General features: G+C 47.0%; 2 protein-coding genes across 2 annotated transcripts; both read left to right on the forward strand.

Annotated features, from left to right (window-relative positions):
- The first annotated feature begins 21,981 nt into the window (after positions 1-21,981).
- On the forward strand, positions 21,982-27,808 carry LOC149341309 (uncharacterized). The gene is made up of 6 exons (XM_089542843.1): positions 21,982-22,077; positions 23,519-23,857; positions 24,622-24,807; positions 25,409-25,524; positions 25,765-25,914; positions 27,661-27,808. Exons 1-6 carry the CDS (start codon positions 21,982-21,984, stop codon positions 27,806-27,808), a joined length of 1,035 nt encoding a protein of 344 aa, XP_089398969.1.
- Positions 25,871-39,132, forward strand: LOC149341310 (uncharacterized). Its single transcript, XM_089541952.1, has 6 exons — positions 25,871-25,915; positions 31,404-31,532; positions 32,209-32,547; positions 33,332-33,517; positions 36,451-36,699; positions 38,976-39,132. Exons 2-6 carry the CDS (start codon positions 31,440-31,442, stop codon positions 39,117-39,119), a joined length of 1,011 nt encoding a protein of 336 aa, XP_089398078.1. The 5' UTR covers positions 25,871-25,915; positions 31,404-31,439; the 3' UTR covers positions 39,120-39,132.
- The last annotated feature ends 32,505 nt before the right edge of the window (positions 39,133-71,637 follow it).

The raw sequence follows: 71,637 nt of genomic DNA on the forward strand, positions 1-71,637 counted from the left end.
TCCGTACTCTGGTATGCAACTTCAGAAACAGCAACGCATCGGTTTCAGTACCGAATAATTTTTATTCTCGCCGAGTGCTGTGTGTTACCTTGGAAGAAGACTAAGCGGAAGCTTGGGCAGGTTAGTTGGACGTTGTCGACGCAGCGCGAAACAAGAGGACAAGACGAGCACATGGACACAGCGCCCATCGGGCAAAGCGCTGTGTCCTTGTATACCTTGTGTTCTTCTTAGTACCTACTGTCTCCTAGCGTTCTTTTTACCTAGTGCTGTGGCTGTGCTACTAACACTGTAGGCACAAAATACAGACGGAAGTTTATGTTATAAGGGAAGCAATCAATTTTTTTTTCCTGGTGGTGTTCGCTCGACTTCCGACACCTGAGAATAGACCGCCCGGCGCCTATCAATTATTTTTAGCCGATTGTTTTTCCGGTTCGCCTGCCTTAAATAGCCTATGGACTGGGCATCTTTTCTAATGTAAATCTGAAAATTTCTCCCGTTCGCACACTTTATTAGGCACGGTTCCTCCCGTTTCTCTTAAGCTTTGACGAAATCTCGGATCAAAGCTGTGACATGTTCGCGAAACTCCAGGTATGTCGGGTGAACATGGTGCCAGTGCCCAGTGTGCCGCAGTGGCTTGCCAAAGAGAGTGAGATAAAGCTTACGGCTTTCTCGAAGACTCGCTTATTCGCTGTGCTCGCAGCTGCTGCGACAGTATGTTGTTTCTATGTGTCACAACGTTCGCAACGTAATTCAGCAGCCCCTTTTCGAAGTGATCAGCTTGTACAAGATGCCTCAGTAAAAGGCTATTAATGGAATACTTAAGTGGTGTACACTCTAAACAGAAAAGGAGTAAGAATTGAATAAGCTGTCCTCTAACACACTTTATTTTATAAAACGGTGTGCGCTAGAGGAGAGCTTGCTCCATTTTTACTCCCTAGTACGCGTATTCGTGTTTATGATGTACCAAAAAAGTTTGGTTCGGTTTATGGGGGTTTAACGACCCATCGCGACTCAGGCTATGAGGGACGCCATAGTGAAGGGCTTCGGAAATTTCGACCGTCTGGATTTTTTAACGTGCAGTGATGTAGCACAGTACACGAGCCTCTAGAATTTCGCCTCCATCGACATTCGACCGCCGCGGCCGGGATCAAACCCTCGTTTTTCAGGTCAGCAGCCGAGCGCCATAACCTCTGTGTCACCACGACGGCCTAGCCAGAAATCCTCTCTTTGGGAATCAGTCGTATGCTTCGTTTGTTGTTCCTCTTTACAAATCCTTTAAGGGCAGCATTTAGCGAGAATGCTTTAAAAGACGAAAAATGTATACGTGGGTAACTACCGGCCTGAACACATCTTTGTTTAAACTTGATCAGGATGTTGTACCGAGCAAGAATGTTTGTAGAAAAGGTTGTTTGCCCCCGCGGAAAATACATTTTGAAAAATGCAGAAGATCAGGAAGCACAGAACATGCGTTTTAAATTGTAGCCCAACGGTGTAATGCTGGGATATTTTCGCTACAAAAAGGACATTCGTTTAGATACCGGTGGCATGCTTTCTGTGCCGATAACCCCAGAAAGTCTCCCCTGCGATACCTTAAAGCTGTTGGCACTCCGAAGAATGTACAAATACTAGATGAATGTTATAGTTGCTGTTCAGTGAGTGCCTTCAGCTTGCTCCTCAATCATTGCAAGTCTTGAAGTTCCCATTTTGTGGCACCGCATCAGGCCACGAAGAAGGCGTACTGCGCGAATAGGACATTTTCACACCAGTAAAAGCGCAGAGATTAACATAGCTATGGTATTCACCCTAGATGGAGGACGTTATGTGTATACCAGCGCCTGATCGCTGCGCTGTTCTCAGGTCTTAAGGACAATAGTTCGATTTTAATCAAATGATAGCAACCGGAAGCTGCTAACGTATAGCAGTAATGCGCTCTGTCATTATAACAGGAAATAAAAAAAACTGGAGACATTTTGTGGAAGCAATGTTCTCACGGGGTCTAAAAAAATTGGCAGTGGCTTAGCTCTGCTATGCCAGGATATATGTAGCCTGAGGTGTGGGCGGGGTTTCCACATCTCAGTGGACACCTGAACCAGAGGGAAGGCGCATAACTGTCCTCTTGGAGCAGTGGACACCTCAACCTCGCTTTAAGCTAAGTGACGGTAGTGAGAGGTGTGCACTGCATGCGTTGGCATTGACAACGTTGTGCCAGAAACTCGACGCTGAAGCCATAGGCAGTTGGCGTTCGTTGTGTTCATTAACGTTGGCGTTGATAACTGGCTCCCTGGGTCAGTGGACGCCTGAATCGTGCTTATAGGTACGTGGGGTGATGAGAGCGAGATGTGGGCTGCAGGCATTGACAAGGTTGGGCCTGAAGCGCGGCGCTGAAGCCATAGGCCATCGGCGTTCATTGTGTTCATTGGCGTTGTCAACGTTTTACACTCCGATCATTTTAAGGAAAGGAAGTCGAGCGCGCACGGCGAGGCACGCCAGCTGTGCGTAGTGACGTCACTTGCTCCTCGCACATGCGCAGTATGGTAGTGCAAGAGAGCACGCGAAACGGTGAGACGTGGGAAATGTAACTCAAGCTACAATATGGTTCACTAAATAATTGTGCAGCTCTAGCGTCGCAGCAATGCATCTGCGTTGCATAGATGCAGCCTGCCGTGGTGCTGTTCGATCTTTGTGCATCGTATGCATGTAGGTATTAACACATAGTGAAGATGTTTCATGACTTCAAGTTACTATAGTTTCCTCAATGCACGTTTTGAACATCCTCTACTGGGGAGGAACTCTCATACTTCTACCACCAAGACATGTTTAAGCCGGAAGCCCGAAGCCACTTTACGGGAGTATGGTACCTATGCCACAGTTCTATCCGGTGTGTTTTAATATAGTTTATGTAACGGCACACGTCCACCAAGATTTGCGGTGGTTTGTTAGCGGAAATATTTAACGGAAGCACAGGATCCAAATTGCTCTAAAGGACGCCTTGACGAAACTTGACTCTGCCTTAAGAATAAGAATAGGTGAAGAAGAAAAATTTAATTTAGTGGAGTATATAAAGTGCTGCTATATGGAGTGTTTCACCTAAGATGTTCTGCAATATTTAAAAACGGCATTTGGGTCAGAAGAGCACCAAGAGTAACTGAGTTACAGAATTTTAAAAAAGTTATATGGATATAACTAACAGAAGACTAACAGAAAACTAACAGTTCAATATTAGTTAACCAGCCTTCTACTTAGCATGTATTACATGTAGTCGGACGCGCTACATCATTGGCAATGTATTGCCCAAAAAAGCGCTCGAATAATTCAAAAATTCTGTTTTCAAAAACTGCAGAACATCTTAGGTGAAACACCACCTAGCAGATGCTCTCGCAGCTTTTACATGACCCCACAATTTGCGAGCTTGGAGAACTATAAAGCTTAAATCTGAATCCAGAATAGCAAACAACATCACGAGGCCGTGCTGGTCTTAGGTTGTCTGCTCATTTTTTATCCATTTATTTATTTTAGGCCGATTATTTTAAAAATAGCTACCCTCGCCTCACCACTCAGCACGCAGCTTCCACAAGTACGAAAAAGGAATAGGTGCGCAATGCGACGCGAGAATTGAAAGAGCTGCTCTCAAGAAAGGCCTCTGTGCGGCCATTGGCCGACACTCAAGGCCGCCTTCTAAAGAAAGCCCCGAGGTACGACACTTTGCGAAGAAGATCATCGGGAGAAGAAGACGATCGAAAGATGGCCAGAAATACAGCCTACAAATAAACGCCACACAGGAAAAAAGGACGTACACGAGACTGAACGTCAGGCGTCACGCAAGATGCAGCGCTCAACGTGGCGAAGCTTCAAAACCAGTATAAGGAGTTGCGAACAAGAAAAACAAACAAATTTCGGCTCCCCGACAGCCACCGGGAGACGACAAAGAGGTTTCAAGCTGAGAGAGAGGAAAATAAGGGAGAGGAAAATAAAAATACAGGTGTGTGACAAAAACCTGCAATAAAGAATAAATGAGACCGTGTTTTGGTATCACGTAGTCAAAAGAAGCACCTACTGTTTTTAAGTTTGTTTGTGCTTTCAAGGTTTCTTTTTTTTTGTCCGCACCTACCATCTAAGCATTGACTTCAAGTGCACTCAAACAGTGCTCAGTCTCATCGTAGCATCTAACGACACTGCTTCCACGTTTGGTTTTCTCGTGGTTCTATAAGCTTTTACGTTTCGTGTGGTCTTTAACTTCCATAGTTATTGTTTTTTTTATTTATATTTGTCAGCGGCCCAACAAAAACGTCGCGACTTCGACACTTTTAACGATCGATGAGAGAAAGAAGCAGGGAACAGAAAGAAACGTGAAGTCGACGGATGAGTTTCCCCGGAGTGGATGGGGGCAGTGCCGGGCATTGAAATGGACAGCCAAAGAAAAAACAAAGCTTACGCATCAGCGGCGCCTGAGATGTCCCCGCGAAGGAATCCCCGTGGCAGCTCGAAATAGACTTCGAATAAAGAACGATGGTAGTGCCTTCACAGGTCCCCAGCACACTTTGCGTATATGCTCTTTCAGACGTCCCTTCGGAGTCCCCTCTTGAATCTATGAACTATGCGCTCAGGGCGTCTACCCCGGCTCGCTTCTCCAAATAACTCAGAAAAAAAAAAGCTTTTTGCAAATGCGGAATTCCTCCTGCCGTCCCCGACTGCTGTGTATTCATTTAGAAGATACAAAAAAAGTAAACCAGTAGATTCAGGACGGCTCCGAGTCTTCCATTCAATAATAGTCGAATAAACACGTACAAGCGAAGAAGCTGAAGATCTTGTTTCCCTAATGCAGCGAAAAATCAAATCTTTGTATACAGGGTGTTTCACCTAAGTCTCCACACAATTTTATAAATGGGCTTTTTGAGTTAGAAGAGCGGTTTTTCGGGATAGTTTTTTCGGCGTTGTACATCAGAATATATCTAAGAAGTGCTAACTAGCAGGCTGGTTAACGAATACTCAATAGTTAACTTTCTAACTATTACTATTAGGCTCCTTAATTACTGAGAGGTGTGTAGCCAACCGTTTTTATAGTTTATAAAACGCTGCTACAATCGGGGCTGTGACTTAACAAATTTTGGCTATTTCGACGAGGTACGTGCACCGGAGAGGTTGCTTTGCCTGCAAGCTTATCTAAAGTATTTTTACACGATGTTGCCAAAATTTGTTTGGTCCCAGTGCCGAGGGTAACCAATTTTTCAAAATTCTCTGAACTTATATATATATTAGTTAGCGTGGACACACGCCTGTCAATAATTAAAGAGCCTAAAAGTAACAGTTAAAAGTTAAATATTCAATATTAGTTAAACAGACTGCTAGTTTGCAAGTGTTTGTTGTATTCTGATGTACTGCACCACTGGCAATGCGATGCAGAAAAAAAGCCTAATTTTAAAAATTGTGTAACATCTTAGGTGACACACCGTGTATATGTGAAACGCGAGACCAGTAGCTCCCCATCGCGGATAAGCATGCGGCTTCCACTTCAACTTTCAGTAAAGGACCCAAAATAATAGTCTGCTCCTGAATCGAAAAGCACGCGCGAATGAACAAAAACCGAGAAAGATGAATTTCAGCCGCAACGATATATACAAATACTTTGCAGGATAATCAGTATAAGCGTACAATTAACAGAACGAAACAACGTACCAACCACAATAAGCGTAAAATAACATTAGGCTACGCAAAACTGCCAAAGCCATGTTTTTAAAGCTTTTTCTATCCTTCCTTTCCCCACAAGCTGGCTCAAATTTACTAGAGTGGCGGTTTCGTGGCATAGTTTATCCTAGGTCGTGTTCCTCGTGCTGCTCGATAAGGCGATACCGGAAGCCGGATCCACGGATGAGGAAATGCAATTTCTTATTCCATTCTGCCAGCAATCATGTGATCTAATTATAATATATCACATGATTGCGGCGACTGTCAGTCGGCTTTCGCCTTTTGAAATACGCTGCCCCGTGCCGGAGTGGTTCCAGCACATTTGTAATTCTAATACTGAAAGGCTTCAGCTGAGAACGACATAACTAGAGTAAAAAAGAGAGTATACCCTAAGGTATATATAAAAGAAGCGAATTGTACGTTGAGGGGCGAAAGCAATCACGCCTCTGGCGACACACAGATAATAGCTCTTCCAAGAATAGCGTGAAAAATTGCGGAAGGAGCCATGCGATCCTACTATCTATATGACGCCGTCATCACAAAAGCAGTTCACTTTAACACCGTTCCTGTGAACGTTCCTATGAACGACGTGCGCGTAACAACCCGCCCATAGCAACAGCGCAGGCACCGCCAGCCCTGCCTTGTCTTTTGCCTGTGGGCATTTTTATATGAAAACGAATATATTTTATTCAGTTTTTTGCTTTCTTAGCTATCGGCAGCGCACTTTCTAAGAACCAAGAAATTTCAGAGTTAAAGCAATGCTTGGTTCATGGAAAGAAAGCGCCAAGCTTTCACCAACATATCCGTACTGCAGCCTGTCGTATAAACATGAGAAAAACTGAGGAACTTAGAAAAACAAAGCTGTTACGTGTGGCTATTGTGATCACACCTAATCGAACTGCAAAAACAATACCACTCAATCATAATTGTCACGTGGCAGTGAAAGCTGATAACGCACCTCTGTCCATGCCGTTATCTTTATTTTTGTACAAAGACTATCATCATTTCAGTTTTTATTCCATATTTTTTGTTTATTCCCCCTTCGCAAGCCGCTTCCTTCCAGATTATCGACTCGTTTGCGTCGCACGGCTCACTGTATTCAGCTCAAGCCGCAGCGACTTCATTTGACGCACAGCGAGAGCAACCCTTTTGACCACGAACCCTTCAGCACGCACCAAGTCATTCGGGCGGAGTCGTGATTTCAGACCCTTCCCCCAATTTTCCGTTGAAATTACCGCAGAGACTGCCTGTCCTCAGGTGTGCACTTCGGCATTTGTTTCTTCCCGATTGCGTATTCTGTCGAAAGGGACAGCAATAACCAAGTACTCGGGAGGAAAACCGAGGAAGCGTTACCGGATTTTTTCGAGCCTACCACCCTCCTTCACGCCTTCTTTCCGCTCTTTTTCGCATCCGGGCACTAGCTCTTCTTCATTTCAGCTTCCTAACGTGCAAATGTTTTCAAACGTCAGAAGTTCGTTACATGTGCGGATTCTTCTTTTTCATTGTTCTCGCCATCCTTCCCTCAAGTCCTTACCCGTCACCAACTTCACTTACAATTTCACTCCTAAGCTGAGGAGTTTACTTTCAGTTTCCGCTTCCCGCACTGACCTCTCTACTGAAAAATTCTTCTTGTGATACCTGCCACCCTATCTCTTTTTTTTTTTTTTTTTGCGAACGCAGCTTGCAGAAAACCGTGAAGCTGTACAGCACGCTGCATGGTCTGAGCAGTGAACGAAGAGGTAGGTGACTCTGCCGTCGTTCTTCATTGTAAACCCGCCTCCAAGCATGCAGCGGAACATGGACGTTATTAACGTGCCTTTATTGATCCCTGAGGCAGACAAAAAGCTTAGACGTGGAAGGAGAAGAAAACGTGGGGTTGTAGTTGGAGTATGATCTGTTATGAATCTCAACCTGTGCAAAAACCTCGCTTCGCGTAGAAACGACTGATGCGCTTCTCCATTGCGTAGGTGCGATGTCCTCCGCCCACTCATCGATCCGTTTATAAAAGAAAACCTGTCCACAGGGTGATAAGCAGATATCAGCCCCTTTCTGTGGCCACGGAAAGATGGGCTTATTAAGGCGAGGCGCGCCTGTGTTGTTTCTGGAGTAAAGTCTTTGTGCCTTTCTTTTTTTTTTGCGTTAATTTAAATTCCGTTTATCTTCCTTTCGTTTTTATTTTTGGATCTAAATTGAAGACCCGCCAAGAAGGACCTTACTGACAGAAAGCTAGCGTGACTCTGAGCAGATTGGACGAAAGTGGGTCATATAAAATAAGCAAAGATAAGCACGGAGAACGAAATTTTTCCTCTTCTATGCACGAAAAGACAGACATCAATAAGTTTTTTCGCCTTGAATAATGTCAACACTTCTGCTAACGTTACTTTAATAAATTATGCACGTTTTGGTCACATACTTTGAAACGACACATGAATGGAGTCCTTATATGTGCATCACACAGCCTATAACATCACGCCAACTGTAGTGCATGTAATGAACTTTGGTATAGGTAGAATAATAACATTAACTTGGCTTTGCCTAGGCTCCGTTGCTGATATTTATTTCACACCTGTTTTTTTTTTTATTAATGATCGTTTTGAGAATTCCAAGATCTTAACCATGTCCGGTAGTGTATCAAGAGTTTAAAAGACACAGGCTCTGGTTGCAGCAAGGTGCTACGCCGACCCACGAAATGCGCCCCCGGCGGTTAATTTCGGGCCTTTTATCAAGGCCACGGAACGAAAGGAGGGAAAGGGACTGGGAGGAGGAAAGGGGCAAGTTGCTTTGATAAACTGCTGATAAACTGCAATCTGATACAGGTAGTTTATACCTCGACAAACACTTTGCTGCTCTCGAATGTCGCTAACTCTCGTCGGAGGCCCACTTTACGATTTCACAACTTTTTCAGGCTTTGCGTGCGCGCTAACTCTTCGCTCTTGACTACAAAGTTTCTCGGCGCTGAGTGGCAGTTGGCATCTTTAGTTCCCGCGAGATTAACTGCTAATGTCACAATCATTTCTCGAACTGCATTCTTGCGTCAAAGCAAGTTAGTGCCGCCGGGAAAGGACGCGTACGGAGATTTTAGATTTGTATGCTTTCCACGGAGCACGGAGTACTAGATTGAGGACAAAGTAATGACAAGCACATGCCCTCCGCCCTACGCTTGTTTGTCGAGGACGTCCGAACGCTTTTTTTGCGGCCTTTCTAGAAGCTTGAGGCCGAGATGGTCTGCTAAACGGGGCAACAGAGCCTAGTTGGGTTCAGTTCAGAACAAGAAGAATTCAGTGAAGTACGGCAGTCCTGGCTGAATATTTCAAATGGAAATATGGCGCTGGAAGGTCAAGCCGTAATGGCCGAATCGGCAGTTTTTGCGCTACAATCCCTTATTTCATTCCTGAAGCAATGCTTGCGGGCTAGTATGAACACGCGAGCTTTCAGGGATCCTATATCCCGTTGAATATGCTATTCCGGCAAACTTGCTTTAAGGTGAGGTATTAGTTTTTGACTCTTTCTTACACACACTAAGATTGCAACGTTTCGAAATAGGAAGTGAACAGACTGGATCACAGAATAAACATGATTAAATGATATCCTGGATCAAATTAATAAGAAATCGACACGGCCAGTACAAGTAACGCGAGCGGAAAATAATCAATGGCACCTTAGGCAGAGTCTGATAGATGGATGCAATTTAGAAGTTTGAAGGGCTAAGGTTGACTCAACTGCCACAGGACAGGGTTAATTGGAGGAACGTGGGACACCTACGTTCTGCACTGGGAGTTGTGTAACTGATGATTATGATTAAGGGTCCAAAATAGAGTGCACCAGAGGGATTTCAAGCAGTGTACTCGAAATCAAATAACAGCCGTTCAGGTTGCAAATAGTTCTTATAGTTGTTACACAAAAGTTTGTGAAGCAACGTCAAAATAAACTCCAAGTTCACCCTCGAACCAAATGCATATCTGTTAACTGCCTTGAGCTTGCGCATTGCTCGTTTGTTGTAAACGCCCAACACATAGCTCGAACTGTGCATTGAGTTTCACACTAAGAGTAAAATAAATCACAATTTCATGCTGCAATCGTTCATCCAGCGTATAGAATGATGGAGGCTACATGACCGCGATAGAGGAAGCCTCAGAGGTTTTGCGCTTTCCTATCTGTTCCTGGGCCCCTTTTTATTTCGTCCAGCCCAGCACCGCAGTAATCCAGCCTATACTTCATTTCCTACCTCGGACTTGTGAATTTCTTCTTATTTTTCGTTTTATCTTTCTCGAACTGTATACGTTTGGTATGCGCCGAACTGTACTTCGGCATTTTAAGCAAGGCCATCGAAACACCCAGTAGGCAATCGTTAGGCACGTCTGGTATATTTAAAAAGTAGGCGCTCATACTGAAAACCTTTTGTCTTCTTCTGTTTTTTAGAGCTTGAACAAAACAGCAGCATGCGTCTAATTTTTTGTACTGCAGCGGCTGGCCATAAGCGCGACAGAGGCACTATTGTTTCGACGATCCCTATGGCGTCGCCTTTCTATGTTGCTTCTTATTCGTAAGACCCTTCTACAATTGACTATGTTTCAGGGCGCAAGATAAGTAATAAAAACAAAGTAGCTTCTTTTTTGTCCAAGAACTCGCAAGAGATAGAAGAAATGAGTGCCCACGAGAAATGATGCAAGAAAAGCAAACAGCGCCGTTTCTCTAAACGTGAACAGCGCTCAGAGCAGTTACCTGCTGTCTCGGTATTCACCTGTAAGAATTGCATCATGATGCTCATTTTTGAACCAATGACGGCATCGTAGAGATACTTCGGATTAACGTACTCGTTCTTTCTGTAAAGGGCACTCGAGTGAATTCAATGCGTGCACGCATTAACCTTGCTCGGAGTCTTTGAAAGCGTTGTTGAGTGAGCGTTTCTACAAATGGCACTATCGATTTGGCAATGAACTGTGCTAAATTTGGCTGTATAGAACACTGAGCAGGCACTGATAGCCCAGGCGTGGGCGTCGCAAACGCACGTGTTGTAATATCCAGCAATTCTAGACAAAAGCATTTTTCCACGGGAATTACTAAATCAATGCAATTTTTTCGTACATTGGAAGATTTCACTGCAAAAATCAATATGCCCGCAGATCTCTCCTCGGCAGGCTAGCATTTCTTTGTCTTTAACGTTTTTGCTATCGACAAAAACTTCCCTATTGGTTTTCTATGGAAGTCTTAACTACTCGATACGACCAATGGCAAAACTTTAAGACAAAAATTTTGCTACACATCGGAAAAATGAACCACTACCTTCAATATTTCTATAACAGTGCCTTACAGTGCACATGTATATGCTTCGATTTCCAGCTATCGTTCCTTAGAACTGTTGTTGTGAATGCCATCTTTGCTTGTTCACTTGTGTGGCAGACCACTCAGTTCAAATGATGTCGCGTTAAAAGCCCCGTTAAGCCGAAAATCCGGCGTCGGCTCTGTCGGTGTCGGCGCAACGAGCGAAAAATCACAGACATGGCCCTGGCAGGTGGTCCCCAGAGAGCAGCCTAGGAGGCAGGTGGGCAACCTAGGTCACGTGACCTTGTGGCTTCATCACAACCTGTCCACCAGATAGCCAGCGAACTGCCTACTGTGGCAGGTGGCAGGTAAATTAATGATTGATCGCTTGAGAATAGCAACCTGTGCCGCACAAAGCTCACCGCTTGGAGCACCTGCCATCGCAGGGTAGTGGTACATCGCTTATCCGCTGCACTACTGCGCCAGGAGAGGTATGAGGACTTCCAGGGATCTGTTAATGTAGAGAATGACCTTCTGCATATATGAGAATTGGCCCATTATGCTATCTTGTCATACCCATAAGGCGGAGCTTAAGTTACCCCTCCAACTTTTGTTACTACATTTAGTACTCGTTGCATTCCTGAATTTCGCCTTGGCTGCATTCCTGCCTAGCGGATACGTTCTTTGCATTTTCTTTTCCCTGCGTTGAAAAGCACGTTCTCTGGAGGCCCATGTAAACTCCGCGATTGCTTCAGCAGTACTGTAATTATATATTAGTAAGATCACCGTAATTTTTATTTTGCTATGTACAAATTGCAAGAAAGCAGCGCCCTCAAAACGCTGATGCTGGCAGGAACTTGGAGAGGCGAGTGCCCTTTTACCCCTGAGGTAGAATTTTACTAGTATACTTACAAGTGGAAGGCATTTTTAGTGGGCTCTAGCTTACCAGTTATGCGCTAAACTGTGTCGTTCTTCTGAAATCTCAATTACAATAAGCATGTTTCATAGCACACTGTGCTAATTCGTACGAGAATAGTATGCTAGTAATAAAAACGACGACCCCTTTTCCACATGGTGGGGAGCATAACACATCGGCATGTTTATTTGGCGGCTAAGGATCCTGAAACGTTTATAACGCACCTTCTGCGCAAATAAGCAAATTGCTAGTAGCAATTTCTTCCAGACATTGCGGTATTAGCCTCAGGTCACTCCACCAACGAGAACGCAGCTAAATTCAAGCTGAGCAGCTAAAGACACCGCTTCTCTCGTTCGAGAGGACGCACTTATTTAGTACTCATTAACGTTATGCAAAATGAAAACAGTGCAACAGGCTACTAAAATATCACCACCACATAAAACTGCCTAGACTGTTAGGAATCTCTGTTGTTGCGGCGTGCCCAGTCGTGTGCGTGGAATTGGCACAACTGCGTCACTAGGTGCGAAGAGGCAACGAAGAAGGGTCCTCAACCTCTCTCGGTTCAGTGAGCTACGAAAAGAGGCTTAGGCGATGGGGGCTGATTTGCCTCAAGAAGCCAGTCAAAGCCTCCTAGGACGTGTTTAAGCCGGTATGGTAATCCGTTTTCACCGGCAAGATTAGATCGCAGCCGCAGAAGACAGGCCAACGGCGCCTGAAGCTATGTTCACGTGGCTGCACATTTCATTTAAGGAAGGGCAGTCTTCTCCATCAGACCGGTCTGGTGGTTATGAACATGTTATCTCTTCTCAATATTGGCGCCATTCAAGTATGCTTCACACTGTAGATCAGAGAAGCCCTGACGTCAACTATTTATTCAGACAGAAACAGAAACGTAACAGACAGAAACGAGTCAGGGGCTTCGTATAAGCTTCGTATAGGCCCGTGTGCTGTGCGATGTCAGTGCACGTTAAAAAACCCCAGGTGGTCGAAAGAATGGTTGCGGAACAGCGGTTTATTACTATGAAGCAGGTGCTGGAACTACCACAGTGTTCTTATATAGCACACGACCAACATATCAGCTCAGCATTCATCATCTAGTCATTCATACCCCTCGAACAAAGCATCGTTGTAAAACAAGTGGCCCACTGCGCGCATTTCCGGTGGGCATCCCTAAGAGCTCCTATCTTTCTATACCTCAAGGCATGCCAAAAAGCGTTACCTCCAACGTTTTTAGAGTTATTCGCGACCAAAGCCTAAAACACGCAAAAAGAAAGTCGCACTTGCTGTATACATCTATGTGTTTGTTTTTCGTGTTAACAGCATTAAGGCACGCACTACTTCCCAAAACAGTGGACGACAGATTATATTTTTTGACGCTTAGCAGTTTCTAAACTTTTCATTGCAACAGATAGAAGTTATTGGCAATTACATCGAGGTGGTTCTCAGGACAGAACCAATCTGAAGAAAATTGACTTTTCTTGATACCCAATATTCAAAAGAGGAACCGAAAATTAGACGACGTGAAACGAACAAAGCACATCGCCATGAAACATTGGGCAATGCTGAAACAATAAAATATAATGAAACAAGTCCGTGGGATTATAAGTTTTCTGCCATTACGAAGAATCTGTTTAATAAGGGAAAAGCGTTTGGGACGATTAGTCTTCCTGGTGGAACCATTTAGTCGTGCAATTTGTTCCGCCTGCAGCTCCAAGGCTTCCTTACTTTGTTCTTCCAACCAGTGCCATCCTCAACTCGCGCTTATTCCTAACGAAAGGAAGCTCGCCATCTATGTCTAATTACAAAATCGAGAAGACCGTTAATTACAATTCAGCTGGCCGCTTTACTACGGCGTAGAAACTGTTCGAAAGGTAGAGATAGGAGCACGCGACTACTTATCCATATAACTTTTTTCTCTCGTATGTTTTCACTTCGGATCAGTGCTGCAAATTTTATTCAACTTCGTGTGCGCGGTTTTCGCGTTAAAAAGCAAAAAAAAAAAAAAAAGAACATACTCGAAAGAGAGAAACCAGCTCTTTCGTAGAGCACAGTGTATATGTCAAGTGCGTGCTTTGATTGTGGGGGAATTCATTCCTATTAAAGGCATCAATAACAACAGCATATTCTGCTGAAGCCAAAATGCTATTTCGGTTATACTGCACGCCTAATTTTTATGTTACGATGTCTCAGGCATGAATCCTAAATGCTTCTTCACTACGTACAAGTCAAAAGACAAAATTAATTTGACAAAATGTTCTCTTAGTCAGTTGCATTGACCTAAACCATACGAGACACGCGTTCAAAGAAGAAAAAAGGCCTGTGTTTGCTCAAGGCCGCTACATAACGGGATGATGGTCCACGCTACGAACAGTTCCACTCTGTTCGCGAGATATTCATTAGTGGCAGCCTATGCAAACAAATGAAACGTTGTCCTGGATGTACGGCCATCACAAATGCGGCGATAGCGATTTAGTTGGACCGGTACTGGATTGCATAGTGCCAAAGTCCTGAGCCGGCAGGCATGCAAAACATCGAGAATTTATGCATTGAGCACTCGGAAACTATAGAGTGTTTTCACACATTTCGCCATATTTATAACGTCAGTCAGGTAAATACCTAGCACGCAAAAAACTAGGCAGGTTCGCTTTTGCAACATTGCTGTTGCCTGAAGTAATAATGGTTGACTATGCTGAAAAGAAAGACACCAGAACTCTCTCTCTCCAGGCGGACAGCTCAGCCGCGCCGTGAGAGATTGGATGAAGGAGGAAGTGAATGAAGGAAGGGAGAAAGAGGCGCTGAAGTGAAGGGCTCCGGAATAATTACGACCACCAGGTGTTTTTAAAAGTGCACTTACAGCAAGGCTTTGATACCGCGCCATTCAAACCAAGAAGCCGAAAAGGCTAACCACTCAGCCCACTCACCCTGCAGCATACTACACGCAACCTGAGCTCATTTCACGAAGCAGTACGAGGCTTTTCGCAGCTGAAAGTTCCGCATTTTAGCTGTCGATTCAAGTACAACTACCTGAAGGGTATGCGCACGTTTCTTTCCAGGTATCGTAGCTATTCCGCCAGCCATAAAACTCAAACTGCATTACGGTTGACTGATTTACTGGTGACTGCATGCGTTACTGCAAGCAGGACACAGAGCGTACGTAGCGTTTTTCAGTGTAGCAAAGACCGAGGTGATCGCCGGCGGACACCGCGCCCATTTCGACGCGACGAAGGCTAAGTAATTCAGTCCATTGAATCACGACCGCCTCCCGTCAACGATAAAAAGTCACGCGATACTGAGCACGATACCACAGCGTCAACCATGAAATAGTCGATTATTCAACGGGGTAGTCGAACACACGATTGAGTCCTCTTTGTAATCATTTTTTTTTTTTGCGAGAAACTGCAAAGAGTAAATGCGACTGTTCAGGTGTCAGAAAGAAAGAAATAAGACAGGAGGAGGCAAGAAGAAGGAATGGAACGTTGAGGTCCAGCCGCCTTGATGTGTGTAGTGCCCCGACCTTAACGAGCCCCTTGCGTGCAGCCGTGGCGCCAGCGGCGAGAACGGTGTAGACACGGCGACTTTCCTTTTCCTGCTCTTTGTCACCTCCCCCGCTCAACAGTTGTAGCTGTCTTCCTGATTCTCATATTTTTAGACCCCCCTCAGTAGTTAGCGCGCTAGGGGCTGAGTTGGAGAACCGGAGTTCAATCCCAGCCGCGGACGGCCACCACGTTTCGATACAAACGAAACGCAAAAGTGCCCACGTGTTACGCAATGCGGGTGCAGGTTAATAAAGCTCAGGTGATCTACATTAATCCGGAGCCTTCCACTACGGCGTCCCTCGTAGCCCCAGGTGTCGCTTCGTAATGTTAGGCCTCGCAACCTGCTATTTACTTTCTCATAATAAACAATTCAATCCCACCTCCTTCGTTCGACCTCACAACCTTTTTTTTTTTTTTACTTTATCACAATAAACAATTCCCTCCTACCTCGTTCATTCGACCTCACAACCTGCTATTTACTTTCTAGCAATAATCGATTCCCTCCGACCTCCTTCGTCCGACTTCACAAATGCACGGCCTTGTCACGTGACCGGAAATTCGGCGCCTGCGCTTGAGCTGAGCGCGCGGTCCGCAAGAGCAGTGCTTCCGCGTGTGGGCGCTAGGGCAGCGCCTATAAGGAAAAGCTGTGATCCAGTATTCTGCTGCCATGGTGACAACTACCTTCGGCACTGTCTCACATCTAACGCGTAACAGCCTCCCCGGTTGTTAAGCGGACGTGATGCCGCGGTTTCGATGTCAAATAGCAGGACAGCCGAATTTCGAGGAAGGCGAAAGGCGTCAATGCATGTGCACAGTTAGTTGTGTAGTCGTTGCAAGTATCCAGAATTTAAACGTCTATTGCAGGGCAAACGCGTATCCCATATAGCGCGAGTTAACTTTGTCCTGCGCCACCAGCGGCCACTTTAAGCCCGCAAACTTCCTTATCTCATCTGCTCGCCGGGAGATTCGCCGGGCTTTTCAGCAAGACAGGGGATCTCGGCTAAGGAGGGATCTCCACGATGATGGCCACAAAATGGAAGTTCCGAGTGTGTAGAGCGGGCGACAGCGTCGAAAACGAAGAATGGGGTGAAGACTTTGGTTTCGTGTGGTCACTGTCGCGCACTATTAAACGCCATCGCGATGAACAGAAGGATGATGTCCAAGTTCTTGTGGTTGAAGTCAACGTACATTGATAGTATATTGGTGAGAGGTCGATTCGTTTACTGGCTAAGAGAGAACGCTCATTTGAGGATTATAAGGTGCGGAATGTCGAAAGTGGGAAGCGAAGCAACGGAGAAGCTTCTCTACGCTATCGGCGGTGAACTGACAGCCTCCGTCTCTAGAAGCCTCTGGGGGAAATCCACGGTAGAAAACGATGAATCAGAGCATAAAAATGGGCACGTCATATGCGGTAACCGTGGGCTTTGTGGCTGTCTCCCAATGCGAAGTGAGACAGGTATACACAAACGACGACCCACGGATTCCGACTATACGATTTGGGAAATGGGCCAAGGACGTTAGCACTGACTTTCTCTAATGGCACTCGGAGTGGCGTCACAGAGTGAACCAGACCTGATGCAAAGACTGGTAGGTCGCATATAACGCTGGCACTGTGTGCATCTAGCGACACAATAAATAATAGAATCCAAGCAGCCATATCCGCAAAAGCCCTATAAAGTATTTGCATCGTGCCGTTATAAGATTCCTTTTTAGTCGCACAGTGTCGGTTGCTATTACACTGGTTGTAGTAAAGGAGAGCGTGACTATCGTGGCGCCTAGCTCACTTCAATTTCATCGCTTCTTTTTTCAACCTTATTCTCAGAGCTATTTTCACTGTTTCAGCCGAATGTGTCTGTCCTGTTGTCTCCTTCAATTTCTCCTCTATGTATCAGTGAAAGCCATTGAAAAGAAAAAAAAATACCTCTTTTGTTTTGCTTACTTCCTTTTCCTGGCATAATTAGTACTAGTCAATTCCTGCGCCAAGCGCTGGAAGAGGTCTGAAAAAAGAATAGGCAAGGAAAGGAAAATTTCATTACTCTAACCTTCTTTTCGAATTATAGAGTCATGCCGCTCGCGGACATGAACTATTCCAAGTAGAGGAAATATTCACTTTGTATCCTCTTTTCTGCGAAGCCTTTGCATTTGAGAAAGGATAGTGACTGCGCATACCTCTCTTTTTTCCCATCCTCTCTCTCAGAACAGCCTTTTTCCGTCTTTTTTTCCCGGATGGCCAAACACGGCTTTACGCTTCGCTAATTTTCTAAGCAGTTTTCGCTTCATCCGTACTGAAAACCTTATGCCAACTATTTTCTTTTTTCATTCACTCAGTTCATCATTCCGGCCTCGTGTCGCCGTTCTTTGTCATCGTAGTGTGTCTTTTTCGGCCACCCTTCAGCAAAGATTTCTAATTTCGACAGCTTTCCACTGAAGGGCCGTGATAGTTCTGCACCCTAAAGAGGAAAGTTTGAAAAGACCATGCGCAAAATTTCAGGGGCAACCACAGTGTGTCAATCTACTACGTGATAAAGTCGACAACTAAGAAATTTCCCAGATAAGAGAACGTTGTTTAGCCCGCGGCTGTCCAAGTCAAGAGCAGCACGTCACCCATTCTGGAACGCTGGAACAGTCGCGAACAAAGTGATGAAAAAGATGCAAAACAAATCTAACGGTGACGTGAGCACAAAACTTGCTTTTGTCGCTCTCACCGAAGACAAGCCACCGCCGAATTTCCGACCTGGGGCGTGTGGACATAAGTATTTTCGTCGACATGCACACGGGCACAGGCTGAGTATACCTTATAGGCTTTTTCGTCCAGCTGGCCCACACATATCAAGGCTGGTGTGAGTAATCATCACTACCACTGATCTCAGCTGGTTGGCGATTTTGGGCAGAAGACAGGTTATACCTCCCTGCACGTAACCAGAGTTCGCCCGTCCTCTCTCCGGCAGTCTCGATCCGCTTTTAGTCTTTAGCTGCGCTCCCCCGCAGCGTGAGATTTGTGGCATATTTCGGCCGAGCTCGAGTGACTTAGCTTGCTAGCGAAATTTTTTTTTCTACAGAAACGTCAATATCAAAACCGCATTACCTAGGTTTTTATGTATACATGAACGCCGCTCGTTCTTTCTATCACGCGGATATGGACAATTTTCTTTTCAAAATTTTATCATGCCTGATGTTCCATCTTTGCGAACATTATTTATGTTTTACGGTTTATGGGGGTTTGACGTTTCAAAGCGACCGAGGCTATGAGGGACGCTGTACGTAGTGAAGGACTCCGGAAATTTCGACCCCCTGGGGTTATTTACCATGCACTGACATCGCACAGTACAGGGGCCTCTATAATTTCGCCCCCATCGAAATTATAGTATAGTGAGAAGCGTACGGACGAAGCACCACCGGTCAGCTGGGAAGCCGTCCGGGCCACGATGCAGGCCTCTATGGAACCGAGACTTGTGGATGACTGCATATTCATTGACTTTTCCAGAGCGTTTGACCGTGTTGCCCATTGTCGCCTTATAGCTAAAATATCGTCGCTCAATTTAGACTCGCTAACTGTCTCCTGGATCGGAACTTCATATCTTTTCGAAAGCAGTTCACGGTAACAAAACAACTTTTCATCACCCCTTAGTGACGTCACTTCTGGCGTCCCTCGAGGAAGTGTACTCGGTCCCTTATTATTTTCAATTTTCATAAATGACCTGCCATCACGTCTTACATCATCAGTCCGACTGTTCGGCGATGACTGCATAAATTATCGTCAAATCCGCTCAACCACTGACCATGCAATTCTTCAGCAGGACCTTGAATGCGTAACCAACTGGTGCACATCATGGCTAATGACACTTAATACTGACAAATGTAAAATCATGACAGTTAGCCGAAATCATTCAAACTCGCTATTCACTTATTCCCTTAACAGTGTCACGCTATCCCGCACGCCTTCCTATAATTACCTTGGCGTTTATCTGACTTCTAATCTTTCTTGGGAGGAACATATTCAATAAATAACTGCCAAAGCATCGCGCACGCTTGGCTACCTGAAGAGAAATCTTCATAGCGCACCTGTTTCTACCCGCAAGCTAGCATTTGTCCGTCCCCAACTAGAATATGCATCAGCTATCTGGTCACCCCATAAGGCTTACTTAATTCATTCCCTCGAAGCAATTCAGAACCGTGCAGCGCGTTTTATTTTTCACGACTACAACCGTAATTCCAGCGTACAAGCATCAAGTCATCTTTATCGCTAACAAGTTTACAGACACGTAGGGATATCGCACTTCTTTGCTTACTACAGAAACTAATATACAGTCGTCACGCGTCCACACTGCCACTTACAGGCCCAATGCGCACTTCACGTCGCCTACATAATAATCTAAGCTTCCAACGTCTATTCGGCCGAACACTCGCGTTTAATTCTTCTGCTTTGCCACATGCTATCAGGTGTTGGAATGGTCTTCCGGATTGCATTGCTACCATACGTGACCCATTAATGTTCAAAAACGAATTGACCACCTTTATGCATCCATGATATAGTACATAAACTGTGTTCGTATGTGTAGTCAAATCCATGCAGTGCCGCTATTCGTTTTCTGTTTTTTCTTCTGTGTCAATATAATACGGTTTTCTTCAAGTACGTTGTAATAACTGTTTGCAGTGCAATGTATTTAATATTGTCTATTTTTATTCTTTCCACTTTGTACCATCTTTTGTCTGCTAAATATTCTAACCCCTCCCCTCACACAATGTTCCAAGTGTGGAACCTGTGAGGTCTTTGTATAAATAAATTAATAGTGTCTTACGGCTCCCTTTTAAAGGTCCAGTATTTTCTCACTTGTACCACTGTTTTTTATGCCTTTACTCTGATGTCCCTAGCTCTTATGTTTTGTTCTTCGATATACTGCTGTTCGTATTTAGTTATATAGTGAGTTCGTACTCATTCAGTTAGTGAGACGATAAGTGCTTGCCTAGGCGAGCGTAGGCTATGTTGAAAGCCACCAAATCGCATAGGAGTACAAGCAGAGGAAGCAGAGGTCTCCGCATAAAAGAAGAAGCGTACGGACGACGCACCACCGGTCAGCGGGGAAGCCGTCCGGGCCACGATGGAGGCCTCTATGGAACCGAGACTTGTGGATGACGGCATGAGGGTATGTATCCGCAGAGTGGTGAGGAACACCGTGTTTAAGGCAGTCCAGGCGACGGTATAATCCAGGGCACCTCACTTAATAAGAACTTCCAGGAATCCAAGTGAGAAAAACGTATGGATAACGAAGACAGGGCTGCTGTGAGCTGCCAGAGATACTACCGCAGGACTCGAAGACTTGGACTGAATCCCCGGGTTTGAAACTCAACCATTTATCAGGCAATTGGCTCCCAGATATCACGCGCCCACTGGTCACGTGCCCAAAGGCTGAAGAAGGAAAAAAAAGTCTCCCTTCGCGGAGCTCGCCTCATTTTCTTCTTTTCAGCAAACGACCAAGTTCAATCCAGAACGCGCTATGAACTTTTACCCGTGTTTCACATAACCATTTGAAGAAAAGGGAGGAGTTGGGTGTTCCTGTAAAATTGACTTGTTTCACATACGTTCAACAGAAAAGGACGAGAAAAACGCTGCAAAAATATGTGTTTCACGTAAAAGGCCCTAACGAGTCTCATTTCAGATAAAATAATTGGAGCAGACGTTTAAACTGCAACTTATGTAGAATCGACATTAAGGTGCATTAGATGCTTAATAAAATTTCGAACCTTCCCTCCAGTCATTCGAAAAGCGTCTTCAGTTAATGTCCGTAAAATGATTTTTGGCGCGAGGTATTCGCAGTGGCTGAGGAACGACTGCAGTACACGCGTAATACTTCGAGTTCCCTTTGAGAATGCTGGTAAGGCAGACACAGCTGCATCAATAAATCGTTTGAAGTTAATCGATGCCTTAAAAGGGTCCATGCACAATGCTTTTGAGTTTCCGTTTTTGTGCCCGGAAAGAAGCCTATGGCCCTAGTAAACATGAAAATTAGCTCAAATCACCAGTGCTCAGCGTGAATAATCAATTACTAACGATTCTGTACCGGCTGTGTCGGTCTCGACCAGCGCGAGCGCTGAAGTGAACCATGACGTCAGAGTCAACCGGCTAACCTGAACTACCACAACTCTAATGACATCCGCGTCGCCGGCAAGGAGTTGTAGTTCCTTTGAACAAAAAGTGGATTCGGCAACGTCCCAGTAATTGTGACAAATGCACCTTGACGTCACTCGATGGTGGTGGAAACGCCGAGTCGCTGCTCGGAGAGCAATTAAAATGATATTTTGTTTCACTCAACGCCTGCAAATGAAACTTGCTAGAAGGCATCTCCTTCATGACCATAAACCATGTCATATCGTTCGTTTGCGTTCGAAATTTTCTGTCTGTATCGTTCGGCTACGGAGGTGCGATTGCTTTTCCAAGTGAAAGAAAAGAAAGAAGAAAGACTTCTGCGGTGGTGTGAGCCGGGAGTACGAGGTGAAGCACGGAGCTACAGCCAAGAGGTGACGGTTGCTCCTATTCGAGACTGCTCCGCCATATTCCACATCGCATCCTTGACCAGCGACCTCGTCATGGAGCAGCAGCGCCTGATCACCAAGGAAGACTTGCCAACGCCAATACAGTTGTCCACTTCATCCATCACGCGCTTCAACCTGACCAACAAAAAGGTGATACTGTCTTCTGTAGCTCATGCAGTGTGTGACGGATTGCATCTCTAGCTTTGAAAAGCGAAGTGACATGGATTTCGCTGTTTCGATGACGGCTGAAGCCTAATGCTTCAGCCTCCATCAAACCGCAAAAACGTCCGCGCGTCGAGCGATGTTAGTGCGTGTTAAAGATCCCCAGCTGGTCGAAACTATTCCGGAGCCCTCCACTACGGTTTGTTTTTCTTTCACACCCTTCTCACCCCTTACCACTCATCGCTGTTGAGGTTCACACCGAGAACTGAGATTAATACTACGTCTTTTCTCAAACGAATTTTCACTGGGTAACCATGGGGGAATATATATCAATTGTGAGAGATTCCAGCGGCGAAAAAAGGCACGGACGAAGATAGAGGAGACAGGACGAACGCCGGCGTTCGTTCTGTCTCCTCTACTTTCGGCCGTGTCTTTTCTCGCCACTGGAACGTCTCAAAATTGTCCTAGCAACCAACTAGCCCAGCTTTCTACGCTTAATGAAATTATATCTCCAGGTGCTGGCACGCTGATGCTCGGGATATAGCCTGTAGCTGGTAGTGATACACTGTCGATATATGCAATTAGTATTCGTAAAGCATTTCTAAGGCTGCCATTCGGCCGGAATAGTGAATTACCGTTCCTCTGTTTCTCGCCGCTTCGTCGGCGCGGACGTCAGGATCCCGGAGTCGTTGAAGCCTTTCGGTCTCGCCTTCACGAGCTCGCATACTGAGATCCTGACGAACTGCGCGATAATGACGACGTCACCATCTGCCTGAGCACGCTTATGGAGAGCCAATGACGGACGCTTTCCCCCTTCCGCTCCTGACGCAGCTCGTCTCAGAGTTCGTGGGTCTCATAAGCCACGTACTGGGCACAGGTTCGTGCACGGTTCGTGCAGAGTGGGGCTCTCGTTACAACTGGAGACAGTTCAGATTTGCGAAGCGCGCGCCAACTTGTCGCGTCTAAGATTGGCCGTTGACTCCTGTGACGTGCAGATTCGTGTGATGTCTCCCGCTGCTCACTGGTGCTCTCCCCCTCAATCTTTGCATTCGCGCCATGTCCGTTCTCTTCGTGCATGCATGGAGGCGAAATGCAAGGCGCCCGTGCAGTGTGCGACGTCAGTGCATGTTGAAAAACAATAATTGATTGAAAATAATCCGCAACCCTACATTGTGGTGCCTCTTTCTATCTTCCTTGTTTGCCCCGTCCCTCACTTGGCGGTTGAGGTGTCCATCGAAAAGTGCGACAGTTACTGCGTTTCCCTTTCGTCAAAGCAATTTCTTTTCTCTAGATGCATGATTGGCGGACGCGTGATAGGCATAAGCCTGTCCAACGTGCCACTAACGGCTAGCGTTGTGAAGCAGTAAAGTGGAACATTTTAAGTTGGTTTATTCGCGTTACATCGATCTCACTGACACCGCTTGTGCAGGTGATCGTGCTGCTGGTCTTGGCCTTGGTGGTACTAGGATGTGCGCTCGCGGGGAACATGATCCACATGTACTTGACGCCGTCCGGCACGGCCGATGCGACCACCTCGGGGAAGCCGGACGACGACGACTACCTGTCGCTGCGGGTTTCTGCTCCTTCAGCTCCAGCGGTCCCGGCGCCCCCGGTCGTTCTGCATGCCCCGCCATCAGCTGTCGATTCTGAACTTCCTTCCCAGCAAATCGATGTACAAGCTGATTCATCAGAGAGTGGCGAACCAGAAGCCAACGCCACACTTCTCACGTCGACAGCAGACGTTAACGACCTCATCATTAACGATACGGTGAGTAAGCTCTTTCCGAGCCCGGTGGCGCCTCCCTGCAGCCGAATCGCCAGCGCTGAGGTTTGTGGAAGCGCTCTAGAGGCAAGAGTAGGTTGAAGTGGAAAGACTAGTCACCTCCGTCGACTTCCGACGGCATCTGCTATGACGAATCCGTTAGGATCTGCGCTTGCAGCTGTCTCCTGCACTTGCAATACGAGAAGGTGCAAATACAAGCTTGACGAGAACCAGACGTATGTGCTGGAGACTGCGTGCACTTACATTACAGGCGCATGCTCGGACGGTTGTGTATCGATGCTCAGACTACTCGGCTTAAACACGCCTTATAGCAGAGCTCGCAATTGACGACTGCGAGACTGACATGGCTAATTTCTGTCGCACAAGTCTAAAGACAAAACAACTTTGCACCGCTCGGTCGCATTCCTTCATACAGCTGTAAATTGATTCAGGACTGTCGCTTAATAGCTTCCGCGGTTAAAAATGCGCGCTCCTGAAGACAAGCAGTGAGTGCACGGACAAAAAATGGTTAGCATTAGAGAGGGAATTAGGGTAGACTCATACCGGACCAGCCGAGTACCTTCTGTACATCCGCGCTGAGAGGTATACGCGTCCACACTTCGTTTCCGCTTTGTAGAAGCTGTCTTAATCTGTGAGCACAATAGTAATTTTTCAACCCTGTGTTTGGCGCATCATAGCCTTAGTTACTTATGCGGCCTAAAACCCACACACACATTTATTTGTCTCCTTCGTGGCTTTCTTTCATGCAGCGGAGAGTAGATCCGCGTTGCCTGGAGCCCGCCCAGATGACGCTGTGTACCGAGAAGGCGAGTCGGCAGTCTGCTTTCTTTTTCGATGGCCGTCGCTGTCTGACGCCCGTGAGCGCGCCTCCGCCCGGGTGCCTGGAGGGCGCCAACCGCTTTCGTTCGCTGGGACACTGCCGCAGCTCCTGCCAGGTGAGGAAGGCAGCGCATGCCACTGTACGGACAAAGCGTACGCCTCAGTGATGGTACGTGGATGCATATGCGTCATGGTCTACAAGTTCTTTTGTCAGGGCGTCGGGAGCACAGGCACAGGCTCCAGGTTCAAAATCCAGCAGGAGAGCACGTGGTCCATAAACTACCGAACAGTCTGTGTCGATAGACCCAGAGCACCTCAAATATGCGGGGCTCCCTGTGCAGAAGCTTTTACTATAATGGGCTGGGCTGCGCAAGTTCAATTAGCTCTCTCAAGTAAAACAGATTCAAAAAGGCACTTCTGCAGTTGCTGCTTGGCCTTCCCAGCACAAGACGGCCCCATGCGAGAGGATCCAATTTAGTGTGTACTGTGCCAAAGTATTAGTCGTATAAACGTAAGTGCTGCGTCATTCCGGTGAAAGAACCAAGTTGTGATAGGAAGGGCATTTTGCACGCCATCTTGTCTTCACCCGTTGCTTAGCTAGATCATTGTGCAGTCAGGCATATTCCACACAGCCACAGAGGGCCTCTAAAACGCACAGTGCTGCCGTTTGTATTCTTCCGGGTGAAGCAAAGGCGCCGTGGACGTTCTCCTTCACAGGGCGAGAGCATGCGCGCCGAGTGTCGCGAGCCGGTGCAACTGGTGCCCTGCTCGCGGCAGCACGTCAAGCGGCGCTGGTTCTACCCGGCCAACGGCAGCTGCTTTGGTTTGGTTTGGTTTTATTGGGGTTTAACGTCCCAAAGCAACTGAGGCTATGAGGGACGCCGTAGTGAAGGGCTCAGGAAATTTCGACCACCTGGGGTTCTTTAACGTGCACTGACATCGCACAGCACACGGGCCTCTAGAATTTCGCCTTCATCGAAATTCAGCCGCCGCGGCCGGGATCGAACCCGCGTCTTTCGGGCCAGCAGCCGAGTGCCGTAGCCACTGAGCCACCGCGGCGGGGCCAACGGCAGCTGCGTCGAGTGGGGCTTCCCGGAGGGCAACTGCGTCAGCGTCCGGCTGGCCCTCTTCCAGAGCCTGGAGCAGTGCCTGCTGGACTGCGTACACAACGACGCGCCCGCATGCCGCGAGTTCCCCGTCGCCCAGCGATGCGGGGAGTACCAGGTACGCCTCCTTGTATGTCTGTCCACCTGTTCATAGGAGGGCCCGGGAGGTGACTGTGCGAGTGCTCGCAGCAGGTCACCACTGTATCATCGGGTATTGCACGATTACCGCGGCACACCAACACTGCTAACCTTGTGGTCATCTTGAGGTGGTTACACTGGTCCACCTCACCTCACGCTGGTCCCCCTTCGATGTATTTGTTCGAGGCCTGGCAGTAATTCAATTACTCTAATAAATTTACATTAATTGACTTACTTCGCGATAATTTGCGGTGTTGCGAATTGATTTCCTGCTATATTAGTTTATTGATGTAGCGAATTACCTTGAATTTCGCAGCAGAATTAATTACTTCCGAAATTTCCCAAAATGCATAGCTGTTCTTTGTGTCGGAAAATCTTTGTCTCTCGTATACCTGGCAGGGCACCTTGAAATCAGAAACAGCGCGCGGTACAAAAGAATTTAGTAAGACCGTACAACCGAGTCCGCCAGTGTACTGTGCTGTCAGGTCCCCGCATGAGAGTATACGAGAGGTAGGCAGGCGTGCACGCGTCGCGACCATCCCACAAGCAGCGAGATGTTAGGCTGTGCTTTTGACGCCGTAGTGGCAAATGACCCTTGCCGAAGTTCAAAATACAGTGGGGCCCGGTTACACTCACCGCCACGGGACGCGGGTAACTGACGGAAGTGCATATGGCGGGAACATTCCCAGCCGCATGCTGCTGGGGTCGATTAGCGGGACCTCCAAAGCAAAAATAACCTGCTACCCGGGATGCAAGGAATTGAGACAAACTGGGGCGAAAAGTGACTAGTTTTGCCACTCATTTCTGTATTGAGCGTAAGGAAAGTGATGAGTGTTTGGCTCTTCCTAGTTTGGCCATGCTTTTGTTTTCATTTTTTTTTCGCGTTTTATTTTGGGATGGACAGTGCTTTAGAAAAGATAGAGAGGGGAATAATTAGCAGGGGCGGAATTTGCCGGGAAAACCAAAGAATGTATGCATCACGTCAAGAAAGATAATTTAGAGATTCTTTTACTGCTTCCTTTGCTTCTTCGTATGCATGAAAAAAAGGCAGCAGTCTAAATTAATTGCCTTACTTTTCGGAAGTTATACAGTGTAATGTGATTACTTCATGGAAGTAGTAATTGGTAAATTTATTTTGCACAGGTTTTAGGAGAGTAACTAGTAATGTAACTTAATTACTTTTCGACAGTAATTTTTCCGCGCATTATTTGTTCCTTGTTTCCGTAACGGCTTAGTCTATATCTCATCTATCACTTTCGCAGCGTGTTTCGCCTTGACAAACCGCTCTTACGTGCGCATAACCGGAGCCTTTCACCACGGCGTCTCTCATAGCCTGAGTCGCTTAAGGACGTTAAACTCTATAAACCAAACCAAACCTGAACACAAGTCGATGGCTGCTGTCAGCGCCGCAGCAATGGCTCCTGTCCGGGTCTGGTTTGCAGACATGCGTTCCATGCAACTTTATACATAACAAGGATGCCTCATTTAAAATCCCGAGCTTTTTATGGTGGGCATGCATAAAGCATTATGAGTGCCTCCTTCTCCACCATCGTGGATTGCCCTGTAGATTTAGTCTCTTCCTTTCTGTCTTGCGGGAGGAAAATAGTGTATTTCCTCGTCGGGAGGAGAAATGAGTAAAATCGTTAACTTTGGTGCACAAGAAAGCTGGATGGGCAGGGGCGAAAACCTTGAAAGTATTTGACACCTTCCATTTTTTACGCCGCCGGTACATTTCCCGGTGTATTCCACCGAGAACAAAAATGGGCATTACGAATGCCTGATGCCCGACCCCGCGGACAACCTCTGCCTTTTGGGGCGTAACATTTTCCCCAGCTACCAAGAATGCACCCACACCTGTCTCATTTCGCGATAAAGCTTTCTTATTGAAATTTTGGCGATAATTTTGCCTGCATACTTTTCTGTATGCTGAAATGCTTAAATAAAGCTGTTTTTCTGTCAATACTTACAGAATTTAAGATAATACAGGGCACCCAGCATTGGCATGGTGCTTGGTGTGCCAGTGAGTGACGAAGATTTCCACTGCTGGTTTGCTGCGTCCGATTCCAGAAAAAATCTGCTTTTTTTTTTTTTTTTGGGGGGGGGGGGGTTCCCTTTACTCTTGAATATAGGCTGCTCTCATTACTTACTTCGAGCCAAGCAGCCGCTGTCACATTGACGGCGAGTACTTCTCGGCACCTCACGAGGGCGTACAGTGTTCATGTCATCTACTAAAGGTAGAGTTGTATCTAATTACCGCAGTATTTCTTCTGTGCTCACGCAAGCACGCGCTAGAACACGTACCCGCCGCGGTGGCTCAGTGGTTACGGCGCTCGGCTGCTGACCCGAAAGACGCGGGTTCGATCCCGGCTGCGGCGGCTGAATTTCTTGAAGGCGAAATTCTAGAGGCCCGTATGCTGTGCGATGTCAGTGCACGTTAAAGAACCCCAGGTGGTCGAAATTTCCGGAGCCCTTCACTACGGCGTCTCTCATAGCCTCAGTCGCTTTGGGACGTTAAACCCCACTAAACCAAGCTAGAACTCGTGGTTCAGAAGCTTATAAAAATTTTATATCAGTCTCACGATTTCACGACTCTCCCATTATAATTTTTCGCTTTCTTTCATATCGGATGGCCTGCAATGTTTGCGCCCATACTATTTTCGACTGTCCACCCTTCCTTGTATCTTTTAGATGACGTTTCAGATGCTGCATGAGCGGCCTTCTTATGAATTAGCTGCAATGGACGGTGCTCTGGAGCTAGGAAGGTGTCTAAATATTGCATGCGCTTGTATTTTAAGTGCTGAGCTTCTCATCTGTCATGTACTTGTGCAGAGTTGCTGAGGTTGAGGAATAGACACTGCTTACACAGCGGTTGACACAGCGGAGAATAAAAACTTGCAGTTTTCTTTCTGATGAATGGGCACTGCGGTCCAAGAGATCGTCCTAACTTAATTTACATAATCCCGGTAGAAGTACGCTCTTTTACAGTGGTAAAACAGCGCATAAACAGTAATGTGAAGAAGCTGTTTTACATTACTGTTCTATGGCAGTGTATCTTAATTAGCTCCTTGATCAAACTCTAATTTATGTTGTCGACAAGGACTACCAGTGGCAAATATTTGCATCGTTCGCATGGCTGTTTTCTGGGGCTCAGTGGATCCACTGAAGTGCAGCACTCTCCACTGGGGAGGTTGAGCGACATACGCTCCAAGCACGCTCCAGAGGTGAGCGGAGAAGCCAAGAAGCGAACGCCGTACAGGTCAGGTCCGAGTCAAACATGGTGACGTCGTCCATCGAGATGTCCTCGTTGTGGTGTCGTCGCTGCTCGTCGCGCGCCTCGTCCGCGCATGGCAGCCTGTCTGTCAGGACGAAGTCCTCCTATACACAGGCCAGCGCCGATGTTGCGGAGGCGTCACGGAACTCTTCAAACGGCGGCAAGCGACTCCGGTTTTCTTCCATGGGACTCACATTAGCCTCCACCCTGGGGGTCTTCGCGTTGGCTGCTACGCTGGTCATTGACTTCCGCAAGCTGCAGGCCAGCTTGCTTGGCCTGGAGGGCAACAGCGCCTCCGAGGACGGAGTAGTCGTCGTCCGCATCAAGATGAAGACCAGTCAACCTAAGCTGTCACAGCTCAAGTACGGCTTCGAAGTCGAGCACGTGCACATAAAAGACGGCACAGCGATCGACCATGGCATGGATCTAGCGAAGGTAGTACAAACAGAGTCCAGGCACCAGAGATGAAGCAAGACAAGTTTCACTCGAGAATCAATTCATGCGATATAGTTATTGTCTTAGGCTCGCCGTCACCACGCGGTAGATAATTTGTATATAATCACAAATCCCCATGCCTCTGTAATGCGGCTTGAAGCACCCTTCGAGTGTTCGGGACTTATCGCCGCTAAGTGACGTGGTACCACGCAGAGCTGGTCGCGAGTTGTATGCAAATGTAGCTGGTCTTCTTCTCTGACAGCTAGGTTTTCAATACGCCTTAGTGGCGGCATGGCTGACGTTGATCTCCGTTGTTGCCCACGCGGCTGACGATGCCGCCCTTCTGATAATAGCGAGAGAATCGTTGCTATCAACAACGGCGATGAGGCATGGTCTTGATACATGGAGTGCCTCTACTGTTGACCTATGTTGACAAAAGAAAAGGGATTGCGCTTGTAAGATAAGTATGTCTTTCTTTGGTCTGATAGCCCGTGCAGCATGACGTAGCATATGTATGCGTGATACGCAGGATGCTGTACAGCAGTGAGTGTGGGATCTCCTTTACAACAGCAAGCGCCTGGCTAGGCGGAACCTTGCCCCAGCTGCTTCGTCATGGAGTTGCTGTAGAGCGTTGTACCACGTCGTAACCGAATGCTTCCTTATTCATACCCAAAATTCTCTATTAGGGACTTTTTCCATGCAGTAGCAAATAAACTCCTTCATTTTGGAAAACTGGAATCATTTCGGATCTTAAAATGCCCTGAAACTCCGTAAAACTTCCTTTCCGCTAAATGTTATTCCTCAAATGCCCTGAGAAAGAAAAAATTCCCCAATGCAAGATTTCCACACTTGCCGCCGCACGCTAAATTTCAGTATTGCAAGCAGGCACCGCAAGCAGGCACCGAGACTGTCATAGTAATTGTGCGATTTCAGTTCCGAATTCTGAAGCCTCAATTGAGCAGTCGGCAGTCGAGCACTCAACTTTGGGTACGCTGTGCCACTCAAAGCTGCGAAGGGTGGTGTTGCAGGGCCCTTGTAAAAGAGAACTTGTAAGATCACCGTCGTCTTGGACTAGGTCGCTGAAGTCACTGCGCCGCTTGTTCGAGCGCCTTCATATACTTACGTATTCAAAGGCGCAGCCCTCTTAGCAACACGCTTACAATCCCATCCCATTTCCTTTCTGAAGATGGAGCGAAACCATAGAAAGGGCTAAGCGGGCACAAGCCTTTAGTTTATGAGCCGCGCGACTGACGGAGGTTGGTCGGTTGTAAAGGCAGTAGTGAGCGAGCTATGCAGTAGTTAGCGAGCTGCGAGCTCTGTGAGCCATAGTAGTTGTGCCCACTGCAGATTATTGTTCGATTATTCCGTGTCCACGTCTGGCCTGGAGCTTTGCGTAACGCTGTACAAAGTTCACATTTCTGTTCTCTGCAATGATTATGCGTCGTTCGTACGCCAACGTCCGGAAGGAATTCTATCTACTACAGTATGCTTCGAACAATCCCGGACATAAGAAGCAATTATATTGCGTTGAATGAACGATTGCAACATAGCCACGACATTGCATTTCGTTTTTGAAGGTAAAATCGAGAAAGAGCTTGAAAGGAAAATATAAAAGTCGCTTATTTTTCTCCAGCCAGAACAGTTTTCTGGTGAAGAAAAGAAGAAAGACAAAAGCGTTATTCGCATGCACGTGCCAGCAGTTCGAATGCCCAGGCACGAGTGTACGGTTGCTACCATTTGATTTCGGTGCCGTCTTCCGCAGCCGACGCGTACCAACTGCCATCCCATCGATCTCGTCATGGAACATCAGCAGCTGATCAAGAAGGAAGGCCTGACAACGCCAGTCCAGCTGTCGACTTCGTCCACAATCGGGTTCCGCCTCAACAAGAAGGTAACGCACATTTTTCAGACGGTCGCCGAGGTAGCTCAGTGGTTATGGCGCTCGACTCCTGACCCGAATGGCGCGGGTTCTATCCCGGCCGCGGCAGTCGAATTTCGATGGAGGCGAAATTCTAGAGGCCCATGTACTGTGCGACGTCAGGGCACGTTAAAGAACCCCAGGTGGTCGAAATTTCGTGAGTTCTTCACAATGGCGTCCCTCATAGCCTGAGTTGCTTTGGGACGTTGAGCCCCCATAAACCAAACCAATTTTTCTGACGCTTGCTCATTGTGCACGTAGCCTAGAAGTATAGAGACCGACTCTTTGCGATAATCATCGAAGTAAAATGGATGTCGCAGATTACCAGTCTAGCAGGGGCTTAGCAAAACAGCCTTAACGGTACGTTTTCGAGAATCGCTAGCCTTTGTTCTCGTCACGCAATCATCCTCCACTGTTCTGCTCTAAGTGTTCAGCTTATGACTTCTTGAACACAGACGTTTCTGGTGCTCAGATCGTTTTGTGCAGGTTATTGTAGTTTCAGAGTTCTAGTTACGTCTTACTTGCCCTCGGTCCCACACGTTTAATGCGCAGTATATGGTACTCCATCATCACCCAAGAAAGCAACGACACTGGTGGTCTGCAAACAGTTGAATATATTCGCGTCGCTCTACTGATTACGGTTGTGCAGGCGATCGTACTGCTCGTTGTGGCCGTGGTGGTCCTTGGATGCGCGCTCGCGGCGAACCTGATCCACATGTATTGGACACCGTCCTTCACGGCCGACGTCAGCACATCCGGCAAGTCGGACGACGACTACTACCTGCCGTTGCCGGTTTCTGCTCCATCCGCACCAGCGGCAGTAGCGGCCCCGGCACTCGCAGTCGTTATGGAGGCCCCGGCACCAGCTGCCGACTCTGTGATTCCTTCGCCTGGCGTCAAGATTCAGGCCACCTCCGTGGAGCCAGAAGCCACCGCGACGCTGGTCGTTCCCACCGGAGATGAGAATGGGCCCGATGCCAACGAGACGGTGAGGGTCCCTTTCGAAAGCCGGCGGAGACTTTCCGCTGCCTGATGCTACTGGAGCGGTTTGGGAAAGCGCTCTCATGGCAATGGCAGCTTTAGCGCATTAACGTAGGGTCTCGTAAAGTTCGACTTGCTGGGTTCTACTTTCATGTACGCCTCAGGTACGGCATGCTGGTTGGCGACTCGACTCTTTGACTTAGTCCTCTAGGTTTAGTCACCGCTGTATGCTTCAGGAATGCGCACACGCAGCGGGAAAATCTTGTGTCGCAGGTCTCTCAACAAAGAATAGAGGGACATATAAGCTCCGCTTTCAGGGTATCACGTGATGCGCTAACTGGTTAATGCTCATATATCCGGTATTGGTCATTTTATAATTTGCCCTCACGGATCGCGGGGAGCCCTCACACCACTCCTGATGCAGTGGTGCAGCGGTTAAGCGATGCGCCACGGTGCCGGAAGATGGCTGTTTCAAACATAGCCACCGGCTGGTGCTTGTGAGACACTATAGTTGCTCAAATCCCGAGCAGCCTCTCGTGACCAATCATTGATTTCACTGCGACCTGCCACGGTAAGCAGTTCGCTCGCAGTCCGGCAGGTAAGCTGTCAACTGACATGGTGGGCAGGTTGTTACGACGTCACAAGGTCACGTGACCTACGTGGCCAGGTTGCTCGGGAAGAACAACCTGGCTTTTAACCCCAGCTTTTACGGGGACTTTTCGCCTTATTGTGCATTCAGTGAATAGAAGCGCTCGCTCACATTACTCGTCACCGTCGTCAATTTCGGGCAGCGCCGGCAGGATCCGCGCTGCCTGGAGCCCGTCCAGATGACTGTGTGTACCGGGGAGGCGAGTCGGTGGCCAGCTTTCTTCTTCGACGGCCGACGCTGCCTGGCGCCCGAGAACGTGCCGCCGCCCGGGTGCCTGGAGGGCGTCAACCGCTTTCGCTCGCTGGGACACTGCCGTACGGCCTGTCAGGTGAGGAGGTGTGCGGGCGCCACTTGTCACAGTTCGCATTCGCAGTGAACCCGTCGGTCGTGGTACAGACATGTTGATATAGCGTCGTCAATTTTAAGGCGGAAGCCTTTAATGCCACATCGTTGTAAGCAGCAGCTGTCGACAAGAAATGTCACGCTTTTCAGTTGGTCGAAACGGTCGTAACGTCACAGTGCGCGAATTTCAAACGGGGCCAATTGTACTCTGGCTACCAACCATGCAACCAATTAAAGGGATCGTATAGTGATGCTCCAAGTAAGTTTGAGTTTAGTTAATTGCTTACTTCACCAATTAGTCCAATTAACCTTTCTAGTCAGACCAGATAAATAAATAAAACCGAGTAAGAAATTGGCCGAGCTTGGGAATCGAACCCCGGTCTCCGGAGTGCGAGTCGAGCACGCTACCACTCGGCCATGCCAGCTCGATGATTTGGAATGAACAAAGGTGCGTCCAGTGAATACGGTGTCTTCGTTCACTCCCATCTTCCTCCCTTCCGGTTACGGCGAGGTTCAGGAGTGCACCGAGATATGCGAGACAGATACATTTCCTTTCCTCAAAAACCAGTTTACTGACGAGCAAGGCGTATTTGTCCGCGTTTCAGATTGGTCCAAATTGTCGTGATGTCACCACGCGCGAATTTTGACGGGTGTCCACCGAAATATGTGAGAGTTACTGCGCAACTTTCTTTCGTCAAATACAATTTTCGGCTAGTGTCTACTGAGATATGCGAGACAGTTAAAGCGTAGTTTCCTTTCCTCAAATACAATTTTCATTTTCTTCACTACAGCCCCTCTTTCTTCTTTCACTCCACTTCCTCCCTTCCTGTACAGTGCGGCTCAGGTGTCACCGAGACGACAGAGAATTACTGCGCCATTTACTTTCCTTAAAAAGCGTTGCGTTCAAAGGGCAAGGCGTCGCGCCGAACGGGTGGTGGCGTTCAATGGACTCAGTGGCAGCGCTACAACACGCTGTCGCGTTCCACTCCTAAAGGCGAAGCTTAAGCGTGATTAATTGGCAGTTAATTAATGCACCAACAAAATGTGAAGTGAACAATCGCGTAGCAGAATGCAGCACTCAGGCTTTCGCCTTTCAGCACTTTAGCCGCTAAAGTTCCTCGTAATTTTTTAGGCATTCTTTTGTGGTGGCATTATGATACCAGGCACAGACGTCAATTAATAGCCCTGCAGTAGGGCACATGGTTCGCAAAGTATAGTAACACATGCTATTTTGCAATAGCATACAAGCCTCGTTGGAGCGAAAGCCCGCCGTCCGCCGGCGTAGTCATACCTTGTCAGATTGGAAAGTAAATGAATTCAACTGTCCGCGAGTGGTATTCGAGCCCACAGGTGTGCGAACAGACCAGCTTCGCCCGCCGCTGCATTATAACACTACGTCATCGCCGCAGCCAACCCGCGTGTTAAACAGACAGCCTCTCGCGCAGGGCTTTGGATGTCCTCTACGTGCCAAAACCACGCGGGCACTGTCATGGGCAAGATGAAAAGGCGTTTAGACGTGCCATCTCGCAAGCATGCACCAAATCATATGAATCGGCGGGAGGCTTGAATCAACAAATAAGCAAATCGAAGCGGTAAAGTATGGAGCGCCTTGGAAAGAGCAGACACCCATGAGCGCCAACCATCGCTCGATGGAGTATCTGATCTCGCTTCGGCGAGCGCGGCTTCGGCCGCTTATCTGATTTTTTCAGCAGCGTCCGCTCCGGCGGACGCAGTTGTTGCTGCGACGCGCGTCTTTTCTTGCCTTTTTCTCTTTCCTCTGATCTCTTACCTCTCCTCTATCTGCACGTTGGCAGCGGTGGTGGCTTGGCTAGAGCCAGTAGCAGGCCCGTGCAATTACCTTTTCATCCTTCTCTCAGTCACAACAACACAACAACAACCATCGCTCGTGTGTCTGCGTTCTGTACCATTCGTCTTCGCTGCGTTCCTTCAGAATAATCAGTCAACACCTATCTTTGTATACGCCTATATGTGCCTAAACGTCTCTATATATGTCAGAGTAGTTTGCAGTAGGCACAGAATGAAAGCCAGGCCCGTCGTGGGCTTCAGAATACGTCGCCACAGATGGATGTGCCCGAGTCATGTCCCATGAAGAGGGGGGGGGGGGGGGCGCCGTTTACTTTAGAAGCAAGAAGCACTTGGCGAGCAAGCTGCGGGCATACGGTAAATGACAGCGCGATAGGCAGAAGCGAGACTGTTGAAGCGCCTAGCCGACAACGAGACGAGAGTGAAGGACGCAGAGGCGAAGCGAGCGACTCGTAGAGCCGACGTAGAACTGAGGGCCAGAGAAGCAGAAGTGAGGCGAAAAGTTCGCAGTATGAGGATCTGTGCTACCGGAGTATCAAGCGTAATCAGCTGCGAAGTGTCCCCCTGAGTATTTACATTTGGATGATATCACATAACCACTGCAGCCTCCCGAGCTACGTTTGTGTGCTCGTTTTTAGTGTGAGTAGGCCCAGCGCCTTAAAACTGAAATTTCCTATGCAAAAAATCATTCTCGTTTTGGTACGGCTGCGCAAACTTGATGCGTACATACAAGCAACGCAATTTCTTAGATATTTATGCTCTTGTAGACTAGCCGCTGCGCACTGAGCTGAAACGTGACTAAATCCAAAGTAACGTCTATCGAAGCATCGACAACCTTCCTCTTCACTTACGTTAAGCGGCGCACATAAACAGAGAAAATTTGAAAGCTCTTTTCCAAACTGTAGTCATGCGAACAGAATATCCGCATCGTGACGGTAAAACCACAATGCAGTGATAAGTACTCAGACCCACTAATCTTTACATGTTACGCAGTGCAGGCGGACATTGTGAAGACAGGGTGGGTCTTAACACGCATTGCTGCGATTTCTGTGTTTCTAAATGCTTCTGAGGCGCCGTGTGCGTTCTCCTTCACAGGGTCAGGACGTCCGCGCCGAGTGCCGCGAGCCGGTGCGACTGGTGTCCTGCTCGCGGCAACACGTCAAGCGGAGCTGGTTCTACCCGGCCAACGGCAGCTGCGTCGAGTGGGGCTTCCCGGAGGGCAACTGCGTCAGCGTCCGGCTGCCCCTCTTCCAGAGCCTGGAGCAGTGCCTACTGGACTGCGTGCACAACGACGCGCCAGCCTGCCGCGAGTACCCCGTCGCCCAGCGATGCGGGGAGTACCAGGTGCGCCTCCTTTTGTGTTTGTCTACCTGTTCAAAAGAGGGATGGGGGTAGGGTGAGGGGGGGAGAGGGGTATTTGCGAGGACTGTACTCGTTGTTGCTATTTTTGTTGTGCAGCTACTGTGCTACTCTATCTCATAAACCGCAGCCATCTCGTGACGCCTATGCCTAAGTTTGTACTGTAATGATCAGTGGTCGCTCCCGGTCTTCGTGGAGACTAGAGACGTTTCTTGTTTTTTTTTCTTGCCCGTCTTAGACAACGGCTCCCTTTTTCCAGGTAACTCGCACAGAACAGGAATGCTGCTGTCAGCGGCGAACCAGCTGCTTAATGGGAATGACATGTGGTTCGTTGTAGGTGTATGTCGGATGAAAAACCTTGAATAGCGAGAGTTTACTTGACACATAAGAATAGCCTCCCATATAGAGTTGGGCACAATGAGAGGTCTTCGAGCACTTTGAAGCCTCCTTCGGGCTTTCTTCTATCATCATATGCTTCTAAGAACACGGTCGTTGTACTTAAAAAACCAGTTTGTACTTTTGTTCTCAGCAACTACATGTTATGAACTACGTAAGCGTTGCTGATTCAAGAAGCATATAGATGACTTAACCTTAGCATTTGTGGCCTAGTAGAAAGCGCTTCGTTCAAGTATAGTAGGGAGGACCGGCGCTAAGTACAGATGCAGATTTTCTTTGCACGCAGGTTGTGCATAGTGCGTTCTTTTTTTAAAATCAAAGGCAGAAAGGTGTAGTTTTATGTAACCAACTTCAGTGCATTAATGACTGCTATTTAAAGCATAATGGTTCAACACAAGTGCTCTTGTAAAACATGAAGGCAATCAGAAATATAACGGTCGAGGTATGCGCTAACAACTTCTTGCCATGGGCATACTGTACATCCCGTATATCTGCTCCTCCCTTAAGTGACTCTCCGCTCGCTAAGATAACACATCTCAAAATTGTAACTGCTGTCATGGATCTGCACATTTTGCTTAATTAAAAAAGCACTTCAAATATATAGTAACCTTCCTAAAGCTATAATTTATGGGTGAAGCAAATAGTTAGCAATTGCTCAGTGACAAGCAGTCAGATTATTAGCGCAGCTTTTAAAAACATTGATTTATAGACTGCAGGAACTCCACCAGAATGCCAACGGGGCTAGCTAACATATAGTCAAAGCGGAAGCAGTGAAAAAGTTGATAAAAGCTTAACGTAGTGAAACCGACGAGACCTGCGAGAGTCGGTGTTCATTCTTCAATTGGAGGGGGCACTTAGGCGTGTGGCATGATATCTTTAGTGTTTTAATACCCAGGTACGCTGAACTGGTATTTCCCATTTAAGATTCATAAATGGTGGCGACTCCTACTATACCACTACCAGCGCAGTGGCGCAGCGATTAAGCGATGCGCCACTGCACTGGCAGGTGGCTGTTTTCTATCCCAGTCACCCGTCGGGATTTTTCGACCCATGTTGCTCTTCCCGAGCAACCTCTCACGCAGATGGCACGACGCTCGCCCGAACTTACCCGAGCTTACCCGAGTTACTGCCCAAGCTTACCCGAGTAACTCGTGTAAGCTCGCGTAGTAACTCGGGTTGCTAGGCAACGGCACAAGATCGTACGCGCCGTTTTTGCAAATACGCTTGCGGTGTTAGCTTGTGGTTAAGCGTTTGGTTTAACTCGTGCCGGCTCCCTGGACGGCACGATGCCGTCATGAGCTGTGAAACCCAGCGCCTGTGCGAGTGTGGTGCCCTATGGTTATGTAGGCGACAGGAGGCAGCGGCGCGGCGCCATCTGTTGGAGCGCACCTGAAGTGGTTGCTAGGCAACGGCGACTCAAGGTCGTTTGGTAGCCGCACCGCCACGAGCATACGCGACAAGCCGAGCTGGGCTCCAGTAGTGTTGCTTTCGCAACAAAAAACATGAGCTCAAGCTGGGGGAGGACATATCACAGCACTGAAATAGCAAATTTATTAAAGAGCACAAACCAAATAACCAAACAACACATGAGCATTGGACAAACAGCGGAAATAAAAAGTAACCAGTCACTAGCAGTCATACTATAAAGAGCAGCATCTGCTAAATTTCGTCATTTCTGTTGACTTCACTTTGCTCACTTTATCTACTTTACTTTACGTTACTTTTCCTTTTTGCCTGCCGCGATGACAACCGCTCGTTGGTTTGCCTTGAAAATGCATAAAATTATGGGCTGTGGGACGAAGGAAGAAGAATGTGGGAAAGGCAGCAGTAAGGCAGTCACTTTTTTCCATTTATTTTTGCCGCAGGTTAATTTCCCTGTGTACTCCGCCGAGAACAAGAATGGGCGCTTCGACTGCCTGATGGTGGACGCCACGGACAAGACCTGCCTTCTGGGGCGTAACATGTTCCCCAGCCACCGAGCATGCGCGCGCGCTTGTCTCGTTTCGTGATAGCTTACTTCTTGAAATTTCGCCGATAATTTTAACTTCGTATTTGTCTGTATGTAGCAAAAATTTGGTTGCAATACAATAAAGATGTTGTGTTTTTAATCCTGGGAATTGTGCACTAATGGCAGCTTTTAACAGTATGATGGCCTCAACACAACAGCTCTTTTAGAAGCATGAAGGCAATCAGAAGTAGCGGTCGAGGTATGTGCTAATTAAACTTCTCTCCTTGGACATACTATATACCTCTGACTTGATAGGCTTCGTAGAACTTCAGGTTATCTTTAGAATTCAGGACATTATGAACATCGCCTCAACCTCGCCTTTGGTGTCCCAAATTGTGTTCCAAAGTTGATCGGAAAAACATGCTCAGTTCAGTCTTGTCTTTTATCCTTTAGAAGTTTTTAGTGCAGCCCACTAATCTGAAGAGAGAAACTGAGGCTGCAATAGGGAAAAACCGATGCAAGTGACACTTATCTCTGCATTCGCTCTGAAGATTGTTCGTGAGAGTGTGTGTTCCTCCATGACCTAAGGAGAAAAAATATTTATTCATAGGAAGGGCATTCGAGGTTCTGTGTTAAGTATTCAGAACTGCAACGCTTGTCAGTTACGCCAAAGAACAGGTTGCAAATAGAGCTCCTAATTATGCTTTTAATCGTTCTCTTAAAACTTCTTCTATTAGCCGCCATGTGGCGCTGCTTAACCGGAAGCCATTGAGAGAACGGAAACAAGCATGCAGGGATGCTCTAAACAAGAACATAGTAGAGAAGGAGAATTTGCAGGATGTCACTTGTGGTTGGCTGCGCAGATCTCGAGTCACACTTGTTCCTAGTCAGGCCTTCATTCCAGGCCAGCGCCGCCATTTTCTCAACGACAATTATATATTCTACTTTTAGGATGACCAGCCTGCGCGTGCGACAGGAGCCGAACCGGTTCACCTCATCATACGAGTGCTGCCACATCTGCGGGGAGGCCAGCCGACCGCACGAGGGATGCGTGGTGCGCCCCAGTTCTCGCACTGTGCATAGTGTGTATACCTAGCAGCAAGTCGCACTTTTAACATTGCGAATTTAGCATGCCTGCGGGCAGCATCATCGCGACGGAAGTAGAGGACACATAGGCCTAGCATGGCGGCTAAGAGGAGTGTTTGCTGGGTCCTGTCCTCTCTTTATGTAGCCTCCGAGGAGAAGACAAGGTAATGAAGTGATGGCCTGCGCGCTCAAGCCTCGGCGAGCCAAACTCGTGACACGGCACAACCTTCCTGCTTTTCGCAACAGGGGTCTCACGAGCAGCTCGTGGTTCCCCAATGGCACCCATTACGTAGACTGGCAGTTCTCGTTCCAGTTGTGCTCGGCTCGACGCTGCCATGCCAGTACAGGAAGAACTGCCTGCCGTAAAGGTACAAGCTTTAGTGCTGCCACAGACTTGAATACATGTGTAAATAGATTCTTTATTGCACTTAACGCGTTCATTCATCCATCAGACTTGAAACTCAAGTACCTTTGTTTCGCCGCCATTGGTTACAACGGGTGCTTCAGATAAACCACACGCCAAAATGTGTTCTTCGATTACTGGCAAGAGCTCTGTACACCGCATGTAATTACACAAATCAGATGCTGATGTTCTCGACAACAAAACCCATATTGCACTGAACTCAAAGCTTTCCTCTGAATTTTCTATCTTCTGCACCAGGAAAACTGAATAGGTGAGGGGGGCTTCTCAGGTTCGTTCAAATATGATCATTTCAAGCTTATGCCGCAGTTGTGAAAAGTATAGAGACCACCACGTTTGGCTTCAAGCCTCTCTGTGTAGCTGTTCTTGCACTGCGAGCGCTCCAAGCGAGTCCAGAGTGAGGCGAATCATCATAATCAGGGGTCCGTCCACTGGACTCCGTATTCAACCATCTAAAGTAACCTGACGCTACCTGAACGTAAGTGACGTCACTTCCGGCAAATGCATCAGCAGCTTCGAATGGTATCGCATAGCCAACACCTATCTGTGAAATTTTTCAGCAATTTGTTTTTAATCTACAGTGTCATTATCCTACGTCGTCAAGCTGTTATGCAGTGCCACACGTTGGTTGTAATCTTTTTTTATCTTTTTATTGCGTAACAGCAATACAGACCCTCAGTTGTGAGTCAGCGCTGTGTCCGTTTATTCCCCTCCGTAGATTTACGTTAAGAATGAAGTCTTCTGATGCTGCGTCGACTAAATGCTAAATTTTAGAACGCGGCTTGCCCTACCTGGTTTGCCTAGCTCAAAGCAGGATTCCTGTGTGCTTCTTTAACTGAAGGAAGCAGACAGAAAGGAACCAGCTACTTTTAGAACCGTCTTTTGGCGCTTATTGGATAAGGAGGCGCTCAATGCGACGAGCAAGCACTTATACGCCATTGCTGTCGAAATTATGTACCTAATAATAGAAATATATTTGTCTGAGTCGGAAGAAACAAGCACATATCTATAACTTTGCATTTATTTTCAGGTACGCGCGCGCCTATCTCTCCTTCTCGCAATAGGGACAACATTCATGAGGCACGTCGTACCAACAGCTGCTCTTGTAATAGGTAGGCCGACAGGTTAATATCTACGATATCTATGTCAAAAGAAAGACTCTTGCGTCTGAGCATGCCGACAGCCTTAGGCCGGCACGCAGGACAAGAAAACAGAACAAAAACAAAAATAACATTACACTAACTCTGTGAGGCTAGCAACTTGAACACAAGAAGCAGCAGCAGTTCGCAGCATCTTCAGAACCAGATGGTGCCGCAAGAGTCGTTCAGCCGATGCATTCTTGACTCATAATCTAACAAACACTCGCAAGCGCACCAACACCTTGACACCTGCAGAGAACAAGGACAGATGAGTACGTATGTGTTTCTAATGCATGCACCACGCAGTGAGGACAGGTCTGCAAAAGTTTCACGTTCACTGGTGCCGTTGCTTTAAAGACTATTTTAATGTTGTGTACCAACCTAGGAGGAGAAACATAAGGGAATATGGGAAAATAAAAACTAGCCCTACAAACATTCACTAGTTTTATGTTTTTCTTGTCTCGTGTCCGAGAGAAAAATTCAGTTTAGGAAAATGTGAGCGTACTAGAGCACGAGGAGAGAGAGAAAGAAGTAAAAGGTGAGGGTATTGCTGACAAGGCCCTCACAGGTTTTCACCCTTCCTCTTTTGCCGCCATTTCTTTTGGTGGTCTCCTCACGCCTCGCCGTTCCTGTGCTCCAGTTGCCGAAGGCAAAACGGCAACAAAGGAGCCCGTCCAGCAGCGCTTCTTCCCATGGAAGTCACGTTGGGCGCTCACCGCTCCTGCGAGGTATTCCATACCGCCCATCAAGTTCGTATTTGTAAGGTTATCACGTACGTTATTAGGCGAAGATAAAGAGAAAAGAAATCGAGATAATGGCATGTGGTATCAGAACTAGCGATTCCTTCGAGGCATAAGCTGCACGCTGCGCACTATAAAGATAAATTCGTAAGAAACTCCCCAACTTTTGGTACTCAACATATCCGAAAAAAGGGAATGCGCCTGTGTATTCGTGAAATAACTTAGGCATTATTTGTTTCCTCGCTATTAACGGATGTAAGATTGCGGCGTTAGATCAGGGACAGCTTGTAAGTTGCTGATAAAAGTAATTCACGGTAAGCATTGATATCTCACGCAAGCAAAAAAACACTGGTTAAGGCCTCGATTTCGAGCTCGTAGACGTGTCTACAACCGACTTTGCGTGTAAGCCTTAATTCCAAGCGTGACCGCTTGCGATAGAGGTTGTAAAAATCCGAACAATTTTCATTTCTGCTCGCAGACATACAAAGCGACAGGAAAACTTTAATAGGGCTATGGTAGAGAGAGGGTGTGGTAGATGGTCCTTGGCGATCACAAAATGAACAAGGGAGGGGAAAACCTCAGGTTGCTTCAGCCAACGTTTCGACAAGGGGACTTGTCTTCGTCTGGGCAAAGCGTTCATCATTGGCAGGGGTTAAATAGGGTCTTCGCTCCGAGGAGGAAGGCCCCGGGGGTGGGGAAGGAAAGAGGTGTGAGAGGGGATGCGTGTCAGGAAGGGGAGGGAGGTGAATCTTGATTCGTTAAGCTGCAATAGTGGAAAAACTTATATCCGGGGGGTGTGTAATGAACAAAGGCTTTGAAGGGGCTGCGACCGGGGGGGGGGGGGGGGGGAGGCGCTGGGTGGACGTGTAAGACTCAGATAAGAGGATTAGTCAGCGTGGTACACGGAAATGAGAAGGCAAACAAAATAGGCTGGCACTGGAAGGAGAAAGAAAAGGGGGAGGGGGGGGGGGGGCTAGCAAGTTTAGACCCCTCTGGGTCCCTGGACTACCACACGTCTTAAAATATCGGAACGTTCATGTCAATTTTGGCCATGACGTCGGCAGCCCGAATCAGCGCAGCAAGCTGCGATGTCGGGTCTGAAGACGAGAACAGGACCTCCCAGTCCACCCAACTTGATATGGCGTGCTCTCCCTGCGGGGGAGGATCAGAAGGACAGCCGAAAAGGATATAGTGGCATGAGGGTCGCCGCATAGGGAGCGTGCAGGGGAGGTGCTACAATAGTGGGATAAAACCTCAGGGGATGAGAGAGAGAGCCAGTCTGGAGGCGTCTCCAGCGGACCTTTTGGGAGCTGGTAAGAGTGGAGTAGGGCGAGGGTAAGTCCGACGGTCCATACGGGGTATTTGTGTGAGTTCTGCAAAGGTGGCTTGAGCCAAATGCACAGCAACTCAGCAAGAAAAACAGAACGCTGCTGACAGGAGCCACCCTGTGGACATGGCGGGTATTTGCCATTCACTGCTGCCACCTGATGCCTGCTTAAAAGCGCTGCACCGCACTGTCATGATTGTGTTTTTGATGCACCCGTCCGCTTTGCGTTAGGCTTGTGAGAACTCTGTGAACAAAAGAAGGGTCGCAATAGGCGCATAGTTTCGTATTTTGGTCGTTAAAGCGAGGCAGTTACAGATCGCACTTTTCATTCCCCGTGCGGCCTCTTCCATGTCGCTACAAGGTTTGCATATTTGTTTACGCGTATACGAGAGTGTATGCGAGGGCATCGATGATCGATGCGAAAAGAGCCTACGCGCTCCGTTGTTTCATTAATGACACGGGACGGCTGCTTTGCCGTCTGTCCATTCCAGCCCACACGATTCCGACGACACATGTGAGCAAACAAAGCAAACCGCCTTCGACAAGGGATGTGGCGGGGGTGCTTGTGAACTAAGTGTGGCAGACCGGATCAGGGTAATTAATATTTTCGTAAAAGGCTCGTCAGCTCTTATCCGAATTGTAACACAAAGCAAGTATACCGAGCCAAGTAAACCACTTTTCCAGTTATTAAATATCCTTCCTTTTGACCTTTTGCGCTCTTTAAAGATAGCGGTGTGTGTAAACAACATAGTCAAATATAATCAACCTTTCCATGCCTCCCTGTTTCGCTCATCTTCTCGACTCACAAGAAACCTTACACATAGTAACTTTAATCTACCACCGAATTATAACGTTTACAGCGAAAGATTGGTGCAGTTTTCAGGAGCCAAGGTTTGGAATGCTTTACCCCCAGAAATAAAACAGTCTCATGAAACAAATAGAGAATTGCGAACATACTTTATGAGCCTTATTTGACATATGTGACAGTTGTCTTCGGTTTGTGTCTGTTGTACCATGTTGTTCATGAAAGATTTTTTTCATTCTGCTGTAAAATGCACATTATTTTATTTTTTCCTTGTTGTATGATGTATTTGGGTCTTTCGCCGTGATTTTGTGCTTTTCATTTTTCACAAGTGCTGTGTCATTGCCTTCATATATTTTGTTTCTGAACCCCACACTAGCCTCTGGCTATGGATTCAGTCAGTGTTTTGGTAATTTGTATGGCAAAAGTAGAAATAAAATTAATGAATAATGAATACTGAATAATAATTACGAGCAAGTGAGAGCCAACAAATTGTATACAAAACGCGCGATTCTGCAGATGTTTAGGTTATATAGAACACGCCCTCTTTACTATACCGGCAAGTAGAGCATTTTTAAAGGCTTGCCGTCGCATTCAGCTACTGGATTGCTTAAGCGACCGATGAATGTTTGTGCGTACGTCTGCTTCCATAAATGAAAAACGTACTTCAACACCAAGGCGATGTGTCACATACAGTCTCTGTGCCTCTGTGATTGCTGTGCCAAGTATTTGTAGAAAACGTTAATTTGCATGTTATTCGAGCTATAAACAAGCATACGAACACTAGAAATGAACTGCAAATAGCTCATAGACACCATTGGCTTCCTCCTCGTGGCAGGAGCCAGTGTAGTCTGGTCAACAAAAGAAAAACAGTCTCCCAGAATTTCAAGGCAAGTACTGTGAGTCTTTATATTCTATTTTGTCTTCAGTTCATCCATGGGCTCTACAAAAGATCATTACGCGACCATTCGTTGTAATTCATCACCTCAGCTGTTTTCGAGAACATTGCCTTCAACTAATCGATATGGCCGAGGCGTCACACATTATTACTCTCGATCAAGCGACTTGAATGGTTCTCCTGAATATTCGGATGAGCTGAGGTATTGTGTTTTCCTGCCTGACAACTTTTCCGGACTGATGCATTCTGAATCTGTTTCGCTTTATTGGGGTTTAACGTCCCAAACTAACTTAGGCTATGAGGGACGCCGTAGTGAAGGGCTCCGGAAATTTCGACCACCCGGGGTTCTTTAACGTGCACTGACATCGCACAGCACATGGGGCTCTAGAATTTCGCCTTCATCGAAATTCAGCTGCCGCGGCCGGGATCAAACCCGCGTCTTTCGGGTCAGCAGCCGAGCGCCGCAACAACTGAGGCGGGGCCACGGCGGGGCCATATTCTGAATCCATCAGTGCAAACCTTTGCCCTCTGCGGCGGCCTAGCGGATGATCTCTGATAATACATTAATACTCGAGTTCGCTTCCTCAACGCAAACTTACCCCAGTGCCTGCATGAATTCTTATGTTTACGCAGAATCAAATCATTTCTTATGCATTGTGTACACCGCATCTGTAGCGATTGGGCAATGCAAAAACAAGAGAAAGAGAGAGACGGCGAAATACTTTATGCCACTGATGTCGGCGGTTAGGCGCTGTAATTGTTTTTCGACTGCCCCACCATGGCCAATTGGTGATATGGCCATTGACAAGGCTTGAGGCGTTAACACGTTGGCTGAGTTGCATACTTCAGACAGCGTTCAGAGTGCACCTTCAACAGCCCTCGTTGTTAGCCAATTTCTGACCATCCTCCAAATTGTAGCTATTAAATCTAAGCAAGTATGACCTGTAAACATTTGCCCTCGCAGACTCCCTATCAGCACACATTGTCATTACGTCATGACTCAATGGACATGCAGCAATACAAGACTCGTGCTATAAAAGTGCGCTAACATTAGCGCTGCGAGAGCAACAATCACATTCTGACGCATGAAAAGCGGATCTTCAGTTTACTTCAGCAACGAAGTCACAGCTATTTTGACCTGAGTGTACTTGCGGGAAATGCTTGTGATGACAGCTGTTTCTCAATCCTCGCTCTTTCCTAAATAATAAGAGCTCCGTCTTCTATGAAAGAAACTTCGTTCTCGTTCGAAAGGGTGGATTCAAAAATCAAGCCCAGATCGATTCGTTGCGCCACGGCTTCCTTGATTTCTGTCTGTCTGACGTACGACCGCTACCATTTTGGAGACACCAAATCACACCTAGGAGCTATTTCGCATTCTTTCGAGACTCACCCTGTTTCTTCTCTGTCGCTTGGCATTTGTGCTTCCCTTTTGTAACGAAGGGGTGTGGAAAGTTTTATGGGGGTTTAAACGTCCCAAAGCGACTCAGGCTATAGGAACGCCGTAGTGAAGGGCTCCGGAAATTTCGACCACCTGGGGTTCTTTAGCGTCCACTGACATCACACAGTACACGGGCCTCCAGAATTTCGCCTCCATGCGACCGCCGTGGCCGGGATTGCACCCGCGTCTTTCGAGTCAGAAACGGAGCACCATAACCACTGAGCCGCAGCGGTGGCACTGGGGTGCGGAAAAGAGCGCTCCAGGTGGCATTCAGGAACCGAGAGCTGGTTCGTTTAATTAACGTTTTGCTGCATGTAATAACTCTTCCGGCCTCAGTACGCTCGGCACCGCTTTTAAGCGACTAACGCCCAAGCCGTAATGCGGGCCATTAACATGCGTTCCCAAGGCTGCATAAACCACAGTCCATGTATGGTCATTTTCCCTCTTACAGTTCAGCTCTTAGATGTTTTCTTTTCTTGTCGTTTTCCTTTCTGCCCCATCTATATGAACCTGTATGCTACCTATTTAGCGTACCCAGGGCACAGAGCTCCACTTTCTTCCTCCCCCCCTCCTTCCTTCCCTTCCGAATTCCAAGCGCGGGTGGCAGGGATGGAAGGAATGTCGACGCAAGCTGCCAGTTTCCCCTGGCGCCTGGTTTTAAAACAGCCTCAGTATAGGCGTGACACTTATGGAAGTTTCGTTCTATTCGAATACGTATGATATAGTTTTTCTAGATAATTCAAGTGCCTCCAGTGTTTCTTGGTAATCAGAATACGCTAAACGAGCAGTAACACGAATTAAACACATTCCTTACAACGAAAAGCGGCTGGCTACAGCGCTTTGACCTTCTGGTGTCCATAGAATCCAGCTATTATAACAATTCTTTTTTTTTTAGGCACGCGTGTAAGTTGTGTAGGTATCCACGGAAGGGGTATCTGTTACAGGAGGCGTCGTCGCTTCGGCGGAGGCGGTTGTTGCGACGCGTGTCTGTTCTTTCAATCTTCCCTCTCACATCTTTCAACTCTCCTCTCTCCGCATAGGGCAGCGATTGTGGCTCAGCCCGAGCCAGTGGGCATGCCCTTGCACTTTTCCTTTCATCCTTCCTTCAGTAGCAACAACACAGGTATCTACGTATGCGCATCCCAATCACAAAGGTCGTTCTTCCAAGGCAGGGATGGTTACTGCGTCATTTCCTTTCCTCAAAACCAAAACCTAACTTGAGCAGTCATTCGCTAAAGTCCAGAGACAAAATCCAACGAGAAAAGAAAAATAGCATGCCGCAACGGAAACCGAAAGTAGCGAGCAGAAGCATGATACGCCTTACGTATCTCCTTATTGTCACAGCCGATATGCTGCTATTTATAACCGTCCCGAAACACTCGAGAAGGCACGAGAATAGAATGAGTAAGCTGGAGTCATGGTACGGCGTAATACTTGCACATCAAGCACACCATACCATGACTGATTATGTGTGTCAAACACTAAATGTCCCAGAAAGCCACAGCAAAGGTAATGACTCACCAGCAGAATTAGTACGGCTGAGAGTGTAGGCTAGTTTCTTTAACAGCCGATTGCGCAGGTTAAAAAGTGAACAGAGAAAAAGTTATTAAATCTAAGTTTACCGGCTTAGCGCATTAATCAGCGAAAGCTGATTGGCATTAGCGGTCGAGTGATTTGAAGTGGTGGTGGTGGTGAAAAACATTTATAATGCAATAAATATTTACAGAGAGGTGATTGGGGTAGGCCCTATTGGCCCTTTCCCCTAACAATACTAGGTGGAGCCCCTATTCCGGGGCCCCATTGGCAAGCAACGCCGCCCGCGTCCGGTGAACCAAGGCCTTTTGGGTCTTTAGGTCCTGACAGCCGAGCAGGGCCGCCTCCCAGTCCTCTCTGGTGGGGTTGGGGTTGGGGGGGATAGATGGGTTTGACTGACACGCCCAAACCATGTGGAAGGTGTCAGCCACTTCCCCACAGAACTGGCACGCGCCATCAAAGGATGGATTGAAATGTTTGAAGTGGCAGTCGTATCACGGCCCGTTTCACAGGCCCGTTTTGACTTCTGTGAGCTCATGTGCATATTCGGCCATGTTCAGCTTGCGGTCTTCTGTTCGATCGCGTACCCGGCACACTGCACAGGCTCCAGAGCCCGCTTGCGCGAAGCAGTCTAGTTCCCAGTGTTGTCTTGCTCGCAGCCTAAATCCTTCGCTCGTTCTGATGAAAGGAAAGGCCCATAATGGCTCACTGGGCACACCAATCGCTCTTGGAGGTGGCGGTAATGTCAACCTACAAATTGAGGCAGGGATGCGCCTTTCCTTTTCTCAAAACTCCTTAGGTTTTGACAAAAAGAAAGGCGCATAACTGGCTCCCTCTGCCAGTAGGCACCTCAATCGCGCTTTGAGGAACGCGACGGTAGTGTCTACCTAACACGTTAAACGGCTGCCGTAGTGTCCTCGAAATTGCTTCGAAAATTAGTGGTCTTTGAGGAAAGGAAATAGCACAGTAAATGTCTCACTTCCCAGTGGGCACCTCAACGGTGTCGTAGAGGAAAGGATGAAAGGTGGAAGCGAAAGAAGGCAGAGGAAAAAAGGCGCCGAAGGGGGGGGGGGGGGCTTCGGAATAATTTTGACCATCTGGGGGTGCACTGACATCGGGCAGCAGATGAGGCGTTTTGATGCAGGCGAAACGCAAAAGGCGCGGCGACCCTGCTCGGCTGCCACGACTTACAGGCCCAACAAGCCTTAGTCGGGCGCGCCCGGGCGGCGGCTACCGCCACTGGGGTCCCAAACTGGGGACCTCCACCTAGTGTTTGTAAGGATCGGTCCCTTACGGGCTGATCCAAACACCTCCTGTCCGTTCTGAATAAATGTTTTCACCACCACCACCACCACCACCACCACCATGTGCTGCGCGATATCTAACCGCTGCCTGGGGTACTCTTTTCGTACCACTTCGCAGACACGGGTACTGTCCCGTCTTTCATCGTCAGATCACGCTTAACGTACACTTAAGAGCACAATACGAGAGCGTTAGAAATCCCTCCCGCGCAAATACTTCTCTCTCTCCTAGGTAGCGCCTACATGCCAATATACGCGAAATTGTTCAGTCTCGACTTTACATTCATAGATCGCAGGGAGTCCTAATACCACTCTGGCAAAGTGTTGCAGTGTTTAAACGATGCGTCATTGCCTTGGCAGGTGACAGTTTCGAACACAGCATCGGTTGGTTTGTGAGACCATGTTGCTGTTCCCGAGCAAACTCTCGCGACCAGTAATAAAACTGCGATGCTGGAACTTTTACCTGCAATCCGGTGGGCAAGTTCCCCTACCATGGTGAGCACGTTGTGATGACGTCACAAGATCATGTGGCTTAGGTAGGCCATATGCATTGCCGCTCACAGCGCCGCCACCGCCACCGACGTCGACGACGACGCCGGTATTTTTGCATAAAGGGAGCCTTAATGCTATTGCGTTAATACAAGTAAAAGAAATCTATTGAAGTGTCCCTAACTGTCCCAACGTTTTACCAGCGATCCCACACAGTGGCATGCGAAGATTTAGAGCCAATATGGAAATAAACGCAGAAAGCTTGGACCTCAGCTGGTGGGCTACGCCTTTTCCGGAGCCCGGGTTTCTTCCAATCCGTGCAAGGCCCTTACTCTGGTTGCGACGCGGCCCCGCCGTCAAAGACGAAGATAAGTTGCGTACGCTCATTCGACAAACTTCGATCTAGAAAGATGGTCAAAGAAAGGTGACCTCGCTTGTGACCATTCTTCCTTCTAGTTTTACGTTGTTTTTTTACGCAGCCGCGACTGAAGTCTCGCAATTATACTGCTCCAAGACAAATGCCCCATCCGCCCGCTATCTCGGAAGGTCGGCTCGCGGCAGTGTACGCGTGCGCTCGCCAGCCATGGTGGTGGAAACGAATGAGATTCGACGAGATAGGAGGCGCAGGGCCACAACCCCTTGCCGCCCATTTGTCAATGCTTTTTTTTTTTCACGCCACAAGAGCAAATAGAAGTTGAATAAAACACGCACCGTCGTCTCTCTCTAAGGGCAATCAACCATCGGGTAACGTCAAACGGAAGGCTAAGAAACAAAAACAAAGGCGGCTCCCTCTGTAAGGCAACAAAGCACGAGAAAAAATAATGAGGGGTTCAGCCTGAAAAGCAGCGATCAGCCATTCATCACGGCTTCGGCGTGAGTAGACGCAAACACCGCTTCGTTACATTTCTTCCAAGTATGAGCTCGCATCGCATTCTTTTATAGTAGATAGCAGACGTGTGGACAGGCAACGGTGAAAACTAGCGCTAAATTCCTAGTAGTGCATCTGAGTTGTTTGTGGCCATTTCTTGTGCGTCTTTTGTTTGATAGTGTCTAACAAAAAGAGTTTCCTTCTTGGTTGAATAAAGGCCCTGGTTTTTCGTCGTTTGCTTTGCGGCAGTGGTGCATTCAAGGCAGTGACTAAATGGGATGGATTCGGTGGTTCAGTATGACAGAGAAAACGAATCCTGCGTTTATCGTGTAGGGTCGAGGAAGAACCAGGACTCGTTGTGTCTTCGGGAGCATGCGCCAGAGAAGTCTGTGGCATGGCTTGTGTTCCCTTTCTTCTTGCTGGGAAAAGCCGCAGACGGCGCGTGGTTTATCGCGTCAGGCGACTGAGGAAATCGGAACACTGCAAACTTCTGCCGCTTTGCAGTAGCCCCTGCTAACTCTACGGCGGCCCTCCTTTGGTGACGGATGACAGCAATGTTCTTCAATATATTTAGACATGAATTTATGATATACCTCCCTTTCCGCTGAAAGGATACCATTCGTCGGCTCATATTGATTCTATAAGTGTTTTTATATACATAAACTACTCAGTTAAAAAGGCTATGGTGTTTTTTTTTTTCAATTTAGCGCTCAGATGTATCTCATCATAGTCTGAAGGAAAGCGGTAACTTTGCGAGTGAATTTCTCCCGAAAAACTTGATTCCTCAACGCAATTCGCGAACTCTGTGAAAGTGAACCTAACAAGAAGGGTGTAGTTACCCGCTGCTTATTATTTAGTAGAGCGACTGCTCTGGTGAGGCGGTAGTCCTGATTTCGAACCCCAGGTCAGGACAAATTTTTCTTCCAAATTCTCTAAAACTTGCATAGCTTTTCTCTGTAGCCGTATGGCCGCGCTTGAGTGGAAGAAATGAGTAATTACTCCCTTATTACAAATCTACTTCACCTTGGGGATTTCCCCAGAACATTGAACCAGTAAACTTAACGGCTCGCCAGAATCAATACACGTGGCATGAAAGAAGCAGCGCTGGAATCGTTCGCTTCATCAGCGTGGATGAGTGCGGACATGCTCTGTCTTAGCGTCCTTCCATACATCTGCAAGCATTGTTCACGATATTTTTTGCTCACAAGGGTAAATGCACAGAAGGTTTCGACACATCGTGATATGATGACGGTATGTGCATACGTAACTATATTTTTGGTTTGGTTTGGTTTGGATTGGTTTGGATTGGTTTGGATTGGTTTGGATTGGTTTGGATTGGCTTATTGGGGTTTAACGTCCCAAAGCAACTCAGGCTATGAGGGACGCCGTAGTGAAGGGCTCCGGAACTTTCGACCACCTGGGGTTCTTTAACGGGGACTAACATCGCACAGCACACGGGCCTCTAGAATTTCGCCTTCATCGAAATTCAGCCGCCGCGGCCGGGATCGAACCCGCGTCTTTTGGGTCAGCAGCCGAGCGCTGTAACCACTGAGCCACCGCGGCGGGGCGTAACTATGGACTCAGGAAAGCGCAGCTGAGATACCAGTCTGCTGCCTTACCGTCGACGTTGCCTGGTCCATTTGCACAAGCACATGTGAATTGTGCCTGTTCCTATACTCCGAACTTATCTCTTTGCATCTAGGTTAACGCAAAAAGGTTTATGAGATTCTGAGTTATGACTTCAATTTTTGAAATGGACTTGATTTGAATTGGTACTTGCAGATTTTCGCCTGAGCAGTGGTCTGATATGCAATTTTCAGTATAAAAGCATAAATTGCCCAGGGCCGCCGAAGCTCACAAGCAGTGCCCTCTCGTGCTTGTCCCCTGAAACTGTGGCAAGACCGGCCCGGTTTTAGAAGTACATTTTCGAAGCTGATACGGCAAGAGGCGCCACGCTTTCAGGTGGAAGTATTGGGCTGGCACGTGGCGATTGACACGAGGCGAATTCGGACCATATTGCTCTTCACGTCGTCTGGAAGTCGTGAGCGGTTTATTCGGTTTCTCGAAAGAAATCAGAAAATGATTGTCTGCGTTTGCCACTGTTCATATTTTTATTTATTTTCTCTTTCGGTTTTCTCATATTCTTGCTCGGGACAGGTTTCGAAAAAGAAAATAATTAATTTCAACACAAAAGAATGAAATTGAATGCCCGCCTAGTTTCAGTACCCGTCCGCGTCTCATGCCGCGTTCACCTTTGTTCCAATAAGAAAAAAAATAAAACGACCTTCAGAAAAAAAAAAAAAAACGAGAGACGAATTCGAGCAAGATTCCCGAGTTGGCTCCTTTTTCGTTCTTTGTTCTCCTCCACTCTGCTTTTCGCACTGTATTTTGCCGTCCGTGAAATTCATCGTCTTGTTTGTGAACCACATGTCACTGCTCTTCACAGCAAAGGAGCTCGCTTTTTACTTTAGCGAATTTTGTTGCGCGCGTGTTTTTCTTCCGTGCTTTGTCTGCTTCGCCACACGCCCGCATCATATTTCGTTCGATATGCGGGAGAAGCGATCGCCGTGCGTTTCTGTTTAAAATTTACTGCACTGTCACGAAGGGTCGCTATCATGCGGAGGTCATTCCGCGACGTTCTATATTTTTCCCAAAGATGTACGCCCGCTTTCTGAAAAGCTTTAAGCCTTGTTAAAATATCGTGTGGCCGACGGCCTCAGTCATTCTGATCCCTGGGACTGCCGTAGGTGCGTGTCACTGACGCAGTTTCAATGGGGCAAGTCTTCTAGTATTCAGTTTGTTTGAACACCTGCCATCTACTTTTGTGCTTTCCTGCCTGCAATCACGGCTTCGTGGCGATATCTTGACTTTCCTAACGAATGGAACTTTCAGGTGCTAAAAATAAAATACCAGTTTAGTGATTACAGCATTGTCAATAATGCTTTACTTAATTGCTTCGTAAAAAAAAACTGCTTTCTATTAGTAGGCCATGTTTAAATTGTTATGGTGTCATTGTTTTTTCTAGTTTAAAGACAAAGCGCTGAGGTGGCGCGTCGATAAGGTTCACTACTTTCATCTCGGTTATCTGGGTACTAAGTACTGCCTCCTACCTGAAATAAATGCATGCACCTGGTAAACACGCTTCAAGAAAATCTTATTTCGTGTCCCCCGCAACGCCTTCTGTTGTCAAACCTACAGCTGTCACTCCAACTCCAAAGGAGGTGAGAATTCAGGGAGGTTATTGGATCTTCCTTCGTCACAAAACACTCGAGAACGTGCACTCCTCTATTGTAACGGAAGAATGAAAGTGTTTGATTTCTTCTGAAGAAAGACAACCGCACTGACGAAGAGTTTTTTTATCTCGAGAGCTCTGCCCTTCTTGAGAAAGAATAGGGAATCTGTTTTAGAGCGCATCTCTTTGGCGCCCGTTTCTGCATTTCGCGGTGTCGCCATCGCCATCGTCATTGTCCGTTGTAACCGGCAGTGTACACCTGATTCACGCTTTAAGCTGCGAGACCATTGGAGCGGGAGCTTGGGAAGCAAAGGAAAGGCGCACAACTGCCCTCTTGAAACAGTAGACTCCTCAATTGTGCTTTAAGCTACATGGCGTGGCGGTAGTCACAGAAGTGCGCTGCATGCGTTGGCATTCACAAAGTTGTGCCATATTAAAGAAAGGAAGTGCAGATAACTGGCTCCTTGGGTCAGTTTACGCCTGGATCACGCTTATAGGTACGTGGGGTGATGAGAGAGAGATATGGGCTGCAGGCATTGACAACGTTGTGCCAGAAACGCGGCGCTGAAGCCATAGGCCGTCGGCACAGCACACAGGCGCCTCTGTGCGATGTCAGTGGACGTTAAAGATCCCCAGGTGGTCGCAATTATTCCGGAGACCTCCGCTACGGCACCATTTTCTCTCTTTATTCTTTCACTCTTACCTGCCTCCCTTCCCTTACGGCGCGGTTCAGGTGTCCGCTGAGATATGCGAGACAGATACTGCGCCATTTTTTTTCCTCAAAAACCAATTTAACAATTTACCGATTTAGACCAGCTGCGCTCAAGTTTCGCATTAAGAAGTAACGTAATCGTAGGCAATTTAGGTTGTTGGTTTGGATCTCATCGGTAGCATGTGGTTGTCTTTTCATTTGTTTTTCCTCGATTTTCTTCCAATAATAAAAAAAAAACACATTATTACACTGCTATTCTCCCAGCCACCGACAACACGACGGCTATGATAACAATAACGATAGAAAAGAGTGGTTGTGACGAAGCGCGGCTACGGCCGCTTATCTGATTTTTCAGCCGGCGTCCGCTTCGGCGGACGCGGTTGTTGCTGCGACGCGCGTCTTTTCTCCCCTTTTTGTCTTTCCTCCTATCTTTCAACTCTCCTCTATCAGCACGTGGCAGCGGTGGTGGCTCACTGGAGCCAGTTGGCAGGCCCGTGCACTTTCTTTTTCATTCTTCTCTCAGTCGCAACAACAACAACAAAGGAAAGCTATACTAGCTTAGGGCACAGGCAAGCAGTTTCTCACAGCATGTTTGGCTACTATTGCCTGAGCATGTTTTTCCTACTTAGTTATTTCTTATCCCGCAAATTCAGCAATACAAAAACAACTGCGTCAGCTTACTGAAACTTTTATTGTCGTATCGATCCTTTCCGCTTAACAGGAAGATCCTAAGCTTCAAGCGAATGGCGGACGAAATCTTGTTTTTTTTTTCCTTCTTTTACTTGTTGCTTCGAAAAGAAACGCCTAAGTCCAAAGGTAACCTTAACAATGCAACCCACACTTTAACTTTGCCTGTACATCGCAGTGCGTTGTGGAAAACGCCGACGAAAACACGCCGGCCCCAGGTTGAAGGTCCAGTTCGTTTACTTACTTGTCTTCCAGCACCACTCGAGCACGAACGGCGCCCTCTTCATACCGTGTATGACGCGGTGCAGCGGGACCGCTGCCCAGTGGTGCGCTGAAGAAAAGAACAAAATATGTTGTGGCCTTAGCGTAATAAGGGCCCAACTCTGGCGATCGAATTCCTGCTCAGCAAATAACGAGTCTGTCTACAAAGAAACGATGATGAAACAAAACGAAGACGAAGCATGAAATACCAAACTACCAAAAGACGTTTTGCCAAGTGCAACTGTGACCTATTGGCGACATCTGCGAAAAGTTCAAATGTGAAAGCTTCGTAGCTTACGTACTTATGTGTTTTGTGCGCCCACGGTCCCAGTAGCACCGTAGGCATTTTCCTGATTTTTGAAGCTTTGCGAAGAGCAGACGCTGTAGCTTTCGTTCCTCCTTACGTGGGAAAGGTTCTTCTCCGCTCTGTTCTCAATTCTTTTCGTGTAAGACGGGCTCTTTGGCGCATTTGCTTCATTAGCGCTGCGATGATATCGACAACGTCTGTACGTGTTGTTAACAACAAATAGTTTTGTGCGCCTGTGAACAAGCTAAATTTTTTTATTTAAATAACCTACGATATCGTGCAAAAACTTGGTAGAACGTTGGCCAATCGTTACTTTTAGCCCTTCAAGGAGAAAGGACACTTATTTTTAATTTAATGAAAGGTTCACTAGTGTGCGGCGATTCCTTTCTAGTGCCCATTCAATCCGAGGTCGGCTGACGCAGGAGCCTAGTCTGGTGAGAGTGTGTGTGTCTGAAAGGGGGGGGGGGGAGGGGGGGGACAAGTGGGCCTTTTTAAACAGTGTTGGTTCGAGGTTTTCACAAACAAAATGGTTGCGAGAATCCAGAACAGACTCATTACGTTCTTTTCTGCAAGACCAAAGTAAAAAAAAGAAAACAGAACACGCGGGCTTCGGTTTCTCTGATCTAAAGGAGCAAATCCTCTTTGGTTCCGATGGAAGGCAACAAACAAAATAAAACAAAAAAAAACCTCATGGCCGAGTGCGTGCGAATCTGTTATAAAGCCCTGATGCGTCGGTCGCCTCGCACTCCATGCAAGCTCCTTTATTTTCTTGATTTTTATATTCGTCGCTCGCGCGTGCCTCTCTGTGGATTATAGTCTTGGTTCATAGCTGTTGATTTCAATTCTGGAAAGAGCACTAAGCTTAGTGCATCCACGCAAGGAGGCTTTCCAAGTTATGCTACCCATGCAGTGTTTATTTCTGCTTTCTTTTTCCAGTTATGTGATTTCTGCGAATGCTTGCGTAGCAGGTGACCGTCATATTTTGTGTTTGCTGGTGGGAGCACTGGCTGTATGTGCGGGGCAGTAAAGATTCAGTCATGCGGAAAAGATGCAAGCTGCGGCTATTAGCCAGGAACAACCCCCCCCCGCCCCCTTCCTGAGGTCTTTCGACTAGTGGCATTTAACCGTATCCACAAATTAATATTCAAAGCTCATATCCACAATTAATATCTGCAATTCAAGTTCACAAAAACCTACTAGTCCTTAAGCACCCGCTCTGTATGCGGCGGTCGAATTTCGGAGGACGCGATATTCTAGAGGCCCGTGTACTGTGCAATGTCAGTGCACGTATGGGACGTCAAACCCTCATAAACTAATCTAAACTAACTAAATATCTCCATTAAAATGATTGAGGTATCAGTATGTCTTCTGGCGTTGCACATACGGAGCTAGTTGTGAAAAAAAAATATTTTGTGCGTTTCTTTCTAATAAACCGCAGTTGTTAGTCGGCGCCGCTCCTGTCTGCTTCCTCTGTCCCTTGTCTCCGTGCTGGTATTAAGAGTCAGTATGTACCAACAGACTCAACTCGCCGACTTACTTCTTTTAACCATGATTTAAAACAATGCAGATCGACCTATTTCTACAATTTGGATCAATTTGGGCGAACGCACACTCCATTTCCTCCGCCGATCAGCGGCGACAGCCAACGCCAGTGGACAAAGCTAGTTAGCTACATGCGAGCGGGAGAGGGCAAATACACCTCTCCTACCATTTCTTAACGCTGTGGAGACTTGATATAGGTGCGCTGGCCGGTAACGTGAAGAGAAAGGAGGAAAAAATGTTCTATACAGAAAAACCCATGGTCCTACAATGTAGAAGCATTAAATACAAAGTGTCCCTGCCCCGCTCTAAGGGAGAGTAATTGGTTGCTCACTCAAGCGGTAATCAGCGAGGCGTTAAATAGAGCAATAGTCCGTGAAGACTACTTTCTCGCCTCGGGCCGACTAGCAGCACGCTTCCCTCACCCTTGATCGTTGAACCCTAGCCGGGAGTAGCAGGACCGTGGACGTCTACAGTATGCCCTCCCACTCTTGTTTTTCCACACTGAACATTCGTCCACGTATTGTTATTTGCTTTGCGTGGGATTAATTAATATTTTTAATGAACTCTGGCTCTCCTTATTTCTCTCGATCCTGCAGGCGTGCCGCGTACAAGTAACACCTTTAGGTGTTCGCCACGGAGAGACTCCCTCCCTCCTCCATGCGCTCAAGAATTACGCGTGCGTAGTCATCTTTCACGCACACTCTGGGAGCGCCACGCGACTTGGGTGTTTTCTCGCCTTGCAGCGCGAAACACAAACATGGTAAGACCTCCACAAGGCAATTAATTCCGGCTAGTTGATAGTCCGCGCTCATGAAGGAAACATAGGGCACAACCGAAGACTGCATGAGAGATGGGAGACATCGACTACTGTTTGTCTTCTTTTCTAGGCTGTCGTACTGTTTTTGCTTGTGAGCTGTGTTTTCATCTTGAGTACCATAAGGTGGTCTTCTAACAAGAAGACAGAAGGGGAAACACAGCCAGGTGGCGACGCGGATCATGCATCCATTCTTCACCGAAACATATTTATGCCACACTCGTAGCAAATCTCTGTAGATGGTGTAAGAAAATATTGACCCTCTGGATCAAGGAATAGCGGAGAAGAGGTATTCATGATTACTTGTAGCAGAAGGTAAAAAATGTAGTTCGTTTGCTTCATTTTCTCTTTCAACATGGTGCTAGAATGAATAATTATTTATGCGGAATAAATTCTCCCATACCCATCTCATTGAAAGCGAGATATAGATCCTAAAATAGTTCCGAGCGTTACCGATTGGAACTTTGTTTAAAACTGACGCGCTTCCTTCTTACTGTAGTGTACATACAAATCTTTACTTATGATGTTATTCCTTACAACCCTGTCTAAAGCGTGCGCGTGGCATGTACGGCAGCACAAACGCAACAGGCAAGAGAGATCGTGTGATGCTGCAAGAAATGTGTCGTGGATAACGACCAAAGAGCGTTCAGTGGTATGTGGGACGAACCACATAAATATTTTATGCTTAATAAAAGTTGCGGGGTGCCTTTCCAGCACTGAGAACATGGCCGCTTAGTAGCTGAGCGAAAAGCCTAGAATAAATGGGCACATATATCTCTCAGCGTGGCTTGCACCATGTTAACTGCACTCTTGACAGCGAAGCGCTGCCGCTTGCAGGCAACCAAGAGAGCAAGGCCTCAATCACAGAGTCCATTCTTGGCCTGCTAGTGCTACCAGCGTACGGGCTCACGGGTGCATTTCGTAGCCGAGATAACAAGAGCAGGGGAACCAATTACCTCTGCAATGGGAACAATGCCTGTCGGAACAAGCAGGCAATCAGCGGTGCTTTACGCACGCACCGAACACACAGTGCGGATAGGCGCAACACTTCTCTCCGCGCGAAATGCGTTCTCTGGCTTACGTATACCGACAGCAGGCCGGAATCGAGGCGTTGCGACAGAGGCTATGGCGCGCGAGATAATTAGCCTGCACTCTATTGTACCCGAAGCGTTAATTTGCCTCAATTAGCCACGGTGGGTATAGAAGATGACTAAGTTCGTTTTATTGGCACAGCTAGCACTCGTTCCGTTATTCCTGGCAGAAACGCCTGCGAGCTCTGTACACAACTTTGAATGAAGCCTCATGAATGTGCACTGAATAGCAACGAGCATAACCGCAAGGAACGGCTTGGGAGCATACACACACCACGCGGTATTTAGGGCGCCCATATCAGTAATGCATGTCGACGCGCGCGGTACCGCGTGATTCTGAACCAGAGTATGCCATTGTTTAAACTTTCGTAGGCGTACTGGTATAAGATTTATCTGAGGTGTGCGGACGATTCGACGCGAGTATGTAGCAGTTCTAATGAAGAGGCTTACTTGAAAGTGCTCGTGTTGCGCTCTGCATTCGAAGAAAACTTGCATGCATTCGAAAGGCCAGTGTAAAATTCAACCGGCTACCCGATATCCGCTGCTCCTAGGCGGACGATCGCTACCATATGTACGATCTCAGCGATTCCTGGGTGTTGTAATTGACTATAATCTGTCATGGACACCTCAGATCAAAAAACTCCGCGAGAGGATCACTGCAGCATCGCAAGTGTTTAGGTTCATGGCGGGAACAAGGTGGGGTAGCAACTGCCGATCAATGCTTCTGCTTGAAAAAGCCTACGTTGAAGGAACCTTGCGCTACTGTCTACCAGTGTTTCAAAGATTATCTACATCAAGCAATAAGTCTCTCGTTGCCGCACGGAACAACTGCCTGCGAATATGCCTTGGCCTCCCAAAGGGTTCCTCTGCATCAGGAACAGTAGCGGAGGCAGGATGTCTCCCACTAGAGGTGATTGCCGCCCAGGAAACTATGCGTACTCATCTCCGCCATGTCCTGCAAGGGAAGAAGCACTTCCTGCACCGTGTCCACCTAACTCACAGCAACTCTAGCTTTGGCCAGGCAGTGCAGCTCCTGCCCATCCCTACTATTAATCAGCCACAGAAACTACTCCCTCCGGCCTTTCCTCCATGGACACTTTCTCCTCTAAAGGTGAAGAAGTTTGTTCCAGGTGTGAATGCAAAGAGCCGCATGCCACAGGCAGCGCTTCTGCAAACTACTCTCGCCTACTTAACGGAGGAATATAGGCAGCACACCCATATCTTCACCGATGGTTCAACTACTAAAGAAACCTCTTCATGTGGCCTTTATGTGCCCTCAACAGGCCATGCCCTTTCTTACCGGCTTCAGCGGAGGACATCCTCTACGACAGCTGAGCTTCACGGCATTAAGGAAGCTGTTTCTTACATCCTGCGCCGAACCACCGACCGTTGGGTTATCTTCACCGATTCGAAAGCATCTCTCCAGATCCTGGCCAACCTGCTGAAGAAAACGAATCACCAGCCAGTTTCCCTGGACATCGGATATCTACATCATTTAGCTATTGCCGCAGGCCACTGCATAACATTTCAGTGGGTACCTGCTCACTGTGGCATTCAGGCTAATGAAAAAGCAGATGAAGCGGCCCGTAAGGGCCATCAACATCGGAGATACATTAGAACTTTTTTTACGAAATCTGATGCGTCCCAGGTGGCCAAAAGTTTTGCTTCCGAAGAAATGTATCGGCTTTGGAGTTTGCCGCAATATCAGTACCAATTTCTTCACTCAGTCGACCCACATCTTAGATCAAGACTCTCACCCAGAATTCCTCGACATCTGGAAACACTTTATCATCGACTTCGTCTTAATGCTGCATATACAAACGGTTTACGATACCGTTTTAGACAAATGGACAGTCCGCACTGTGACAACTGTGCCGCGATAGAAACTTTGGAGCATATCTTGCTTGAGTGCCCTGCATATGCTAACGAGCGTGCGTACTATGAACATTGCATGCAGAAGCTCTGCTCAGTGCCCCTTACAATGGACAAAGTTTTAGGTCCCTTAGCCTGCCTTAGGCAACAGAGACTTGCAATGACTTTTCTATTCACATATTTAAAAGACATTGGACATCTCGATAAGCTTTAAATTCACTTGCACGTCACCTTCATGCATTCTTCATGCAGTGAACTTCGTCAGCCCATTTGACGGACTATGCACTCCATCACTCCATAGGTTACATCAATACTCGCCATTGCATCCTTAGTACCCATTTCATGGCCGCATTTTATCTTCGTTTTTTTTTTACCTCTTCCACTCTGCTCTCCTGTCTTTATCTCCCAAATTCCCCTCCCTACGCAGAGTAGCATGTCAGCGATCTTTAAACGCCGGCTAAATTCTCTGCTCTTCATTAAAGAGTCTCTCTCTCTCTCTCTCAACCGGCTACGTGGTCGTATTCTACAATTAAACTTTTAGTGGACAACTTTTTTTTCGCTCTCACCTGTGCGCCCATTCTGGCTGAAACTCCAAGGTATTTATGCATTTATGCTGTCCTGTCATTGCTTCTTCTCTGTAAGGCGCTGACATTGAAAAATTTTCGTTTAACATTTTCGCTAGAGTTTGAATGCTGGGGTTGTTCTTTGTTTTGGTTTTGGTCCAGTGAAGATTTTAGCCTTTGAAGCAGGCCAGTTTTTAGGCCTAAATCTGCTCTTTACTGATGCCCACGTTTGCTGGTAGTATAGCCCAAGGTCGAACAAAAGTCTGCTATCCTATAAAAGCGCTCATCCCAAGCTAATAAAACGAGGCATCATCATGTCTGCCTGTCTTTCTGCCCTGCAGAAATTCTGTACCCACACCCTGTAATCCTGTTGTAAATGTCAAGTTGAGCGCTTTCTTTCTGCTGGCTATCCCCGTCATCTACTTCTTAGCACCTGCGAAAGTCTGCTTCAAAGGCTAAAATCTTCACTTGAAAAAGATAAAAGATGCTCGGAACCCAAGCCACCATTTGTCATGCCGTATTTTCATTGCCTTTCTCATAACATCAAGAAGGTAGCGGAAAGGTATGGGATTCGCGTTGTTGGGTTATTGGGTTATTATTGTTGGATTCAGTTTGTGGGTTATTGATTCTTTGTACAGCTGGGTTTTTCTGGCACGCCCATGCCATATGGTATAAGTCCGCCACGTCACCGCAGAAGGCGAAATTCGGATCGTACGAATTTGGAGACATATAGCTGAACTAGCGAGGATTTATTGAGGTATTCGATTGCAATTTCCTTAAAATGACCCCTTGCTTCCTGCTTAGATTTTTGTGCGGTTGGTCGTATACTTTCCTCGTTAATCTCAATCGTTGAAGTAAATCCCTATATTTTAATAGGGGTTCAAGAATAATTATGTTCCTGCGAATGTTGAGGGACCCCGGGAAATCGCGCGCGGGCAGCACTTAGTGAGAGCCTTAGTGAGGGTGTCCTGGAATCCATATGACTGTGGCTTTAAAGTCTGTATCTTCTTTAGTTTTGAGTATTCTGTTGGCGTGTTTACCAATCCTTCCTATTGTATAGTTACGGCATGAAGTCAGAGAGTCCGTAATTGAACACAAGACCAGGTGCGGATACGCAATAGACAATTTTCCCATGGTGAGAACCACCGGATGAGTGCCACATAGAAGAAGACGAAGAGCGGGAAGTGCCGCGAGACGGAACGCTCGAGCTAAGCGAGCAGACAATGGACTCAACTACGGACGATTTTGCTTGGGGTTTGTACCCATCGGATTAGTGCTTACACACTAATATACATTTTAGAAGGAGACACCGTCTTCTGTCTGGTGCTCTCGCCTCCACAACACTAAAAGGGGTGATGGAAGCCGTCGGAGGCGTTCAACTATGAAAAGCGCGTGATGGCTTCTCAAGACTTGAGTGCAGCTTAATACCATCAATTAATAGACACCTTAAAAGACATTGCGCCTTTCCTGCCATGCATTTCATGCATACACCTACTCTTCATCAAGATCGACAGCCAATTCTTTATCTACCGCGAACGAATCTCGGATTGAGCTAAGCTCATAAGCAAAAAGACTACCCATCTCGGGGGACGTTACTGGATCAGTGTTTTCACGAAGAACTTTCAAGAACTGCGGCATTAAGTTCAACGCTCTCTATCATTTATTACATCTTGAAGAGAAAAGCGTCCTCCACATGAGCCCCCATGATGATTTTCTTTCAGGCTTTCACCGACGTTGTGAAGCGTTGGCACCTAATTTTGCCTTTTTACAACAGCACTGACGCCATCAGAGGGAACAGCAACAATCTCAAAGATCTTGTCGAAAATATAGATCATTGATGATGATGAATTTTTATAGTGCAAGGGTATCTGGGGCCAAAGAGCGCCATGGCACAAGGTTTTTTCGTTTGCGCATGGTGGGGTCAAAGACCCGTTTCCCAAGCGTTTCACCCTGAATAAGCCGAGCAGATCCCTGGATCCGCAGTGTTGCGTAATTTGCAAAAAAATATATTTATTATGTAACGCGACCTAAAAAAACCGAAGTAAACAATAAATCCCGGATTCAATGTGAAGGATGCTCCACGCCACAAAATCAGTGACGGAAATACAATTCATTTCAGCACGCATTCAAGCCGGCTTAGATCGAATAAATGGAAACATAATAAACAAAGAGAAATAATGGACCAAAAGCTGAAATTTCCAAACAATTTGCATGACATGCCCACAGCACGTCCCTCCTTAAAGAAGTTGTTTTGCGTTGCTCGCTTGTTCGACGGACCTCAGCTCTCAGTCTGCCTTGCCACATCTACAGGGATATGTGATCCGTCCCTATTGAACTTTTGTCATTTACTGTTGTCTGCACCACATTTCCAAATGCAGACCCAGTTATTTCAGAGAGACGCCGAATCGGCCGTGTTGTGATGCGAGAGGATTTCTCTTTACTATCCTGCTTCCGAGAAACTAGCGCAAACAAACTCGTATACTTATGCATACATCATCAAGCTATTTCTATTCAGAGAACCTCGCAACACGCAATAGGACACAGAAATGCATTGAAAGAAAGGGAGGGAATGCATCGCTTTATCGATGCTCCCTTTCAGCGCATTAATAAATGTCCAAAGCAAATGCTAGCTAGACACTTGCACTTTACTGCAAACGACATACTAACAAAATCTCTGATATTAAGAGCCAAGACAGAACACAACACACGTACACAAAGAAAAAGAAAAATAACATAGCACAACCGTAGAAGCAGCGTTGCTTTTCTCTATCAAAGGCTCTAAACACGAAAAACGGAGAAGTGCGGCATCGTATTCGAAGCAGCGGTTAAACGAACCGCACAGGCGACGGGCGTGCTTCGCTTGCAACTGCTACAATTGCCAGCCCAACACATAGCTGCTGCGCTAGCATCCGGCATCTCACGTTTACGGCGAGTTGAAACACTCGGTATCTGGAGCCGCAGCAATACTGGTTCGAGAACTTCGCTCAAGACATGTTAGTAGGGCACAGACTTAGCCACCGTATACTTCCGTTTATGTATTTCTCCCAAGTCTCCAAATGTCTCGTTGAGGAACAATTATTAAATTGGTGAGAAAAACACGAAAACATCCAAATCAATAGACAACTATCACGTTGTTAGACCTGATTCCTTGAATATTAATACTGGTTTTGAGAGCCGCGGCTGGCTTTGAGAGCCGCCCAGGTAGTAAAATCCGCCTCGTGGTTGCGGAACCACAAGTTGGCGACGTCGGTCAAGTAGAAGATGACGTTCGTGAGCTTAACGACGTCATCCCATTTGTTGTATGCGCTCACGCGTTCGTAGGAGGCGAGCCAATCTTCTACGTCGGTGTCGTCAGTGCCGCTGAAGATCGTCGGGTAGCGCTGACGGACGGCACCGGAACAGATGACAGGCTGGGCAAGTTGGACCGAGGTGTCGGACGTCGTGGTAGAGCCTGGTAGCCTGGGCATCGTGGCGTAGGTCCACGGGGAGAACAAGCAGCACCTCCACCAAGTGTAATGTGGAAACTCACACAGTTAGTGTGGACCGCCACAGTCCTTGTCCCAGCAGTGCTGCTCAGCAGGCCGGCGTTCGCAAGCGCGCACCCGAGTTTCGTCAGCTTCGTCTTCTGTCTTCTTCCTCTCGATCGGCAGCGCTAGCCGCTGAGGCAGCAAACCCCAACTCTCTTTCTTGCACATCCATTTTCCCAGCAGTTTTCTCGCGATACAATAGCGAGTAGTAATGCCTACTCAATAATATAGTGTATCCCAAGAAAAACTAGCCGACATAACCGTGAGTTTTCATACAAAACACATAAGATATTTTGCCGAGCGTTTCTTTGGTGGAAAGAAATTTAATGCCTTAACTTTGAAAAGAGGAGGAGTGGAAGGAGACTGTATTTGAGTGGGATCTATATATTCACCAGCTGGTTTTAATACTAGCAGGAAGCTAAAACTGTCAAGGCGATAGTTAACTGGATTAGTTAAAATGTAGCGTGAATATAGTAAGCAAAGTGATGCGAATAAGGTGGAAATTGCATTATGGTAGTACAAGAGCCTGCAATTATACCCTAATTTCTTTTGTTGCCGGAATTCTCGGAAAGAAATGCAACCACAGAACATCAAGGGAGCGTGGCTTAACGCGCTAGTCTTAATTGGGAGAGTATGAAGCAGAAACGCTGCCTGGTGCTTTTGCAGTGATAAAAAAAAATGTGGATCCGGTGCAGTGGCTTCGATTTATTCAGGTCGATCGGTCTGCCCTGCGGAATCAGCGAATCGTGTAATTTGCGTAGTCGGCAGTTTCAGCTCGGTAATTTTGCCATCCCCGCAGGTGCGTTTCCTGTTCATTGTCTTGCTTGAAAGAAACAGCGCTTAATGCCCGGGCCTAATTAGTAAATTAAGATGATCGCTATTTCAAATCTAGAGAGCCTGATGCCTACAGGACTTCTTTCAAATTCCATCCCTGTTTTCCTATGGCATTGTACTCAGCGCCTTTATTCTGAAACGCTTGCAAGCACCTATGATTAGGTTTCTACTCTGAGGAGACCTTCCATATAACAATCCATTGTATTGGGGTGAATACTAAAAGGTGGTTTAGATTTTAACCAAGGAAGTAATTACTCATTAGAATACACATGCGCATAGACGTGCTGCCCAGAAGAGAGATATAAGGTTTTCTCTGAATCTTCCGTGTTGAAGAAAAAATCGTCCTGGTTCCGGAATCAAACCCGAAACCCCTGATTTACCTAAGCAACCGAGAAGGGTAGAAAGATGGTAGGCGAAGTCGAATTGATCATCAATAAGAAGGGTGAACTATGCTCTTCAAATATAATTATTTCAGCACTAAAAGATGCGGGGAGTAGATTTCGAGTCAGAGTAATCATTCATTCTTATGTATGTTTAGCAGGTAACTTGAGCATGCCACCCCTGTCTGCGCCGCACATTCCGCCGATAACACGTATTCCTCTGGGCTTCTCTGCGCACCCTAAACACGAATACGTCTATACAGGAGTAAACAGGGAGTAAGCTGTCTTCTAGCGGACTCCCTTTCATAAAAGGGAGTCCGCTAGAGGACAGAATGCCCCCTGTTTTCTTCTTTCTGCTTAGTGTGCTTTGGACTTCCGGGTCGATCGCGGTTTGAATTCGCACAATGTTTACTCAGTTTCTTGAGCCTAACATGGCGGGAGGGACGGGAAGAAGTCTTGAAAGCAAGTGCAGACATTAACGAAATTCTGTACACATCCATCTGTAAAATGACCTGAAATTTTGCCTATACAACCTGCAAGCGTTTTACGCCAATGTAATATAAATCTTTCTATCAGGACGCACATTTTGGACGAAGTGTTCATCTCTAACTACGGTCAACCCGGACTGTCTAACAAATTTAAAGTAATGCAAGTGTCGGTAGTCCGCGCCGCCTGCTACGCACGTTTTTTTTAAAGGACGTTAAAAGAGAAGTGCCATAACAAACGCCAATAATTGCTGACATTTTACACCACTCAGCCATTCAAAATAAGAACACAACTCAAGAAAAAGCAGTTCCTTGAGTTTCTGCCATGTTTGATTCGCAGAGCTGAGCCAGCAATTAGTCCGCAAGACAAAAGAAAAGGTGGCGTAAATGCGCTTGCTTCTATCTACCTTTCAGTCGACGGAAAAAAAGAGAATTTTCCCTCAGTCCAGTGATAAGGTGCAAGATATTCTAATAAAAAAGCCATAAAACACCACAACTTTGAACAGGGGTCATTCGATAAGGTAATGAATATCAAGTAATCAGTTTTATTCTCTTACAAAGCCATAAAAGGTTGACTCAGCATTCATTCTTTTTGTCACAGAAAAAGAAAGAGAGCGTTGCTCTGTCAGAGAAGAAAACTTCATTGCTTCATGACGGCTAGCTTATCAAGTGGTCAGTCTTGACGGATGTCGTGCTTTTATATGTTTTCTTCGGATTCTTCCCCTCGTGCGCAATATGAATTCTGAGTTGTTCTGTCGATGCAGAAGGTATTTAGATATATGCATTGTTGTTGCGCGGCCCTTTTTTGTCGTTGCCTTCAATGCATTATATTAAAACCTGGATCGACACGATCTTTCTGGGCTGTAAATTGTAAAGCCAAAACTGTACAGTTGTCAGCAATATGACAGGATACAAAATTTAAAAATTCATTTGTTAATTTGTTAATCATTTCGGAAGACGAAATCATTTTTAGTTTTTAAACTTGTTTTTCATTTGCCAAATAATATCCCACATTTATTTTCAAAAGTAAACCAGGAGATTCGCATTTTTTTGCAACAAGTTTGTTACCACTCATACTGCTCACGAGTCAACTGAAGCTCAAGAATTTTAGATTCGAATACTTGCTAAGCAGAAATAAAGGCAATGCTCAGAAGGCAATCACCAGAAGTGCAAATGACGTCCACGAACCTCACCGTTCCACCCTCCTTGAGAAAAATTCTGTGCGCAAAAGTGCATTAGCATTCATTTTTCGATCGAGAAACCTCAAGCAACACATAAGTAAACAAGGTCGTCCCTCCAAAAGAGGCTCACAAATCCGGCTATGCACAGGGATCAAAGTTCACTAGGGAATTTCATCTGCTGTGAACCTCTGCGCTTCAGGTAAATGGCGGCTGCGATGGAGAAGTCTGAGTTAATGACGACGGACAGCGCTTCTGTACTGCTAAAAGCGGGAAACAGTTCTATGACCTTATACTAACGGAGATATAACTACAGAGCAGGCAACATTGGACTTGAGACTATTTTACACATCATCCTAAATCTGGTGCTGAGACGGAGGCATCAATAAGTGCCAGTTATCAACAAACAATCGCGGACGGAAATAATTTTATAGGTACAGCGCCTCAAGTACTTCGGCCTTGATGGGTCCACGTTTTCTCCCAAAAAAAAAAGTTTTTTTCTCAAGTGGATAACTTGATTTCTGCTCTCCGATCCGTCGGTCTGTTTTTTTTTTTTTTTTCGCAAGCCTTCGGGCACTCCAAAAGAAGCGTTCGCTAGCATACATTGGAATCCGAGGTTCGGGCCGCGTAGGCATTTATTTCTTTTTGTGCCATGGACATATATTTATTGAGGAAGTGCAGGATCTTTTCGACTGAAACTTTTCGAGGTTATGCGAAATATAGGTTTTTTTCCGGCTCTTTTGCCACTGAGCAGCCAAGGCGTCCATCGAACAAACCTGCCCAATTGTCAGCCAGTAAAACGGGACGAGAGACCCGGCTGCCCTGTGACTTTTTGCCTACACTGCGAAGCACTTGTGCCACACAATGCCTTTCATGGTGAAAGTTTTTCCCGCTGAGTCAACAATAGCGTGCGATGTTTTCAGGTTTGTTCGTGGGTTTGCAATGTTTGTGGGTTTTTGCCGAGTGAAATAAATAAATAAACAAAATGAAATCAAGGGATTATTCACGACTTGGATTCGAAACCGCGGTGCAGCAAACAGATCAGCATTGCTGGCCACTTGGCCAGAGCACAGGCGACCGCCGCAGGTGTTTTCTTCCTTATCGCTTGAAAATAGTGCCGCAGACGATCACGCCTCGTGTTAAACTGCAACATACTCTCGCGCTGTGCATTGCACATCATCTTCTACATCAACTAACACTACAATCAAACTAATATTCACGCCTGGAGCTATGTGGTGTAAGTGACAGTGAAGTGTACGTTGCATGCGATGCATGCGTTGGCGTGGACAATGTTTTGGCAGAAAGACGGCACTACAGCAATACTCGTTGGCGTTGACAACATTGCAGAAACCTGGTACTGTAGCATAGGCATCCGGAGTACATTGGGTAAATTGGCATCGGCGATGAAAATGTTAAATACACTCATAACTGGCTCCTTCGCTTAGTGGACACCTCAATCACGCTTTTAGGTACGGGGCGGTGGTGTCTACTTGCAAAAAACTGTGCTTTCGCACAATATTTCTTGTTTTGCAATGCTAAACCGCTAGCCATTTTTATGTTTCTTTTTATGGTCCCTCTGTGCTTTTATGCGAAGCATATTACTAGAGCTACACTACAGCCCGTCGAGCGCGGCGGTGGAGCTACCATTGACCTTTAGCGTGACCACGTGACACCACGTGACAACATGACGTCACAGCAGAGGAGAGATGGGCTGCCGGCTCGCGCGGTTGGCCGCGGCGGTGGAGGCTCCACATCAGAGGTGCGGCGGCTGACCACGTGACAACATGACGTCACAGCAGGGGAGAGATGGGCTGCCGGCTCGCGCGGTCGGCCGCGGCGGTGGAGGCTCCACATCAGAGGCGCTGCAGCTGACCACGTGACGCTACAGCAGCGGTATAAAGCTGAGCTTGCCTCGCTCTCCGGGCACTTACGAGGCGGCCAGGTGTTGGGATGCCGCCTAGTAGCAGGGCTGATTTGAACGAGAAGCGAAAGCTTCAGCGTGCCACAGAGACCGATGAAGAGCGGGATGAACGTCTGGCTAAGCGGCGTGCTCAATATGCGGCTCGGCGACAACGTTCTACAATAACTGAAGAACAAAGCGAGGAACTTTACCAAGCCTAGCCATCAATATGCTTCGCATCTGACTAGGCTTAACCTTAGCTAAGCCTCAGCCATTTTTTTCGTTCTCCAGGCACTTAATAAAAACGAGAGTGGCGTCGCAAGCGAGTTTTCTGGAAGTTTCGCATTCACCGTTCTTTGCGCCAAACTAACCTCTCTGTTCAAACTGTTTTATTGTTAATCAGTTCGGCAAGCATCAAAGACACCATCGTTGTCAGGCCACCACAACAAGGCACTGCTTGATAGTGCCCAGTGATGCAAGAGTAAACTGCCTTTTTCACTGAGCCTCTGTGCGTAAGCGCACCTCTCTTTCTCCAGCTCTACTGGTTGAAAACTAACTGCGAGTTCCTGCTTCGCATGCGCAGTTCATGTTAGTGTCACGCCCACCGAATGGCGGCGGCAGCTGTGAAGCACACACTTGCCACTTCGCAAAAGCAGTTGGAACCGGATCGCGCTTGCGTCACCCTTTGTTTTCAACCAGTAGCAGACGAACTTTCGCCATTTCGCATAGAGTGCCACATCTTGCAAAAAAATTGGGCGTACTTTGCGCAGTGTGTTTTTTTTTCTCTCTCTTAAAAGAAGCAGTGTTTCAAACAGAGAGCGAAGTATTAAGCCAGGATGGATCTGAAACATTTTTTTCTGGCCATTCTAATGCTTCTTTTTCTGTTTTCAGTTTGCCCAGACGTTATAAAAAGTTTTTTTTTTACCCCTTGAGGTGAGACGGCCTTGGGTTTCATGACTAGCATTTCAAGAACTTATCAAATTCTGCTTTCATCAGTCGAGTAGAGTTCCAACATAAATAAAAGGAGACAGTGCAAGACTAGGCGGTTCTTAGCAAATCAATTCAATTTGTTGGTATAGCTTGCATCGTAAAGCAGATGTTAGTGAAACTTGAGCACTCAACTAATAGCCATAGTTGCGCTCAAGGCCGCCT

The sequence above is a fragment of the Amblyomma mixtum genome, chromosome 5 (genome assembly GCF_055824585.1).
Source record: "Amblyomma mixtum isolate Tamu chromosome 5, ASM5582458v1, whole genome shotgun sequence".
Taxonomy (NCBI): Eukaryota; Metazoa; Arthropoda; class Arachnida; order Ixodida; family Ixodidae; genus Amblyomma; species Amblyomma mixtum.

Bases quoted from the DNA above. Each gene is read 5' to 3' on its own strand.
- LOC149341309 (XM_089542843.1), top strand. From the start codon at position 21,982: ATGGAGCAGCAGCGCCTGATCACCAAGGAAGACTTGCCAACGCCAATA. The intron at 24,808-25,408 runs GTGAGGAAGGCA...TCTCCTTCACAG, and splicing joins ACTGCCGCAGCTCCTGCCAG to GGCGAGAGCATGCGCGCCGA. The intron at 25,915-27,660 runs GGTACGCCTCCT...TTTTACGCCGCC, and splicing joins CAGCGATGCGGGGAGTACCA to GGTACATTTCCCGGTGTATT.
- LOC149341310 (XM_089541952.1), top strand. From the start codon at position 31,440: ATGGAACATCAGCAGCTGATCAAGAAGGAAGGCCTGACAACGCCAGTC. The intron at 31,533-32,208 runs GTAACGCACATT...ACGGTTGTGCAG, and splicing joins GGTTCCGCCTCAACAAGAAG to GCGATCGTACTGCTCGTTGT. The intron at 36,700-38,975 runs GTGCGCCTCCTT...TTTTTGCCGCAG, and splicing joins AGCGATGCGGGGAGTACCAG to GTTAATTTCCCTGTGTACTC.